The following is a 72,089-nucleotide window of genomic DNA, read 5'->3' as shown; positions in this document are numbered from 1 at the left end:
CCCCTCTCTGCCCTTGTCTCCCCCCGCTCCTTCCCTGATCTTGCCTGCCACATGTGCCCCCTCCACTCCTTCCCCGTTTTCCGCCTGACGCACACGCCTCCCCCTTCCCTTCCCCCGTGTCTCTAGTTGAAATTGTTGCTCGCGGTGGTCAACAATGTGCTCCTCGTGACCCCGTCGGCTCTCCCTCCGATGTCATTTTCTATGTGTGGCACCCGGAAGAAACATCAGCGGGAGAGCTGACTGGGTCGCGAAGAACACGTTGACCGCCGCGAGCATAATTTCAACTAGAGGTACGGGGAAGGGAAGCGGGGTGTGGAGGGGAGGACTAGGAAGAAGCGGGGGCAGGGTGGGGTGGAGAGGAGGAGGGGTGCCGTGCCCCCCCAACATGGTGCCCAGTTTCTCAGACTGCGCTACCCTCCTCCCTTGTCAGCAGCTTAGTCAGCTGTTTTACTGCCCAGGCACTTTCCGGGGTGTGACGTCACTCCCCGGGAGTTCTTAACCCGGTACAGTCATGGTGCAGTCATCTTTTTGATCAGATGAGACGTTACGGCGTCCTGCTTAAAGGTATGTCATAGTGGCTTCTGAAGATTGTCTTGAAGTCTTGCTTTATGTCCAGTATTCTGATGTAATTTTCTTTTCTGGCTTTAGTTTTGATCGGACTTTTGATACACCCTGAGGCAGCAAGTTAGTGAAACGCTGGCCACCGTCGGTGTACCGATCAATGAGATAAGTAGAAAGTTTTTTTCTTCTATCAAGCATAGACAGCCCTGCTTACAGTTTTTTCATTTGGGAGTACAACGGAGGTTTTTGCCAGTGAGGTTATCACCCGATCACCTTTATCCACCATTGTGGTGGTGGGAGGGCCTTTATCTGAGGCTTTTCCTCCAGTTCAATCTGAACTTTCTCCTTGGAACTGAAGCAGCACTGCCTACATTCTTTATATGACACCACCATATCTTTTTTCTTGTGAAAGTGTGTTTCGCCATATTATTGATTTTTCACAGATCCGAGTATCTTGTGCTTGACATCAGGATAAAACATCCAGTTTTATATTGTAGAAAAATCAGTTTTGAAGTAGTTTTCCAGTTGTCTAAGTTGTGATGTCTTTTGGAGCTCATAACAGGTGATTGAGCAAACCACTCTTTTTTTTTTCCTTTTGCTTGTTCTCAGTTGCATCTGTTTTATTTCATAACACGCCTGTTTTCTGCAATTGCCATTTGATAATCACTTTATACTTTTTGCCTTCTGATTTCTTGTGTTTCCGTATAGCTAGGAAATCATTGATGTCTATGGACAAGAAATAAACCAGACTTAAGTAGCAAGACATTGATGGATTCTTCAGTTCCTAGTGCAAGGAATAGATATATAACTTAAGAGATTTCTGGGCCAAGGTTGTCATAGATTGAATCAAACCCTCCTATACCTGCGCTGTTCTTATAATGCATATCCCAGTGCACGACTAAACAACAAACTAAACCATTAAAACATCCAAAGAGAAGACTCACTTTCTTATTTTCAACTGTTTATTGCAACAAACAAGTAATTTGCTGTACATAGCTGAAACCAAGAGTGGTTCAGTAAAGGTAGGATAAGCCACTTCAGTTGAATAATTGCATATACTGGATAGATTGTTGAATTAAGTGACTGATGGAAGGGATGTAGACAGAGTGACTGCAGAGATGGATGCTGACTGTGATAAAAGCATGATGGAAATTCCAGTGATGGAGAGGAAGAGAGAGAGAGACTGTGAAGTGGATTACTTTCTGAGCCCAAGATGGAGAATTTCTTCCCCGAGTGATTGCAACAGGTTCCCATAAAGACTAGGGTCTCTGGAGATGACCAATTTTGTTGTTGGCTATAGCTTGGGCTGAAGTATGTCTCGATGAGACTGGGGAGAATGGGTCTCTTGCGACATTTAACTTATAAGAACAAAGATCACAGAAACCTAGCAAGAGGCTGCTTCCTTTAGTTTACAAGCTCAAGTTTCAAGTTTATTAACATTTGATAAAACGCTAATTATAATTTTAAGCGTTTAACAATTAAAAAGGGGCACAACTAACATACTTGTTAAAGACAAGACATAACTTACATGAAAACAAAAGGATAGTATGGGGAAATACAATTTAAAAAAGAAAAGAGTACAATTAAGGTTAAAACAAAAGGGCATATCGATGAAGAATGGGAATAGTACAGGAAATGGTAGTGTGGACCCAGAGATCATTAGCTGTCAGTGGAATACAAAGCATAGTGGGGGAAACTCGATAAGTTGGTGTCTCAAGTTAGGCATGCCAATGTTATGTGCTAAACCCCAATTCTAGAGCAATTTCTGTACCATAACACTGAACAATGATGATTCTGTACAGTGAACCACTTTACATACAAAATAATGCAGCAACACAAACACACATCATTCAAAGCAAAAATGTTAAATAAAAAGGCATCCTGTTGTTTCCAAACTTGCCACATTCTGAGCTCAGTGCTACAGGTTTAGAATTGCATGTGTGGCTCGAAAACAGAGAGAGGGTCACTTTGATGGGTATGCCACAATGGCTCAAAAGACTTGAGCCATTGTGGCATACCCATCAACAAAGTGACTTTTTTGAACTATACACCCTTGGCTGATCTCTTGACATCCTGTCCTCACGACTCCCTCATTGTGTGATAACACTGCACAACAAAGTTTTTGCTTCCTGAACACTGCTGGGTGTTTCTTATAGAATTTTGGGTGCTGATCATGAATATTACATCAAAAATTACCCATCACGTACCATTTCAGAGAAATCTTCAATTTTGTCGTGATTTTTTCTTATATTTGGATGCAAACAATTTTTTCTCCCATAAGTGTCTTATCAACAACGGTTTGTGCCGCCTGGGTATGTCCATGCATAAAATCTAGCCAGGTTGGAAGCTGTTTTATGGAAGATGACATCCTGGGCATGTCTGGGCAGGTCTGAACGAGCTTGCGCTGTCTCACCATGCTATAATGGTGGCTTCCATACACCGATCCTGCTCATTTGGTTAATATAGATAGTCCGTGTGTGTATATAGTATCAGTATAGTAAAGTATAGTAGTATAGTAGCTGTAGCAATATAACAGTAAGTAAGCTTGATGCTATAGACGTTTTGGTGTCGGGCAATATGTCTCGTCGGTGTCGTAACAGCCGCGACACATTCTGCTATATCTGTGGGGAATATACACTTACGCCTCAGAGACGTTCGATGACTGCCCTTGTAAAGAAAGCCTATCATCTGTATTTTGGCTGCAAAATAGGTGATCAAGACAAGCAATGGGCGCCTCACATTTGCTGTGCGACATGTGCTGTTAGTCTGAGAGCCTGGCTCAGAGGTACTCGAAAGACGATGCCATTTGCTGTTCCGATGATATGGCGAGAACAGAAAGACCATGTGACGGACTGTTATTTCTGTTTGACTAATGTGTCTGGTTTCTCTGCCAAAAACAAGAAGTCAATTGAATATCCTAATCTGCCTTCAGCAATGAGACCCATGCCACATGATGACAGTCTTCCAGTTCCGAAACCACCAGAGGATTGGACCTTAGACGAACCAGATGAAGAAACTGCAGTGCAGGGTTCTAACAGTGACATTGACCCGGATTTTGAACCATCCTCATCAGGCGATCCACATCTGATAACACAGTCCGAATTGAACGATTTGGTCAGAGATTTGGGTCTGTCAAAAGCAAAAGCTGAGCTGCTAGGTTCGAGACTGCAGGAATGGTGTTTGCTATCACCAGGTACGAAAATTTCTGTGTTTCGAGACCGGCATCATGATATAACCAAATTTTTTGCACAAGTCGACAGTCTCTGTTTCTGTTGTGACATTGAAGGATTGTTCTCGGTCTTTGGTTGTGATCACAACCCGGAAGAGTGGCGTCTTTTCATTGATTCGTCAATGTTAAGCCTGAAAGCTGTTCTGTTGCACAATGGCAACGTTTATCCTTCAGTACCTGTTGGCTATGCAGCACATATGAAAGAAACATATGAGAATATGGAAATGTTACTAAAGTATGTCCAGTATACCAGGTATAACTGGAATATCTGTGGAGACCTCAAAGTCGTTGCTCTGTTACTAGGAATGCAGCTTGGCTATACAAAGTACTGCTGTTTCATCTGCGAATGGGACAGCCGAGACAGAGAGTCGCACTATTCTAGAAAGAACTGGCCACTCCGTAAAAAGTTAGTTCCAGGACAGAAAAATGTAGCACATGAATCGCTTGTTGACCCGACAAAGATATTTTTGCCTCCTCTTCACATTAAACTGGGACTCATGAAGAATTTTGTGAAAGCAATGAACAAGGAAGGGGAAGGTTTTCGTTATTTAAGACAGATGTTCCCAAGAATAACTGATGCCAAGATCAAAGAGGGTATTTTTGTTGGCCCCCAGATCAGACATGTTATGAGTGACAAGCGATTTGAAGATCTGTTAGTTGGGCCGGAAAAAATTGGCTGGAAAGCCTTGAAAGACGTTGTTGACAATTTTCTGGGCAATTACAGAGCCCCAAACTACATTCAGCTGGTAGACAAACTTCTCAAAGCATACAAGAGAATGAAGTGCAATATGTCACTCAAGATTCATTTCCTCCATTCACACTTGGACTTCTTCCCCGCAAATCTCGGTGCTGTGAGTGACGAGCACGGTGAAAGGTTTCATCAAGACATAGCTACGATGGAGAAACGATACCAGGGCAATTGGAATCCGTCAATGCTTGCCGACTATTGTTGGATGCTACAACGTGATGCACCAGACACTGAATATAAAAGAAACTCGGGAGCAAAACACTTTTAATTCTGTTTCATTTAGTCGCTTGTGCGAAACGTAAACTTGACTATATATTTTATTGTCAGTAAACATAAAAATGTCTATTTCTCATAGTTCTTAGGTGATGCAGTAAAACCAAAACCATATTTGAGCATACCAAGTTGGTACCTGTCATAATCACCAAAAACTTTTCAGGAATCAAGACTTAACCAAAAAATTGTTGTGCAGTGTAATTGGCAAGTAACATCTTGTAATTGACGCTTATCAGCACACTTCAAAAGTTACATGAACAGCTTGGAAAGCGAGATTCTAGTGTGTGAATTTGAAAAGTAGGTGTGTCCAGGGGAGGGGCATGGGCAGTTTGTGGGTGTACCTAACAGATAGGCGTGATGTTATTGTTCTGCCCCCAAGTTATGTGAGCATTTGCTCAGTTTCTTGTATAAGAACAAGTTAAGTGTTTGTAATAGATGTATAAGTAATGTGTGCTCTGTGGATTTAAATTCCCAGAGGGCTTTGCTTTCCCTGAGAGCTAGGCTGCTTCCACAGAGCATAAACCTGCCTCCTTCTTTTCCAGTCTAGGAGAGAGCACTGGCCATATTGCAGAGCATATGGCTGGATGAGAACCTGAGTGCTGCATTATTTTCCCACCAGTTTTTCCACCCCTTTAGTTCTAACGATCTAACACAGCTTGGGTTTATTTCTAAGTCTGGAGTAGAGGTCTACACGGGAATGGGGATCCCCACCGAGGTCAATGGGACTCCCACGGGGACCCATCTGAGGCTAACGGGACTCCCATGGGGATGGATCCAGGGCTCCCATTCCTAAGCCTACCTAATGTCGATCTAGTTGAAATTTTGAAGTTGAGACTGGTCTGGGTCTGGCGACACGGCGGGAACAGCCATACTGAGCAGTGAGCTCAGCACGTAGGCACTCAGTGTGCCTATGTGCTAAGCTCACTGCGTTGCTGCTGATTGGTCGGGCGGTGTCACGTGCAAGGCTAGAGCAGGAAGTCAGTCTGTATTTGGTGAGCCACCCGAGTCCCCCAAAGGCCCCGATACCGTCGACTGAGAGGAGGAGGAGGAGACCAGATTCAGAAGTGGCGGCGTGACATTGAATGGAGTGTTGTTTAATCAAGTAAATCCCTTTTATTTTGCCCTGATGTCTTGTTTTACTCTCTGCTCTGGTTCACGCTTCTCTTTCCGTTTGCTACCGGCACTTCCCTATTTTGGTCGTATTCATTGCTTCAGTTGTTTTGGTTTGTCCCAGTGTCTAGTTTTTTTTTTTTTTTTCGTTCTGGCATTATCGTCTATTCTCTCTTATTCACTGCTGTATCTGGTTTCATTGCCTTTCCTTCTGTGTAGCGCATATTTCAAACTTTCATTTTGATTATGTTACTCTGTGGCTTTACCTTGGCTTCTCATTACATTTTAGTCTGGTTTATATACAGTTGCACATGTTTTTATCTTCTCAATTGGCTTTTTTTTTTAGAACGATTGTATATACATGATTTTATCTGTTCTTTAGCTAAAAGCATACATTTATTGGTTTTAGACCTGATGATGGCTTTTATATGGGATTTTGCTTTGTTTTTTTAAACTATAGAATTCTCTTTTTTTTTTTAACTACAGAATTCAGTCTGTTTTACATTACTCATTTTATTGTTTAAGTTGTGTTCTAGGTTTTTGCTTGTTCCCCTTGATCCATATATTATGACTTTTTATCTCTCATTTATTCTCTCATTTATCATGTGGCCAGATTTTAGAAATGCTTTTGGCTTTTCTATGTTTAATTGAGTTTGGTCTTCATTTTGGTTGTTACACTATTTATGCATATATTTGGTATTTTATTCATTGTGATTTTCTGCTTATTTATACTATTTCATGTGTTTCATTTATATATTGCTTCATGCAGTTCCCTCTGTGCATGTTATTTATATTTTATATTTTTGATCCTTTTATTTGTTTTACATATGTTCTTATTTATGCATTTTTTGGTTTATGGCTATGATTTTATCCTCTTTGGATTATATCTCCTATTGTCATTTTTAATATGTTATGTTTTTCTCTCCTTTTTCACTTTCTGCCCTATATCTATCTTTGACATTAACTTTTAACATTCAACTCTCTTCTTTTTCTGCTTTCTTCTCAAAATCTATCTACTTTTCCATGTCTTCCATTCCCTTCCCATGTACCCATGTACCCATGTATACCATCTCTTCCCTCTTTCTTCTCCCCTATTCTATCCATAAACAGCATTTCTTCCATCTCTCTTCTCCTCCCTCTCTCTCCCTTTCCACTCTATTGCGGTGCACCATCTCTTCTCTCTCTCTCCCCTTCCCCTCCATCCCTGTGCAACATCTTCTCCCTCTCTCTCCCCTTCCCATGGTCTGACATCTCTGTCTTCCCCCTTACCCCTCCTATGGTTAGGCTTCTTTCTCCTATCCTTCCCTCCCTGTTCCCTTCTCCATGGTCTGGTATCTCTCTCTCCCTCCTTTCATCACCCTTTTCTAGACTTGTCCTCGAGCATGTTGGAACAAGTCCACTAACAAAACACACATAGCCTTATGTTTCCTGAACAGATTAATATTGTATTATAAACTGATGCTCTTATTCTTCTTCACAGTACATTGGTACAACTGTCCTTGTATCCCTTCACATTATCCTCCCCCCAATAACTAATGTTCCTTTAAGGAGGGTGGTGCAGGTTTTTGTACCAAGTGCAGCCTAGTATGGTGTGTGTGTGTGTGTTAACTGTGTATACAGGCAGTCCCTGAGTTATAGTGTCGGATTCTTTTTATGGGGACAGGTTACTTTTATGGAGACAGAGAGAATTCCTCGTGGGAATGGAGGCGATTCCTTGTGGGGACAGGCGGGGACGGAGGGGATTTTGATGGAGACGGGTGGGATTTCTGTCCCCGTGTAACTCTCTAGTCTGGAGAATGGTGTCATTTCACAAGGTGGACTCTCCCAGCTTAACTCTGATATGCTGGTAGAGTAAGAAGATATGTGACAGGCTCAAACTGCATTGAATCTACCTAATTATGAGTTTGTTTTTGCTTCATTATTAAAGAAACTATTTAATCAATTAAGAGTCTGGCTGGTGACACCAACATTATAGAATTAGGGATTGGCGGAATAGGAACCTCTTATAGTGGCCAATATAACTCAGAGGAGTCCTTGTTTTCAGCACAAAACCTAAGATAAAGACTGTACAGTGAGCTATAGCTATATAGTGTGATTTAGTCGGTACAGTTATAGAATACACTAGTATGGTACAGGGATTTAAGCTTGGCTTTCCATGGCCTAAATGGGTGCATCTAAAAGTTATGCCATGCACTATCACTTAGTACAATTCTATAAAATGTGCACACACCATGCAGGATTATGCTAAGCACCGTTTTAGTCAGTGCCAATTTTTATGGCACTATATATATAAAATCAGGCCTCTATAAAGCATCTGAGTCTGTTATTGAGAAAGACATGGGGGAAGCATCTGCTTGCCCTGTATCGGTATCATGGAATATTGCTACACCTTGGGTTTTGGCCAGGTACTGGTGACCTGGATTGGCCACCGTGAGAACAGGCTACTGGGCTTGATGGACCATTGATAAGGCTATTCTTATGCTCTTATGTTGCAATATGGACGTCAACTGTCTTTTATGGAATACAGTGCCCTCCAGTAAAGTTCAAGGTCTCGGAACTGAAGTTTAACTTGCACATAACCAATGTGACCCTTTATGAACTGTGCTATATTGTCAGAATTAAGTTTCTCTGCCACTGTGCTTCAATGGCTTAATTCTTTCTTGAAGAATAGGCAATATTCAGTTATTAAGGATGGGGAATCAACTTATTCTTGGCAACCCCTTGTGGTGTTCCACAGGGGTCTATTTCTCCATTGCTATATAATATTTTTATGAGCTCACTTGGAAGTTTTATGTTGGAAATTGGTATGAAACTTATGTTTAATGCAGATGATATTTTCATACTAATTCTGGTAGATATGTCTCAAGATATAACTTTCTCTCAGATTAATCTCTGTATGGAGAAAATTAGACAGGTGTCCATTTTTTTGGCTTAAATTAAACAGAGATAAAACTAAAGTTCTGTGATTTAGTGTAAATGAAGGGAATATTCCTCGACATATCACTTGTTTGGATGGTTCTAAATTGATGGTAAACAGAAATTCTAAAATTTTAGGGGTTAACTTGGATTCGAGCTAAACAACGAAAGCCCAAATGAAAAATTTATTCCTAAAAGCTTTTTTTTTTTTAATTGAAGCACTTTTGACTAGTTGGATCTTATTTTATTCCTGATCATTTCAGGGTGCTGGTACAGTTATTGATTCTGCCACAAGGTGGGGGGAGGGGGGGAGGAGCCTGAGGTGCATGAGCCAATCAGGGCCTTAGGCTCCTCCCTGTGCATCACATGATGCAATGGGGCAGGGCCTAAGGCTGGCATTGCATTGGGCAGGGCGGAGGAGAAGGAGCAGGAGGACTTTGCGGTTCTTCCTGTTCCCACCACTGGAGGCTTAAGGAGCAGGAGGGACTGAGTACTCCTTCTGCTCCCAACTTTTAGGTACAGGGGGGTGTCGGGTTGGGCCAGGGGTGGGCAATTTTTGACTCTCCTGCTCTCTGCTGCCCTTCCCCACATTGCATCCCCGCTTTAAAACCATGGGCTCGCACTGCGGGGAAGGGCGGCAGATATCAGGGCATGGCAGAGAGCAGGAGAGTTGGGGGAGGCAGAGTGAGTTGGGGCAGGCAGAGAGCAGGAGAGTCGGGGGAGCCAGAGAGAGAAGAGTTAGGGCAGGCAGTACTCCGAGTGGAGTTTTTTACACAAGCGACTGGTCCTCACCAGTCGTTTGTTCTTGATCGGCCAGCCAGTAGTGAATCGCGTCCTTCCTGCTTTGCATACCGATTCCCCTCATTTGCATGCCTGGATCGGGATGGGATCGCTACACAAGTTGGTGAATCGGGTCAGAGGGAAATCGGGTCACAAAGGGCTCGCAAACCGATCGGTACACGATCGGTTTGCTTTGTGAATCTAGCCCTAAATGTGTAATTTCAAAGCTTCATGGGTGAGAATGTTAATCACTGGCCCTTATTATCACCTCCTCCTTAATGTTTTACTTAACACTTGCTGTTGTTCCATAATTATATAAACCACTTTAAATAAAGCATTACAACAGAAAGTATTTTCACTTATCTTTAATGTGCAGAATCACTAGTCTGCCCTGATGGGACCTATTTCGCCATAGAAAGGTTTTGTTAAGAGACACTGCTCCACCACTGTTTCTCTGTCCTCCTTCAGTCTGCTCTTAAAGATTATTTGCTGCTGAGTTCTGATTCTTGTATGGTACAACATGTCCTAGTACATAGCAAAATTTGTATTATTGATTTCGCATGACTTGTATATCCTGGATTGTATTTCTGTTCTGATAGTTTGTTGCTTAATTGCTGTATTATAAAAAAAAATTTCAATAAATAAACTAAGACAAAAAAAGAAAAGAAAAATATTTACTGTACCTAAGATATAAGACACCTGCAAGTCTGAAGGCTATTAAAGTCGTGTATACTCAGGCAATTTAGGCAATTTTCTGATACTGGAGGAATTACATCGCCCCCCCCCCCCAACAAAAAAGATAAGTATAGCGGGATATGATCTTGTATCCTTTGATTTAAAATCCAGTACACTAACCACCGGGCTACCTTTCTACTTTGCAAGGACATCCGTGTGGCCATTTTCATAAGCATATTGTCAGACAGACCCCCCCCTGTGCCTTGTTTTCTCCTATTTATAATTTAAACATTTCAGTTTATAAGATGGTTGTTAAGGATAGACATCTACAGCATAAGAATGCCCTTCTTACGGATTTTCAAACAGGAACTCTGGATATCTTCCCTGTTCGAAAATTGCTCTGATATGGATTTTTTTTTTTTTTTTTGGGGGGGGGGTGTTTTGAACAGGACATCCCAATTTTGGTTTGGACATTTTTTTGAAAGTGCCCCTCGAAGGAAGCAGGAAAATGCTGTATATCCTTCGGGAAGAATTGGTGGGTACTCTAGGATCTTGTGTCTAATTCTCTGATGTGTCTCTTATGTAGGTTCCTGCTTTGGAGGTGCCACTTGTTTAGCCAGATTACAATATGCAGGGTGCTGATTTGATTCAGTAAGAGAAACAGAAAAGTGATGTGGAGGACAATCCTTGAATGGAATAAGAACAGTGAGAGAAAATGTGTACCAAAGTTGCTACTGCTCAATAGTCTTGCAGTCACATCTGAAGAGGAAGTCCGCATTTGTGGTGTTGAATTGTGGTCAGCACAAGGTACATTTTAAAATATTGCACCACAGAATGCAAATATCACCACTGCTTAAACTCTAAAGCAAAACCATTGGAGTTCAGAGATTTACTGTGGCCTGGTACATAAGAACATAAGAATTGCCACTGCTGGGCCAGACCGGTGGCCCATCCTGTCCAGCAGTCCGCTCACGTGGCAGGTCAAAGACTAGTGCTCTTAAATGAGTTCAGCCTCACCTGCATACATTCCAATTTAGCAGGAACTTGTCCAACTTTGTCTTGAATCCCTGGAGGGTGTTTGCCCCTATAACAGACTCCGGAAGAGCATTCCAGTTTTTTACCACTCTCTGGGTGAAGAAGAACTTCCTTTCGTTTGTACGGAATCTATCCCCTTTCAGCATTGAGCACGGTAGGGCAGTGATAGTTTATGAGATGATGTTAAGGGTTAGTCCAGTGTCTCAGTGGCACACTGCCACATGGAGGGTCTTCAGTTTAAGCCTGACTCGGGTCCTGTGATCATTGTGGCGCTCAGAAGCAATATGTTAAAATCCTACAGGAGGAGAGGGTGGCAGTTTTAACTTATGGATGATACCCAGTGGCTGAATTGAGGGTCCAAAAGGAGCCCTGACTGCATGAAGCATGGCCCCCTGACCCAGAACTGTCACTGCAATGGCTAGGTATGTTGAGGAAGGGGCGGGGTATAAATTGGCCCACCCCTAACTGTAGGCGTATGACTGCTAGTATTCTGCTGTATAACTCATGTGTATAACTGCTGGGCTCACCACTGACCCACTCATGCCCCCTTGCAGTTGCATGCTATAGATTTTGCATGACAGTACAACAAAAAGGCAAGGGAGATGTCCTTTCAACCAAATTCTTTATTAATACAAAGGAATAGTCCCAACAAGGATCCTAGTTTCAGTGTATAGAAACGCCTTCCTCGGGGGACACTTTCCAAATGATTGAGCACAAGAAAAGCACTCGGTAGTGCAAACCAAAAGTTTGGAGAAAGCCCATCTGCAGTAACCATTATTTCTTCCTCTCTCTGAGAGATCATCACTTTACAAATGAACAAATAACCCCCCCCTTTAATGAAGCTGCGTTAGTTATTGTTTTGTTTTGTTTTTTGCAGGCTGCGGCGGTAAAAGCTCTGGCGCTCAAAGAATTCCTATGAGTGTTGGAGCTAATATCGTCACGGCTGATGGTAAAAAAGCCTAATGCAGCTTCATAAAAGGGGGCCAAAGGGAGGGAGTAAAACAAAAATGGAAAATAAGATAATACCATTTTATTGGACTAATACATTTTTCAATTAGCTTTCATTAGATGACTGAGATTGCTAGAGGTTGGGCATGGATGGAGGACAGCATCGGGGATGGTCATAGGACAGATCAAAGGTCAGGATTCATAGTTAGAGGCACAGTTTATGGCAAAGCTAAAGAAACTATGAAACACTTACATTCACTAAACTGTGAAAACCATGCCAAAGTTTTGCCAATATACAGAAAAGTGCATGATGAAAACAGAATTTTCAATATATTTAACTAGTATAGGATTAAATGTGTAAGCTCGGACCGCTGCTGTTCAATGTATTCATAAATGACCTAGAAACAGGGCTGAAGTGCTAAGTTATTAAATTCGCAGATGACACAAAACTTTTTAGTGGGGTTAGGAATAAAGAGGACTGTGATGATTTACAAAGGGACCTGAACAAACTGGGAGAGTGGGCAAATAAATGGCAGATGAAGTTTAATGTAGAGAAATGTAAAGTCTTGCATGTAGGAAACAGAAACCCAAAGTACAGCTATATGATGGGGGGGGGGGGGCTGGTAATGGGTGAAAGTAGCCTAGAGAAGGACTTAGGGGTACTAGTGGACAAAACAATGAAGCCATCGGCACAGTGCGCAGCGGCCTCAAAGAAGGTGAATAGAATGCTAGGTATAATCAAGAAACCAGAACGGAAGAAGAAACCAGAACGGAAGAAGTTATCCTGCCGTTATATGGGGCGATGGTGCGCCCGCATCTGAAATACTGCATCCAATAATGGTCACCGTACCTCAAGAAGGATATGGTGATACTCGAGAGGATTCAGAGGAGAGTGACGCGACTGATAAAGGGTATGGAAAATCTATCATATGCCGAAAGATTAGAGAAGCTGGGCCTCTTTTCCCTGGAGAAGCGGAGTCTTAGAGGGGACATGATAGAGACTTACAAGATCATGAAGGGCATAGAGAAAGTGGAGAAAGACAGATTCTTCAAACTTTCGAAAACTACAAGAATGAGAGGGCATTCAGAAAAATTAAGAGGGGACAGATTCAGAACCTATGCTAGGAAGTTCTTCTTCACCCAAAGGGTGGTGGACACCTGGAATGCACTTCCAGAGGGTGTGATACGACAGAGTACGCTACTGGGTTTCAAGAAGGGATTAGATGATTTCCTGAAGGAAAAGGGGCTTGAAAGGGATTGAACGGTACAGATAGAAGATTACTATGCAGGTCCTGGACTTGATGGGCTGCCGCGTGAGTGGACTGCTGGGCATGATGGACCTCTGGTCTGACCCAGCAGAGGCACTGCTTATGTTCTTATGCCCTTCAGAGCTTTCTCATATTCACCGTGTGGCCCTTTGCATGAAAATGGTTAAAGACCACTGATTAAAGTAATCTGCTTTTCCTGAGGCTTTTTTTTGTGAGTGAGATTGGTAGGTAAGGGATTTTTACTGTTGCTCTGAAATGCCAAACATACTTTTTAAAAAAATGTGATCCCTAAACATGGGATGAGGGGGAGGGAGAGAAACATTAATGACTGACAGATCTCATTTTTTTGCTATAAAACACACTGTATTGCTATTGGTGACAGATATTATTTAGGGGAGTACCTTAGTCTCTACATTAGTTTAATCTAATATTTGTGTGTCGCGTATACCTAAACAGGCTCTAGGTGACTTAAAGAAAGGAAAGGGAAGCGAGGGAGAAGGGGGGGGGGAGAGAAGGAAGGGGGCAAGATGAAGGAAAGGAGAGTGAGGGGAAAGAGGGAGGAATGAGGATGAGAGGGATAGGAAAATAAAATCCTAAACATATTAAGTGAATATAAGGGTGTGGTGGCGATCTTTAAGAATTAGTTGTCAAAGAGTGAAGTTTTCAGTTTCCTCCAGAATAGGGCATAGTTGGCTTCAATTCTTATAGTCTCTGTGAGATCATTCCATATTTTGACTCCAAGAAAGGTGAACATGGATTGGAAAATTCTTCTGATTTTGAGATTTTTTCTTGAGGGGAGGTTCAGTTGAATCCTGCTGAGAATTCCGCGTGAGGTGATCCATGCATCAGATAAGAGTTTGACGAATGCTTTGCATTGTATACTGCATGATAGATAAAACAATGAGGTAGTCACATTAGTGGCCTGACTTAGGCCCAGATTCACTAACCTTACCAATCGTGTCCTGACTAGTTTGCGACCTCGACCCGATTCACTAACCTTCCTCCCGATCCGATCCGCGCATGCAGATGTAGGAAGTTAGTGATTCGCTAAACAATTTCAGGAACACCGACTGGGCTGGCCGATCAAAAAAGAAGCGACTACTGAGGACCAGTCACTCACGTCCCTGCAGACTCTCCTGCCCCTCTTAAGAATCAGTTTCTCTCCTACAGAGTCAGATTCCATGGTCCCCTGAAAATAGTGGAGCAAAAACAGAAAAAAGTGGGAAGGAAAGCAACTCAGCTGAGGCACATTTCCTGCTCTTGCCGCCCCGATTCTCCTGATCTCTGCCGCCCTTCCCTGCAGTACGCTTTTGTAGAGCAGCTGTGGGTGCCTGGCCTTCTGCGACTCCAGCTTCACCACCACCTCCTCTCCATTGGTTATATTAATGGCCAAGTAAATGTCCCCGAAAGAGCCTGAACCAATTTTCCTGACCAGTTTGCACTTCCCCCCAATTTGAACTCAACTTGAGCTGCTGCCGCTCACCATGGTCTTCTGGCTCCAACTCTCCTGCTCTTGCCGCCCTTCCCTGCAGTGTGAGCCCATGGTTTTAACCACAGGTTTATAGTGGGGCTGCACTACAGCGTGTTCTGTTCCAGAACATGCCACAGTGCAGCCCCGCTTTAAATCCACGGGTTAAAACCACGGACTCGCGAGTGTAGGCAGGAGCCACGCGTTGATGTACAGTTCGGGCACCAAAGGTCCCAGCTTCCAACACCCTTCCCATCACGTCAAGTAAAACCCCTGTACCTTTCCTTAGATGAGACCACCCGAGTACAATAGTTAAAAAAAAAAAAATGACAAAAAAAAAGCACAGAGAGCAAGCGCATGCGCAGACCATCTACAGGCAAAGAAGATAGTCTGCGCATGCGTCTGGATCGCTCTGCAGCGATCCGTGCAGTCGCTGTGGGGCGTGCCTCCAATTGAATTAATTTGCATGAAGAGGCTTATTGAATTGGTTGCCTGGGAAGACTCGGCCAAGGATCGGAAAGGTAAGGGGGGTTTAGTGAATCTAGCCCTTATTAAGCTGTCTTCCCAACAGACCCAGAATATGTGAGAAACTACAACAATCAGGCCTTAATCCTTAATCCTCTACAAGAGATTCACTGATAGAACCCTAGCATTCCAAGCGGGCAAATGGAACAATTGCCTTACTGCCCTCATCTCCAACTCCCCGCCCTACCACCTGTTCAGGAAGTCACTAAAAACCTACCTCTTCGACAAATTCCGCTAACGCTGCCTTCCCCCCTTCCCTGCACCCTCCTGACCTCGACATGCCTCCATTCCCTCTGACTACGCCCCCCTCCCAAGCCACTATGGCCTCTCTTACTCAATCTCTGTCTTATCTAATTGCCCTGCCTTTTCATTGCTTCACATTTAACATCACTGTAAATGTACCACCGCTTTAACATGGAACATCGCTGTATACGTACAGTCTCTTCTTTAGTATATGCCTTTTTATTACTGCTATTTATGTAACATCTTTGTAAATGTAATAACACTGTAATATGTATCATCGCTGTAAATGTACAGTCTCTTCTATTGTTAACCGCATTGAACTTCCATGGTATTGCGGGATACAAGAATAAAGTTATTATTATTATTATTATTATTAAGATGTCTTGCTGAATGATAAAAGTCACAATTAAGAAAGTAAAACTTTACAAAAATTACAAAAATGGCAGAATTTACAATTTTCTTTGGGGAGTAGGGTAGCTTTATTTAAAATGATTATTTTTCCAAAATGGTTATATGTTTTTCAGATGATCCCTTTGGAATTAAATAATGGTGATTGGCGAAAGTTACGAACATTAATTACAAAATTTTGTTGGACAAGTAAAAAAACCAAAATTATATTTTGAATTTTTATTGTGTTTGGGGATGAGAGGTGGTCTAGGTCTTCCAGTTCTTCGTATTTATAGTTGGGCTTGTTTGTTAAGACAAATAAGGGATTGGAGTTTTGAGGATGGTTTGTTTACTCCGTTGTTGTATGAAAAGGCATTTTTTCATCCATATCATTTATTGTTTTTTTAATTCAAGTGCCGAGTTCAAGATTACCAGATTATCTCAAGGGTAATTCTATTTTGATTCCATTGAAATCAGTTTGGAGTAAAATGTTGAAATTATGGGAATATCATCTGAATGTTATGGATTTTTTGCCAATTCAGGGAAATGTAGATTTTACCCCAGGTATGATTAATGTCATTTTTTGATCCTGGGCAAATAAGGGGGTTCAGTTTATTGCTCAAATTTTGGATGAGTCTGGGAAGTTAAGGAGATTTCCAGACCTTTCCTTAATGGTTGGAAGTGGGCCAGGGTCATTATATGGATATATGCAATTAGAACATTATATTGGTCAAATACGAAGAGGGGATCTTTCATTGGGTGTTTGTGAAAGGTTTCTCAATTTTTTTTAATCAATGTAATGAGGTTCCAAACTCTGTATCTTTGTTGCATAAGTGGTGGTGGTGTTTGATTCCACATCGAACATATGATAGCATTATACAAAAATGGTGTGATGAGTTGGGGACTCAAATATCACTTCAAGATTTTAGTCAAGCTATTCATCGATTGCCTAAAATTATTAAGGGTTATGTCTGGAGGGAATGTACATATAGAGTTTTGCATAGGGCATATTTCTCACAGGTACAAACACTTCATGCAGGATTAGTTAATTCTCCTATTTGTATCAAATGTAAGAAAGATCTGTATGTAAGATTTTCATGCATTCTCATGCATTGTGGAAATGTCCTCTTATTAAATCATTCTGGTCTGCCATCCTATTATTTTTAGGTTTATTATGGAATAGTCAATTGGTGGAATCTCCAAGGGGGGTGTTATTTGATAAAGCTCCTGCTTGTGGCCCCCAGGCCATGAGTTTGAGACCCCTGTCCTTGAGTAACTCCCCCTTTTCTCCTTTCTCCTTAAAGAAAGAAGAAACCGGATGAACATGGAAAGGTATTTTTACTTGCAAGGGTAATTTCTTTTAGAGCAATTTTCAAAAGGTCATTTTATTATCATCATTATTATTTCCAAATAGAGAGCTCAAGCCATGTGACAAACAGGATCTATAGCTGAGATGGCGTACAAAGCAATGTTCAGAGTGCAGTATAATAGATTAATGCATCAATAGAGTACATTATTCATTAACATGGAACATTCTCAGACCAGCCAATAAAACTCCCCTAACAGCTGGTGCCAAGCAGAAGGAGGATATTTCACTTTACAAGGCAACCCATAAAAAAAGTTTATTTTCAAATTTCGGCACCACATCTGTGACAACGACTCAAATTCCTACCATTGGGGTACATTGTGTGGAATGACGCAAGCCTTACACGTAAAACATTCATAAAGCATACCATTCCATACCAACACACTTTTTAAAAATTTGAACTGCACAAATCCTATCTATGAAAAGTTAGTATTGCAAATATTCTGGAACACCAATGCACCTCTGGCTGGGAAAAGATAACCAACTAGACAACTATGCATTCTAAATTGCCGTCTTTGGAAAACAGTACTGTTTCCCAGGGACAAAGAATTGAAAATATGGAACAAGTTTCAAAAGCACAAGTCCACACAGTACAGCTGGAACATGTATTTTTTACCCCTCCTCTTCCCAACTACCGTGTTTCCCTGAAAATAAGACAGTGCTTTATATTAATTTTGGGTTCAAAAAATGCATTAGGGCTTATTTTTGGGGGAGGTCTTATTTTATTTTTTCATGTACAACAATCATCTCTCCCTTCCTCTCCTCCACCCCAATTTTTCCTCTTTCCTTTCTCCCCTTCCCCCCACATTTGCAGCATCTTTCATCCCCTCTCACCCATCCTCTTGTGCAGTATCTTTCTATCCTTCCCTCCCATCCCCCCATGCAGCAAAACCCTTCTGACCCTCCCACTGTGATGCGGCAGAGGGAAAGCCCCAGTGGGGAAGACCACAAAGCAGTCCGTTCAGAGCGCTGCTGCCGCTGCTGCTTTAGGAGGCCTCGGAGTGGAGGTATCACCAGGGTGGGGGGTCGCTGAATAGACAAGCCTAATTTTTTGGACAAATCGGGCAGCACTAATGTCAGGGATAGAGTTAGGGAGTGTTGGAAACATTCGGGGGGGGGGGGGGGCTTCGAGGGTCGATCCTAACTAGGGCTTATTATTGGGGTAGGGCTTATATTAGGAGCATCTTTAAAAATCACGCTAGGGCTTATTTTTGGGATAGGTCTTATTTTTGAGGAAACAGGGTAGAAGAGAAAGATGTGAATTGAATGAAACAAAACCTGAGGATCTGTCAGTCTATTGATAGTCTGGATATTTTGGCTATTTTGAGTCTGTTTAAAGGTAGAAGAGTATAGAGGGCTGTCCTTTCCATATCCTTTATTTCCCTGTAAGATAGGGACTGTATTTCAGGCATCAACAAGACTTATTTATGAGGAGAGGATTCAAATTTTCATTGATCTCTCCCATGAGACTATAATCGGAAGAGAAAGATTTCTTTGGTTTTTAGGACAGTAGTTTTTGTACAATTTCTTTGCAAATGCAGTCTTTACTATGAAAGTGTAAAACATACTTACTTTGAATCCCCTGAAGTTTTGTTGTTTTTTTTTAAATAGTAGGTGGATTTAGAGTTCCAGGTTAATAGATATGAGGGTAGTAATATCATGTGGGAGTAATAATTAAGAATGAGGAAAGTGCCTTCACTTATTAGATTTTTCCTCTAAACATTTACTTATGCATGCTTATTATCATAAAAAATTACTATATCAGAGAAGAGGTTGTTTGTTGCTTTGAATCCCTCCTGAAAGTGACGTGTGTGTGATCAGATGCTGCTGCCGGGACAGCATTTTAAAAGTTGAAGGTGCATGTGGTGCGTGGCCACTAGGTGCGTGGCCATGGGGCATGCCAGGCCCCTTGGGAGCACCTTGGAGCCTGGAAGGAGCCAAAAGGGGTCTGGACTTTGGTCTACTAAGTTTTCTGAGATACTGTTTGTTTTTATTTTCTGACTGTTATATCATAGTTAAGCACAAGTAGAAGATTAAAGGTACAAGCACTCCAAAGCCATCTGGTCCCATGGACAAATATACCCAGATGAAGTTGTCTTCCTCAGTTCCAGGCAATTTAACGGCTTCTGGAGCTTCTTTAAGCAAAGGAGGAAGATCCTCCTGGCCCTCTCCATTTATTCCCAAGATGGTGTTGTCCACGTGGACAAGGTATCTACAGATGTATATTCAACATCTTCAGAGCAGCCACCTGCTGTTTGCAATGTACCTAACCTGGCTAAAGCAATAGTTCAACCACTAGATATTACTTTGAGAAATATCTGGCAAGTAATGGTTAGGACTAAAGAGTGTATAAAAACTACGATTCCACAACTTTGTTGTTTTTTTCAGCAGATGGTCAATAAGTTTCATGATATAGACTCTAAAATTGAGTTGCTAGAAAACTCTACTCATTCAAGAATCTAATCTAATCTAATCTTTGGTTTATATACCGGGTCATCTCCCAGTGGAGCTCGACTCGGTTCACATATAATTAAGGGCTCCTTTTACAAAGGTGCTTTAGGGTCTTAACGCACGGAATAGCGCCCGCTAAATTTCTGCATGCGCTAGCCGCTACCATCTCCTTTTGAGCAGGTGGTAGTTTTTCGGGTAGCGCGCACTATAGCGTGTGCTAATCCGGTGCGTGCGCTAAAAACACTAGCGCACCTTTGTAAAATGAGCCCTAAGACAAAAGTACATAGCAGGAAACATAAGAGAAGGAAGAACTAATTAAAAATTAAAGTGCATAAGAAAAGCATAAGACAAATAACTATAATATTATCATTTCATTGAGGCTGTAGTTAAACCATTTAAAAATTGCGAGAACAACAAAGTTTTCAGGAATTTATGAAATAATTGCAGCTGGCCTAAAAGCCTAATGGAGTTGGGAAGTTCATTCCAGATCTCTACAAACTTGAAAACAAAAGATTGATTGAGCTTCCCAGTAGATTTAATTCCTTTAAAGGAAGGGAAGGCTAGCTTATATCTTTGTGTGTTTCTCCAATGGCAAAGTCTAAGGGTATTCCAAAATAAGGGGACAAAAGGATTAAATATTCCATAGAGAAGCTTGAAGATTATGCATGCGCATTTATACTGGATCCTAAAGCGAACGGGGAGCCAGTGAAACTTTATCAACAAAGGGGAAACATTACGCATTATGAATTTGCCTATAAATCATCTTTTTTCTTCTGAGATATTGATATGTAGATCTTTAAAGAAGATATTGCTATTAGATAAATCTGAGGAATTATGTATTTCTGAATGTCCACTGTCTTCTGGGGCAGTTGGTGAGGGTGTAAATGAAGGTGCCAATTTGGAATTAATTAATTTGGCAAATTTCTTTGAATCCTCTCAGGAGGATATTACTACTAGGGCAGTGGTCTCAAACTCGCGGCCCTGCCAGGTACTATTTTGAGGCCCTCAGTATGTTTACCATAATCACAAAAGCAAACTAAAACAGTTTCTTAATCATATGTCTCTTTAGCTATAAATTACAATATTATTATTAACACTTAGCCAAAAGGAAAGATTTATAAACTATAAAGAGTTTTACCTCATGCAAAATTGTCATTTCTTTAATAAGACGTTAACTATTTTTTCTGAGGCCCTCCAAGTACATACAAATCCAAAATGTGGCCTTACAAAGGGTTTGAGTTTGAGACCACTGTACTAGGGCAACCCTTCAGGTCACCTGCTCGACCAAACAGGAAAAATTACCCCTCCCCCCCTTTTTTATGAAGCCATGTTAGGCTTTTTTATTGCCGGCCATGGCAGTATTAGCTCCTACCCTCATATAATTCCTATTAGCGTTGGAGCTAATAACATTGTGGCCGGTGATACAAAAGCCTAATTCGGCTTTGTTAAAAGGGAGGTAATAGGCTAAAGTTGTATTTTCTTAGAAAAGATGTTCAGTTTTGTGACCATCCAGCCCGGATGTGGCTTGAACCACACAGCTATTTAAAAAAGAATTCTTTAAATTGAAAGAAAAGGTAACTGTTAGGGGGAGAACATACGAATTGCTGCTGCTGGGTCAGACCAGTGGTTCATCGTGCTCAGCAGTCCGCTCATGCAGCGGACCTCTGGTTAAAGACCAGTGCCCTAACTGAGACTAGCCCTACCTGCGTACGTTCTGATTCATCAGGAGCTTGTCTAACTTCGTCTTGAATCCCTGGAGGGTGTTTTCACCTATGACAGACTCCGGAAGAGTGTTCCAGTTTTCTACCACTCTCTGGGTGAAGAAGAACTTCCTTATGTTCGTACGGAATCTATCCCCTTTCAATTTTAGAGAGTGCCTTCTCGTTCTCCCTACCTTGGAGAGGGTGAACAACCTGTCCTTATCTACTAAGTCTATTCTCTTCAGTACCTTGAATGTTTCGATCATGTCCCCTCTCAATCTCCTCTGTTCGAGGGAGAAGAGGCCCAGTTTCTCTAATCTTTCGCTGTACGGCAACTCCTCCAGCCCCTTAACCATCTTAGTCGCTCTTCTCTGGACCCTTTTGAGTAGTACCGTATCCTTCTTCATGTATCCTTCTTTTTGCTTTCTTTGAGGCTGTCGCACACTGCGCCGAAGGTTTCAATGTTGTGTCCACCATCACCCCCAGGTCTCTTTCAAGGTGCTCACCCCTAGCAGTATTCCCCCCATTTATACAATTGTAGAAACCATTCTGTCTTCTGATATGATCCTTTTTCTTTTTAAGAATTCTGCACCGATGTTGATGAATCCTGGTAATATTTCATTCCTAAGTCCATTAATAACTTTATCTAGTCCATTGTGAATGGTCTGGTGTCTATCTGGAGCTCTGTTTCAGGCTTTGGATGACGTAGTAATTCCTTAAAATGTTCTTCCAAATGTTAGATTTTTTTGTTTTTTCATCTGTAATGACTTTTTTGTCTTTGTCTTTAACAATTACAAACAGCCACTAAAATATTCTCAGCCCAGCCAAGAAAAGAATGATGTGGAGCCAATAAACTTACAAGTTATTCCACACTTTTCTTGACACTTTACAATGATATGAAATGAAACAAAAAGTGTCAAGAAAAGTGTGGAATGCTCCAAATATCCTTTAAGCCAGTTTTTGGTTCTTTTTGTTGCATAGAGTTTTTTGGACTCCAGTTAGATTACAAAAGTTAGATAGTTCAAAGTCTAATAGATGCTGACACTGCCTTCTTGAGGTAGGGACACTGGATCATCTGATATACAGTGTTCCCCCAGTTGTTTACAGTCGGCGGTTCGCAGTCCCGGTCATTCGCGGTATTTTTGGACCGTGAACTGCCAACAAGGAGAGGGCAGCGGGAGTGCTGCGAGTACAGGAAATCACTCGCAGTTCGCTCCGACCGCTTCTTCCTGTACGATGTCAGGCCTTATCCAGGAAGAGGCGGGTCGAAGCAAACCACGAGTGATTTCCTGCACTCGCGGCGCTCCGGCTGTTCTCCTGCCGCCCTCTCCCACTGCCCTCTTCAGACTCCCCCATGAAAAACCGTATTCACGGTTTTTCGAGATTCGCAGGGGTTCCTGGAACGAAACCCCCACGACCAGTGCTGGACACAGTACTCCAGGTGAAGGCGCACCATGGCCCGGTACAGCGTCATGATAACCTTCTCCGATCTGTTCGTGATCCCCTTCTTTATCATTCCTAGCATTCTGTTCGCCCTTTTCGCTGCCGCCACACATTGCGTGAACGACTTCATCGACTTGTCGATCATAACTCCCAAGTCTCTTTCCTAGGAGGTCTTTCCAAGCACCGCCCTGGACATCCTGTATTCTTGCATGAGATTTTTGTTACCGGCATGTATTACTTTACATTTATCCATGTTGAACCTCATCTGCCATGTCGATGCCCATTCCTCGAGCCTGATTATGTCACGTTGCAGATCTTCACAATCCCTCTGTGTCATCACTACTCTGAATAACTTTGTATCATCTGCAAATTTAATCACCTCACTCGTCGTACCTATGTCCAGATCATTTATAAAGATGTTGAAGAGCACGAGTCCAAGCACTGAGCCCTGCGGCACCCCACTGGTGACACTCTTCCAGTTCAAGTATTGTCCATTTACCCCCACTATCTGTTTCCTATGCTCCAGCCAGTTTTTAATCCACGTGAGTATTTCGCCCTCGATTCCATGCCTCACAATTTTCTGAAGTAGTCGTTCATGCGGAACCTTGTCAAATGCCTTCTGAAAATCCAGATATACAATATTGACTGTGTCGCCTTTGTCTATCTGCCTGTTTACTCTCTTAAAGGGTTTTTTTTTTTCCTTCCATTTCAAGTATTTAGGGCCCATTTTTATCAAACTGTGGTAGAGCTTTTTACCGTAAGCTGGAGAGGTAAATGCTCCAATGCTAATTTCTTTGAGCATCAGAACATTTACCGCACCTGCCCATGATAAAACTCTACCGCTGCTTGATAAAAGGAGCCCTTAATGTCCACTGGTGCCTAATTTGACAATTATATTAAAGCATACAACTAGCACTTGCACTATTCTATAAATTGCATGCCCAAATTGGCACACTAGTTTGGAAATTTGAGCAGCTGACTTTATAGAATCCGGGGGTATAAGGATCATGGCAGGGGTGTTCCTACAGCCAGTATCAGCCATGACGGGAGCTGGAGAACCCTGATAACTGGGCCCTCTTTGCTGGTGCTATTGCAGGCTCATAAAGCAACTGTATTGGCTGGCTCAAGTACTGTTCTGTAATTTGTTCTGTTTTCTTTAATAAAAGTAAAGCTACTAATATTGCAGGTCACACATAGTGTTATGGGTTCACTTTGGCCTAGATTCACTAACCTTCCTTTCCATGTCCAATCCATGAGCAATTGCAGGTAGGCCGACAAATTCACTGAAGGCCTGCTCCCCCATCGACTGCACGGATCGCTGGAGAGCGATCCTTGAGCATGCGCAGACCATCTTCCTTGACAGTGGATGGTCTGTGCATGCGCTGGTGCTTCGTGCCCGGCAGAGCTTTTTTACTTTTTTTTACTTAGCTGACTGTTGTTTTTACTTTGTGAGCCTGTGGTTTTAACTTGCTTTAAACCCGTGGGCTAAAACCATGGGCTCGCACTGTGGGGAAGGACAGGCCAGTCGGGGCTGAACAGGGCAGGAGAGTCAGGGCTGAGCATGGCAGGTGATTCGGGGCTGAACAGGGCAGGCAGATCGGGGCTGAACAGGGCAGGCAAGTCGGGGAAGAAAGGCAGGAAAAGTCGGCAGAGAGCAGGAAAGGTCGTGAGTGGCTGATTCCCATCAGTTGCTATTTTTTGGATCGGCCAGCCCAGTCGGTGTTGCTGAAAAAGTTTAGTGAATCGCATCCTTCCTGCTTTGCATGCCGCTTACCCTCATTTGCATGTGCGGATCGGAATCGGATTGGCCACCAGGTTAGTGAATCGGGTCAGGGTCGCAAACCGATCGGTACACGATCGGTTTGCTTAGTGAATCTAGCCCTTTGTCTTCTTATTTAGGTGGGGAGGGCTTGCTCAGACCAAAGTGTCCCTAGTTGGGACTGCCTAGGTCAGTGTTCTTCATTGCGAAGCCTGAGGGCCTATGGTGACCTTTGGAGACCTCTACGACGGCTCCCAACACCATTCTGGCTTTTTTTCAGTTACTCTGCCTCTCTACCCAGGGTCATTACCAAAATGGGGAAGTGGCTGGGAGGAAACGTTGCATGCTTGAAAGACAAGGCATTTCTAAATAGATGAAGAGAATGTATTTGGAAACGCCCACCTCCTAGAGGATACCCCCAATGAAGGTGGACTGGTGGGAGGGATGTCATTGGCACACACTGGTCAGTCATGTCACAGTCTCAGGCAGATATTTGGTGGCGTTCCTTGAGCTCATTTGGATGTACACGTTTCCCCAACTTAAAATTGGCTTAGATTATAGAATTTTGCTTCCTTCTGGAAGAAAACTGTTTTTTTGGTTAGGGTTTTTTTCTAAAAAAAAAAAAAATCACATTATTGAACCAATGTGTGGTTGTCCTAATTTTCAGGATGGTATACCAGTAAAACTAAGCTAACCCCCCCTCACCCCTAAATGGATCAGAAATCCCAACATGCAGAACTCAAGCAACCAGGGTGAGGAGCAGCTCATAACAGGAAACTCAGCCAAACAGGTACAGTAATAATAGAGCTTGCAAGCGATATGAAACTCTTGAAGGAGGGGGTTTGGCAGGTGTGGCTCATTTTCCCCTCGCCTTTGCGTTTGGCTGTTGCGATGTAACCGTTGTTTCTGCAAAACTGCAATTAGCCGGCAAGCTTTGCAGAGGGGAAGGGAAAGGATCTTCTGAGTCAAAACTGGGCTCCTGTGCCAAGGCAGGCGCCGCCGACTCTGCTGACCATGTGAGAGCAGCCTTGGGGGGCACCCAAGTGGGCCACACCAATTTTCTTTTAACTCTCTCTCTGCTGATCGTTGCCTGTTTTCAAAAGCATTTTTCTCTGCAAGGGGCTGTTTGCTAGGGCTGGAAATAAAGGTTGCACAAACCCCTTTTTCTTAGCACTGGAAGGGGAACAATTCGAATAGGAAGTTTAGTGGTGAAAGTGCAATCTCATATCTAACACACACAAAACTGCTATTTCCTTTACCAGCTGTTGAAAACTAGAACTATTAGGACATGAATGAAGAAGCAGGTAAGCAGACACACCCACAGCTTTAAATGGCTTGAATAAAGCAAAAATTGAACTTTCGAGTCCTTTGCATTTCTGAGCCGGTGGCGGGAGGCGACAGCTGTGTGCTAAGCCCTGTGGTGGTGGTGGTTTTACTTGCCGGCACACGCCCTTACTGGTGCAGCAGGAAGCCTGCTCCTTTCTTTTAAGTTAAAAGGGTAGGGTGCCAGCTCCCCCCCCCCCCCAAGGGCTGACTAGCATTCTTCTTCACTTCATCTAACTTTTTCGCCTTCGATTTGGTGAAGGGAGATGCTGAAAAGCAGGGGCTGTAGGTGGCAGAGGAGGAATGAGCAGTGATTTAAGGCGCACACTGTTACTGTGAGAAAGACGGTGGGAGAGTCTTTTCAAATCCAGGGGTCGCTGAGAAGTTCTCAGCCCGGCCGAGACGAGAACGACGTGGAGCCGTGAAACGTGCACGTCAATTCCACGCTTTTCGTTTCGTATTCCTAGCGTTGAAACGGAATGTGTCAAGGGAAGCGTGGAATAGCTTGTACGTTTCAGGGCTCCACAATCACTCTCATCTCGGCCGGGCTGAGAACTTTTCAGCGGCCCCTGGTACAGCAAGCACGCTTGAACTACCCGGTCTTCAATTGCTGAGCAGCACCTAGCGATCTAACCACATCAAAAGCCATTTTCTCTCTAAAAGTGAAATGGTGTGGCTGTCAGCCCCACTTTTCAAGGTAACGTATAGAAATGAAACAAAAAAAATCATAAAGGAAATAAAGTAATACCATTTTTTTAATTGGACTAACAATGCATTTTATTATTAGCTTTGGAAAGTAGCCCCCTTGTTCTTCAGATCAGAAATAAGCCTGACTGCAAACTATTTGCAGATATCACACCCCAATAACTAAATAATAATAAAAAGCTCCCCCTTCCCAATATCATCTCAAAGAAAACTGCATTGTTTAGACTGTAAGCTCTTTCGAGCAGGGACTCCGTTCAGCGCTGCATGTGTCTGGTGGCCCTAAAGAAATCATTAATAGCAATAGTAGTTTAGATGGGGCCGTTACAGACAGCTCACACCATCTAGGTTTCATATTTTTTTTTTTTACCTGATACAGAAACCTGGATTACTAAAAAGAAAAAAAACAAAAACCCCCAACCCAAACCCTCAGGCAGCAGCTGCAGAGGAGCTTGTCGGCTGTTAAAGAGTTAAGAGGCATAATAGGAAACCCAAAGGGTGGAGGCCATTAGCTAAAGGAAACGTGCTGTGTGATGCCAGCTCTAACCCCCCCCCCCCCTCAGCCAAAGCAAAGCCATGTTCAGTCTGAAGAGGAGACGCAAGAGCAGAGAGGTGCACGGAGTGGCCACAGCTCCTCAGCTCAAGGTAGGTTCCGAAAGACGGACTTAGGTAGCTGGGTTGCAATCCTACCTGCACATGCAGAAAAGGAAAAAAAAAAAAAATTGCTTCATTTTTACTACACCGTAACGTGCAGTCGTGTACTTTTTTTGGGGGGGGGTTTGTTTTCTTACTCAGTGCAAAATAATTTCTTTTGCAAGGTTTCAAGTTTGTTATGCAGTTTTCAGGAGCTTTGCCACTATTGCCTTCTTTTGTGTGTTGCATTGTTTTCAGCTGGGTTTTTTTTCAGTTGTTTATTTTTTAGTTGTGAATTGAAATACTGATCTGTAGCAGGAAACCTCATCCCAAAGTGTTAGCGAGGATAAATCACTGGAGATGGCAGAAGCCAGTTCTGTGGGTGCTTGAGCATCTCCAATAATGAGCACATTTCTTTGTACCCAGAGATGGGGGGGGGGGGGTCAATTCCATTGGGTTTAACATCCCCAATCATTTTGAAAAAGTTGTCTCCTATGGAAGCAGTTTGGGCAGAGGGAATTTGTCAGCGGAAACATCATGTGAGATATCGATGAATCGCAAAAGTTTCCAATTGTATGGCAATTCCTCTCTTTTAATGAGGTATTTCGCTTCTTCACCAATGTGATGGCTGAACAAACTGTCAAGTGCCCACTTAGCTATTATTTCCTCAGTTAAATTAGATATTAACCACACAGACATTTATTGCAGATTGGGTAATTTTTCACAAGTCTCTCTTTTTAAAAAAAAATTGTCCTAACCTTCTTTAAGCAAGGAAGGCTGCTTCAGAATAGCAATAAAAAATGCAGCTTTCCTGTTTACAGCATTAATTTGTATGTAAGCTCCGGGGCTACACCTCGCTAGGCAATAAACGACGATCCACTCTGTGCCGCTGGCAATACTGTCAATTTTTACCAGAAAAAAAAGTGTGTGTGTGGGGGGGGGGGGGGAGGGGGGAGATGGAGGATGGAAAATGTAACAACCGGGCAAAGCCTTGCATGTGCTATTTTTCACATATCTGATAGTACTTTAACTTATTGCAAAGGCTTTGTCTGCTGCAACGGAATGGAGTGGAACAAAGGAAAGGGGGCAGGCAGGGAAGAAGCTAGGAAAGATGACTTCATTTTGCATGCGGTTACTTGCAAGCTACCCGCAAACACTAAATCGCATATTTGGGGGGAAAGAAAAGGGCTATGGTTTTGAAATAATTTGTCGTGTTCAATTGTTTATGATCGCGGAGGATATATATTTTTCTGAATTATAGTTGCGTAACCGTAGCGTGCATTTTTGTCACCGGGACTAAGTGATTCAAAAGAATCCCCCCAAATAGAAAAGGTAGCTGTGGTGCTGACTGTTTCTTTTTGTTTCAGGGCTCATGCTTGTGAAGCTTTCCTGTCCGGGGAATCTACTCCTAGGGCTCCGGATTTCTGCACCTCGGAAGGGGACGCTGGGACGAGCGCAGGGTTAGGCTGCCCTCTAGTGTCAGCCCGAGAAATCTTCGCTGCTATGGGTAGCCCCAACCCAACTGTCGCTTCCCAGCAGCACACCAGCGACTATGCCAACCGCACAATCATCAAAATCCACTACAATTACACCGGAAAGCTCAACCTGAACGCCAACGTGGACACTGGAATGAAACTGACATCTGTTGCCTTTATCATCATCTGCTGCTTTATTATTGTGGAGAACATTTTGGTTCTGCTCACCATCTGGAGAACCAAGAAATTCCATCGCCCCATGTATTACTTTATCGGGAACTTGGCTTTCTCCGATCTGCTGGCTGGGGCGGTGTACACTGCCAACATCCTCTTATCAGGTGAGAAGACTTATACTCTGACACCTGCTCAGTGGATGGTGCGAGAAGGAAGCATGTTTGTGGCTTTGTCGGCGTCAGTTTTTAGCCTGCTTTCTATTGCCATCGAGCGCTTCATCACAATGCTAAAAATGAAAGTGCAAAATGAAAGCAATTGCTGCAGGTCTTCTCTTCTGATGGGCAGCTGTTGGGCCGTCTCCCTGATCCTAGGCGGTCTTCCTATTATGGGCTGGAACTGCATCGGGAAGTTAGAGCACTGCTCCACTGTACTTCCTTTATATCACAAGCATTATCTGCTGGCCTGCACCACTGTCTTCACCTTGCTGTTAATGTCAATTGTTATGCTTTATGCCAGGATCTACACCTTTGTCCGGACTAAGAGTCGTAAAATGACATTCAGGCAGCATTCTATTAAATCCACTGGGAATTCGGAAAAATCCATGGCCTTGCTAAAGACGGTGATCATTGTGCTCAGTGCTTTCATTATCTGCTGGGCGCCCCTCTTCATCCTCCTCCTGCTGGATGTCAGCTGCAGAGTGAAGACCTGTCCCATTCTCTTTAAAGCAGAATACTTTTTGGCACTGGCTGTGCTTAATTCTGCAACGAACCCTATTATCTACACATTGACCAACAAAGAGATGCAAAGGGCTTTCATCAAGATGGTGTCTTCTTGTAACTGGTCCTCTGCAGGCTCTGGAGCTACCATTAAGAGACCATTTGTAGGAAAGGAGTTCAGCAGAAGTAGATCAGATAACTCTTCTCATCGACAGCGTGATGAGGTGGAGTATCCTGAAACCATCATGTCTTCAGGCAACCCAACCTCATCTTCCTAACCATTGTGGAAGTGGTTTGTGTTATCAAATTTTGGCAGCCTTCAGGGTTGAGGCCACTTCCTACACATTTCAGCAGTGCTGTAATGACCTGGATCAGAAAAGGTAGCTTAGTTCAGAAGAGTTAAACAGAGCACCTGAGAGGACCAACTTCCAGGTGAAGGAGGATGGGTAATTCAACTTGGAAACCAATTCCTTTTGAAAGGTATTGAACTTTTGGCTGCATGGTTTCCAGGAACATTCATGTCCTGGCTGACAGTATCATTTTATGGAACACACAGGTGGATACATCCGTGAAAATGTGCATGTCTGATATATATATATATTTTCTGTTTGGGTAGACTATACAATAGAATTTAGGTGACCAAGCATTAACTGACACCCTTATGGATCCCAGCATGAAGCCTCTGATGGTCAAGTCATTTTGAGGGAATAACACACTTCTGTACCACACATGGCAATCTATTTCCAGATCAAGAGCAGGAAAGGCACTAACTATGGAGGTATTTGCATAGTACAAACATTTTTCGTTAGTAGGTCCCAAAATCTCAACTACATTGATCTAAAATGGACTATTTCTTTCAAGTAGAATGAAATTCTTTGTGTACTATTCAGTATTTCAGAAGTGGTTATGGCAAATAGCAGGATTCACTCAGCATCAATTGAACAAGATCTATGATCTTCACCACACCTACATCTAAAATCTGATTCAGTGATGTTACGTAGAGTATGAGAAAGAATATATGTACATTGCCACTTTTGCTAACATAGTTGCACTCAGATTTTCTGAGGAGGAAGGACTGAGTTTCCAGGTTCATATTTTAGCAGTAAAAGGTTTCACTGAAAGCAGAGTAAGCATTGCTGTACTAGGACAGATCAAAGGTCCATCAAGCCCAGAATTATGTTTCCATCAGTGGCCAATCCAAGCCAGAAGTACCTGTCAGGATCCTAAAACAGTGAAATAGATTTCATGCTGCTTATCCTAGGAATAAGCAGTGGGCTTCCCTCAAGAGTTTAATAATGATTTATAGACTTGTTTGCCAGGAAGTTGTCCAACAAAGTGATGTTTTCTCTGATTTGCTTGGCTCTGTTCCTTGTTCTCTCTGGGATGATGTGGAGCCAGCATTCACGGTCTTTGTGGAGGACCTATATTTCACTTCACAGAGACACCCCCCATCCTAATTCTAAAAACTTGCACACACAAATTTCTGCTTAGTATGCAAATCTCCACATACATTTTATAGAATAAGGTCAGTTGCATGCACAACTTAATTTAATAATGGACTTAACTGGAGTTAACAGTCAATTATTGGCTCAGATTAGTGGTAATTGACATCAATTAGCAGTTATATGCCTAAGTGCCTTTAGTGGCTATTCTTGAAGTTGAGCATGCAAATTTGCTTGTGCACAACTTCTAGGGGGCATGGATGTAAGAGGGGCATAGGAAGGTCAGGGGTATGCCTAGGAGCAGGGGCAGCCCTATAATGAGGCCAACTGAGGGAGCAGCCTATCTGCTGGTCGGCCATCTTTGCCGCTCCCCTTCCCGGCATCTAATTCTTCACCCTTTCACCCTTCCAAATCGGCATTTTTCCCATTCCACTACCCCCCCCTGCATCTACCCTCAATTTGTAGTAAAAGTTGCCAGGTGGTGGTAGTGATTCATAGAGCTACCCTGCTACTGGTCCTGGCATCTTCTCTCCACTGCGGCCTATGGAAACATGAAGTTGTTAGAGAGGGGGCGGGGCTGCAGTGGAGAGAAAACGCCGGAACTGGCAGCAGGATAGCTCTGCGAATCGCTACTGCTGCCTGGAAACTTTTACAACAAATTGAAGGTAGAAGTGTGTGTGGTGGTGGTGGGGATGGGAAAAAAGCTGATTAGGGGGTGAAGGGGAAAAGCGGAAAGCCTAATAGTGGGGCACTCCTTGTCCTGCCAACCCCCATTTTGGATGCTTGTGGGGTGGGAGCACCAGCTTATCCCTCGCCTCAGGCAGCAGATTGCTCTGAGCTGCTCCTGCCTAAGAGTCAGGTGTGCAGATTATAGAATACTAGGTGTTAAGTGTCTAAACTGCCAACACCTAGATGCCTTTTGACATGCCTTAAGTGCGAACTTCCAAAGTTAGCATGAAACTGTGGTCATACTAATATTCGAGGGAGTGTGTGGTGCAGGGATTAGAGCTACAGCCTCAGCACCCTGAGGCTGTGGGTTCAAATCCCTCGCTGCTCCTTGCGACCCTGGGCGAGTCATTTAATCCCCCCATTGCCCCAGGTACACTAGATAGAGTTTGAGCCCACCGAGACAGATAGGGAAATATGATAAAAGTACCTGAATGTAAACCACTTAGGCAGGGCAGGATTAATTCGTCGAGGGCCCCTAGGCACACAAGTACACTGGGCCCCGTGCCCCACCCCACCCCACCATGCGCCCAGGCAGAAACAGGAAACTGCGTCAGAGGGAAGCTTTGGGCAAGCAGCACCACTTGCACAATTACAGTTCCCGTTGCCTTTCTTACTCGCGTTGCTTGCTTGTCTTACTTTTATTTGATGGGGGGGGGGGCGCGTTGCCGATCGGGGTGGGGCCCGCATTGCTGATCGATGCTGGAGGGGCCCATCGCCATTTGGAAAAAACAATGTTGATGCCCTCCTTCATTGGGCCCCCCTGACCATTTCGGGCCCTAGGCACGTGCCTACTTGGCCTATTGATTAATCCTGCCCTGCACTTTGGATATAAGGGGTATATACATAAATTCTATATGGATAGTTCTGAGCTCTTTCTTACCCATAAAGGCTAGACTTTAGGGTGCATACATTCTTTGTCTTCAGTTTTGGAGGGAGTTGTGGTCTCTCCATGCTGTCCCACTGTGGCTGCAATAGTAGGTTGGGAAGAGGGAGGGTTAAAAATGGGGTAAAAGGGAAACCTGAGCAACTGAGACTGAAGGCTCAGCATTCTGTGGGCTAGTCCCACTTGAGATGAAAGCACAAAGTACCAGTATGAAACTACTGGTCACTAAAATACCCCCCCACAAACACACTCCATTGTATGCAGTGGTGTAGCGAGGAAAGCTGGAGCCTGGGGCAGAGGGAAGCTTGCACCTGGGGTGGAGAGAAGATGGTGCCTGACATCCTTTCCTCCAGCAATGTGTGTGTGAGGGGTCTCTTAAATGCAGAGGGAGGGCTTGGAGACTGGCGTGAGAAGTGGAGAGGCTTCCCTGCTTACTGCTGGTGAAGAAAAGGATACTAGGAGGTGGGGGGGGGGGGAGGGGATGGAGTGTATTTAAGAAGCCTCCCCCACTATTTCTGAGGGGGGGGGAAGATGTCGGTGCCTCTTCCAACATGGCATATGGGGTACTTTATCTCCACCCCATTACAATACCACAGACTGTAGGGGCTGGTTTGCTTAAGATCCACGGGGGTCTAAATTATGATCTCTGAAGATTGTAAGAATACTAGTTGAATCGCTTTCTACAACAGAACTTTGCTTTCACATCCATGGGATTGTGGGTTTTTTTGTTTTTTTTTGACATTTTGGATTGTGATAAATGAAATTTGGCCTCTCAGAAATAGGTGGATAATAGGATAGAGTTTGGGTCATGGTCCTGAATCAGGACTTCTTTGCCCATTTGAAATCAAACTCTTGCCATATGATCTTTGAAATCTAGAGCAGTATGCAGAAAGTACAGCTTTCTTTAAAGCTTGGTTGTCAGTATTAATATAACCACATCTTGCCTTGGTGTTTCTGTGCCTAGATCTTATTAGAAGTAAAGGTTATTTTCTCAAAAGTATGACTGTGAACCATCGGAGCAGACAAAGCACATTGATGTCTGGTTAGTTTTCCATTCTATTGTGGGAAACCAAAGCTGGGAAAGCTGAGTTGAATGTAATGACATTCAAATATTTTTTTTTAAACCCTGAATTTTGTATGTGAAATGGTGCGGCGGCCATGTTAGTCCACTTTTCAAGGTAATATATAGAAATAAAACAAAAACATAAAGGAAATAAGGTGATACCTTTTTATTGGACAAACCTACTCTCCCCCCCTCTTTTACGAAGCCATGTTAGGCTTTTTATATCGCCGGCCGTGGCAGTATTAGCTCTGACGCTCACTATGAGTGTCGGAGCTAATATTGCCGCGGCCGGAGCTAAAATAAAAGCCTAACGCAGCTTCATAAAAGGTGGGATTAATGCATTTTAGGACTAGCTTTTGAAGGTAACCCCTTCTTCCTCAGAGTAGAAATATGCAAACGTTGACAAATATCAGTGCATGTAAGGGAAACGCAAAAGCATTGCAGCGATAGTCTCGCAGGAAGAGGGAGGGGCGGGTGGGTATTTGGTAGCTACGACTTTGAATGCGCGTCTCTATCAAAATTCAAAACAAAGTTTATGGCACTTAGCTGGACATTCAAGACGTTTCAGAATGTTACTCAGTTCAGCAAATACTTTTGTGTTTTATCTTGTTAAAAAGTGCATTTGTTCATGTCCTGTGAATGTATTTGTTACAGAGTCAGTGTTGTTACTGTGTCTTCCCAACCTGAAACGAATGCTGGGCGGAGCGCAGGTGATTAAGCTGTGCCAATGTCCAGGCACAAAGGACATGAGCTTATCACATCTGGAATTCACATAGTCACTGAAAACAGCTGAAAACTGTTCAGCGCAGAAATGATATTCTGTATATGTGTTGCTGCTTTTGTAGTTTTATTTTGAGTGCAATTAAACTGAGATGGGGTTTTTTTTTTTTGTCTAAAACTACTATTTAAAATATTTCTGATTTTTATGTTGAATTTGCACATAGCTTTATGAAGTCTCTAAACATTAATAAACTGATTTTGTTTTTAAATGTGTGCAGTTGTGAATGTTTTTACACTTTCTCTAAGGTTGCCTGCAGTCTTACCCCCCCCCCCACACCTTTTACAAAACCACGAAAGTGGGTTATGGCGCAGGCCAGCCCGCTGAATGCTCTGCGCTGCTTCCGATACTCATAGAGTTTCTATGAGCATCGGGAACAGCACAGAGCATTTAGTGGGTTCATAGTCATTCGCGCACCGACATTTCAGCGCAGACAAATTGGCGCAAGACTCTAGCACGCCGCCTAAAAAGTTACTTTTAAAGAGCTCCGACGCGGGGTGTGAGTGTGGGAACCCCCCAGTTTACTTGATACTGTTTGCGCTGCCGTTGGGGGGGGGGTTGGAACCCTCCATTATAGAGTAACTTAACTTTTTCCCATTTTTTAGGAAAAAGTTAAGTTTTCTCTATAAACGGCAGCGCGAATAGTTCTTCCCCCCACCCCCTGTCGGAGCTATTTAAAAGTAACTTTTTAGGCGGCGTGCTATAGTCTTGCACCAATATGTCTGCGCTAAAATGTCGGCGCACCGAAGTCTCGCATGCTTTTGTCCCGCCAGCCATTTAGTGTGCCGGCCTGTGCTAAAAACTGCTTTCGCAGTCTTGTAAAGGGGGAAGGGGTAAATTTGCTATAAGGTCTGGCACAGCATAGAAGTCTTACTTAACTGCAGAGATGTCGGTGGATTTCCTAGGCAAGGCGTGGGAACATTATGTCATTCAGGAAAGCAAACACTGTGTGGCAGGAAAAGAAACTTCATGTGGTAAAACTGTATAGGAAAAGAATAATCAGATAACATTGCTGCTGTCTTGAAAAATCCACATCTGGAACCTTTAAATTGCATTTGTTAACCAGTTTTGTGGTCTAAAATGCTTAAGCTTAAATTGGTTCTGAATTTATTTTGCTTTAGTAGTAGAGAAAAAAAAATACACAATGAAATTGCTGTCGGTTTGTCTTCTTTACGGGGCTGCTGAAAAGCTCTCAGCCCAGTCATCAAAGTTGGGGCAATCTCCATCGAGGGCTGTACACTTACTCCCCTCTTTTACCAAGGTACGCTAACCGATTAGCGTGGGCTAATTGAATTAGCGCGCGCTAAACGCTAGTGCGTCCATAGCCTAACGTGCACGTGTTAGTGTTTAGCGCACGCTAAATCGATTAGCGCGCGCTAATTGGTTAGCGCACCTTAGTATGTGAGAACCTTAGTCCAGTGATCTTCCACTTTTTTGTTCCATCGGAAAAATGCGGGACGAAAAAATTGAGAAATCATTGGACTAGTTAGGTGCAGCTTTGTTGGCTGGGCTGAGAACTTTTCAGCAGCCCCGCGTACATTATTGCAGAAGCCGTGATATGGAATGGTAAGTAGATAGGACATGAAGAGCAAACTGTGGGTAGCATGCACCACATACTGTGTACTAACCAGCACTTGCACACTTAGCGTTGGGTCTACTTAGCACTTCCTAAATTGGAGGCTCTAAGGGCCAGATTCTATAAAGGACACCTACATTAGGTGTGCTTAATGCCCTCCCTAATTGTAGATGACTAGCGATGCCTACTTAAAATCCGTGTGCAACCCAAATTGTTTTAATTAGCTTAAGTGGCCTTGTAATTGACTGGGTCACCAAAGTTAATTGATATTCTACGAGTTAATGGATAAATGAATTAAAAGTTCTGTGTGGAATTCAGAGTGGCGCCTAGCGACGTCTAAGTCGAGGCAGCCTCTGATGCATAATGACGCTTATCTGAAAAGTAGGTGTGGCTAGGGGGTGGAGAATAGGCGTCGCTAGGTGTCCGAGTTAGGCGCTGGTAAATTATGCCGAGTAACATCTGGCCTGTCTCTAGAATGCCTGCAAACGCTTAAGCACACTTAGGTGCCGCTAGGTGGGATTCTATAAAGGATACCTAGTGGTTGATTGACAACCACGTGGAGCAACGCCTACAATGCAGGCTTGCTTAGGCACAGTTTGTAGCATCTGGCCCAAAGTGCATCCGTGATCATTACAACCATTTTAACATGAGCATAGCTAAAGGACTTGCTGGTTATGCACATTAGATTTGCATTTACTGCATATTAATTTTTTGTGTGTGTTTAAGGCATGGTAAAGGAAAAATTTAACACACTGCAGTAAAAGGACCCCTGGGCTAGTAAAAAAAAAAAAAAAAATGCTGTCTGCTTCTGCCTGGTTCCTTGTTCCCCTCCTCTGTTCTACTGAAGATTGAAGGTAAATGATCTAATCTAATCTAATCTAAACCTTAAGTTTATATACCACATCATCTCCATGAGAATGGAGCTCGACACGGTTTACAAGAACTTAAAATAGTGTGTATGTCTAAGTCTTTGTGACCTATGTAGAAGGTGGCACAAGACAGAAAGATGTTACCTCTATCAGTTTTGCATTCCTTTGTAGCCTGTTACTGTGGGAAAGCAGAATATGTAAGCTGAGGAAAGCCTGAGGTCATAACCTTAAATTTCCTGAAGGAAATTCCAAAAATGCTCCAAAGACAAAAGAGGGGAAACACAAGAATCTGAAGCCCCTGTATAAGTCTATAAGGAAGGGATGATGTAATGTGAAGTCACTTCCTAGCCACTTGATTAGTGCATCAAGCAGAATAAGAAGAAAAAAAAAAAAAGAGGGATGCATTTGCTTCATATATGGTATGGGACATACATACAAGCTGTTGTTTTTTTTTTATTTCAAGCAAGGGAAAGGGATTGGGACTTGTCTACTGCCTTTTTGTAGTTATAGCACCACACTCAAAGCAGTTTACATATAAATAGGAAGGATTAAGTGGTTTGTCCAGGGTCACAAGGAGCAGCAGTGGGATTGGATCCCACAACCACTGGGTGTCGAGGCAGCAACTCTACCACTAGGTCCCTTACCACCTCAAGCAATGGATATGAACCAGTAAGTGACATCACACTGTACATTGGCCCACGTTCCAAAAAATGCCTTGCTAAGTAGCAGAGGGCTACCAAAAAGTAAGCAACACTCACAATTTCTATCCAGGAGATGCTCCAGTCTTTGTTTTCCAGGAAAATCCTTCAAGCCATGAAAGTTAATGCTACGTTTAAGCTGTATTTGAGTTTTGCTAGTTCATCCTTGATAAATCGGAGCCAAACCTGGAATTGACCTGAAGAACTGTCATCCTGCATGGAAGCTTTCTGTTTAAGCTCTTTTATTTATTTTTTTTTTCAAGGGAGCTCAGAACAGTTTACATTAATTTATTCAGGTTCTCAAGCATTTTTCCCTGTCTGTTCCGGTGGGCTCACAATCTTTCTAATGTACCCGGGGCAATGGGAGGATTAAGTGACTTGCCCAAGGTCACAAGGAGCAATCGTGGGATTGAACTCACAACCTCAGAGTGCTGAGGCTGTAGCTTTATCCACTGCGCCACACTCTCCCTTGATTTGCACATGCTACTACTATTCATTATTGCTAGAGCGCTTCCAGACGTACACAGCGCTGTACATAATGGAGTCGTCATATCCACTCTGAGGCCAGAAAGGAGGCTATTTGGACAGACTACCTCCTAGTACTAGTCGTAGTCTCACACCTACTTATTTCCCTAGTGTTCCCAGATATATGCAGCACTATACACAAAACACATACGAGTCCCTGCCTGATAGAACTTGAAAGCAAGATAAACAGGACACATAAAGGATTAGGGAGTTACATTTATTATGGGAATGATTAAAGCAATATGGGTACTGAATAGGTGAATAAGGGGTTAAGAGGTAAGAGCAGCTTTAAAAAATGTGGGCTTCTAGCCTGGATTTGAATAGTGTCAGAGATGGTGCTTGAGGCGTCAAATCAGGAAGTCTCTATCCAGGCATATGGCGGAGGTGCACCAGGATGGACGAAACAGAGACTGGCGAATACAAATAGCCTGGAACAGAGGCCGTGAAGGAGGGCAAATAGGTGTTTAACGAGGCATTCTGGGCATGCCTTGCTCCCAGATGCCAATGCACCAGCTGCCTTATTTGGTTCCGCGTAAGAGCCTTAGTACTTCTTATGGGATGGGGACAGTTCCAGGCATCATGTGCTGTGGCCTTTACAAGAAAATTTAATGTATTTTTCCTTTTCTTAGACATCCAGGGTGGGTGGGTGGGGGAGGGAAATGTATTTTGAATATTTAAATTACTTAATTATAATATTGTAATACCATCATATGTCTTATTGTATTAAGAATTGGGAGGCGGATGGGAGAAAATGATTGCTTTATGTATTACTTGTGTAGTTAATAGTGTGTTTTATGCAGTATTTTATATTCAATTAGTTGTACTGCACTGTCAAAGTTTGAAAATCAATAAAGATTTAAATTTTTTTTTTTTAATAATCTTTATTCATTTTAAAATAATTTCAATAAGTGAAGAACAATAAAAAAACCCATTTATAATATAGACATCACTTTATGTTTAAAATATGTAGTGATTTACAGAATTATGATAAATTTATAGATACTTGAATGATAAAGAATAGTTTGGGTGGGTGGTTATTGATTTGTAAGAATCTTTTTTTTTTTTAAAAGAAAATTTCATCTCTAAATCGTTTTTATTTTGACCTAGCAGTCTTCCACTCGTTCTTTTTCAGGTCAACTGGATCCAGCCCCCCTTGGATCATTCATTCATCACTGTTGCAGGGGGGTTTCCCCTTTATTTTATACCTTTCTCTTCCAGCTGTCATAGCAACAGTCGTTTGTGAAGGGATCAAACTGCAGCTCTGCCAGGACCCTGGGCACAATAGTGGGCAATTCTATAAGTAGGCACCCCCCTCATAGGTGCCCTAATGCCTTGCGGTGAGTCTTTTGTAGAACAGCATCTGGCATCCAGTTTCCATTATAGAATATTAGTGTAACCTGGCATCATCATACTAAAATCTAGGTGCCTGCAGCTGCACCAGTCATAAACCAGGTGTAACTGTGGGTACCTCAGTGTGCAAGAGTGCTTTAACTTACAGTATTTTGTAAGTTATGTATATAAGTGGGAGGTATGCCCATGTTCACGCCGATTATTGTAATTCCCTATTACTTAACATCTCTCAAAAAGAAAAGCGACGTCTTCAAATTATTCAAAACACCGCCATTAAATTGATTTATAATGCAAGGAAATTTGATCACGTTACGCCCTTATTTATCGATGCTCATTGGCTTCCTATAAGCCACTGTATTTTATACAAGGTATGTTAATTCCTTACAATCCCATTCGCTCACTAAGATCATCCTCCCAAAATTTATTAATCATACCCTCCCTTAAAACAATAGGAATAAGAAGAGCAGACATGTTTTCTGTCATGGGCCCACAATGGTGGAATTCTCTTCCACATTATATTACAATTGAAAGAGATTTGCATTCTTTTAAAAAATCTTTGAAAACTCACCTTTTTAAAGACGCTTTTAATTACTCAATATTAAATAATCTTTTCTTAGTAATTTAATTTTTTAACTAAACCCCTTCCCTTATGTTTTTTCCCGTATTTGTTTTTCTATTCAAACATATGTAATCTTTGCCCTTTTTTCCCTCCATTTCAAGTTTGTCTTGTCCTAAAACTGATGTTACTGAGTTTTAATTTGTATCTCCATATTTTATGTTTTTTACGTATGTACATCGCTTTGTAAACAGATTTAGCGATAAATCAAATATTAATAAACCTTGAACCTTGTCTTGTATTTATGCGCTATGCAGTCTTTATGTATCTTACAGAGTAGCGCTTAGCTGTGTTCCTACCTCATAGGTGTCTAAGTGTACACTTACCATGATAGTGCCAATGTTCTGTGCATTTATGAATCAATTAGCATTGTGTGCTAAAATCAATTATTGGCACTAATTGACATTAATTTAAATTATAATAATTAATGTGGTGCGAGTGGGTAATAAATATTATTTTAACGTAATACAAACTCCACTCTGTAAACTGAGAGCACTAACCCCCATCCGCTGGTGAAAAGAGATAAGCAACTCAAAACATATTGGATGGTGAAAGTTTATATGCCCTGAAGAAACGTTTTTTGCCGTGAAACGTCGGCTTTTACTTATATATCACGTTGATTCCTTATGATATAGAGACTATAGCTATTTCGTCCTGCACTAACTGTAACATTTGCACATCCCCCTTTAGAAGTTTTTTAAGCCAATGATGTGGGTGGAGGAGGTTTGAGCTTTCAGCTCTACCTAAAAAGAAAACCTGAGGCTTTTTTCTTCCGGGGGTTAGTGCTCTCAGTTTACAGAGTGGAGTTTGTATTACATTAATTTAAATTTACATGTGTATTTTGGGGTTCCAGGCTCCCATGGGAGGGGCATGGGCAAATCAGGGATATTGCTGGAGTTTGCATGTAGTGTTATAGAATAAGGAGGATCCACACCTAATTTAGTGTAAATCCTTTTACATAAAATTGGATGCGGATACCAGCATTGAGCACTATTCTATAAACAGTACCAAATTCTGAGCGCTGTGTATGGAATGCCACTTGGTACTAATTTTTAGTATCGTTAATTTTTATAAGCACCAATTTTCAGCACCATATAGAGAATTTGTCCTTTTATAACTTATATTTTCATCAGCTAGGTCAATCTACACCACACAACTTTCAGGGATCTCTTTGCTGAAGTATTAAGGCACTACATGAGCTCTCTGGGATGCTGACCCTGCAATTACTTCTTAAGTTCTTTGCTGTCCTTAGCTCTCTCCTTCCCCTTTACCATCCCTTACCAGCATAGCCCCCTCTTATGACCAGAAAAGGCACTGACAGCCACAAATGTCTGTTGTGTACCTGAGTTTCACTAGAAGAAAGGGTTAGAAAGCCTCTATTGTAGCTAGGCACCTTACAGCAGCCCAAATGTGTCCATGATGAGGGACCTAGTGGAGTGATGGACATGGTTGTTCTGACCTACAAAAGCAGAAGGATGGAGTTAGAAGTCAGACTAGCAGGAAGAAGCCATAGTCACTCCTTTCCATCCACTGTCTGCCCTCTCTCTGCCCCTTCCATATGGTATCTTCTCTCCTTCTATGCCCCTTCCAGAAACTATCTACCTCCACCTTCCATCTCTCCCTCCACCCACATTGGTTTGACATCCATCTTTTTCCCTTCCTTTCTCTATCCTCCTTCCCCCATGGTCTGGCATTTCACCCTCTCCTCTCCTTTTCTTCCCTCATCTTCCTTCTCAATTTATTTTCTGCATCTGTCTAGATTAAATTCTTTCTTACTATTCAGTCCTCAATTTCCCTCTTTTCACTGTCTCTACCTACAACTTGCTACCTCTTTCCCTTACCTCTCCAGTATTTAACTAACTCTATCCTCTTCTTCCATCCAGCATGTGCCCTTTTTAATTTATCCCCTCCTTCCATCATGTACCCTCTTTCTCTACCCCTTCCTTCCAGCATCTTCTGCTCTCTGTCCTCTCCACTTCCATTCAGTGTCTACTCCCCTTTTTCTCTCTTCTCCACATCCATCCAGTGTCTGCTCCCCACTCTCTCTCCATCCACCTCACTTCCATCAGCACCTGCCCCCTCTTTCTCCCTTCAAGTCCATACAGTATCCTTCCCCTTGCCTCTCTCTGCCCCCCAATTCCATCAGCATCTGCCCTCTCTCTCTACCCTACTTCCCTCTTCCTCCACCACCCTTCCATACCAATATCCTGCTCCCTTCTCTCACCCTCCACCCCAATGCCATCCAGTATCCCGCCCCCTCACTTTCCCACCACCACTGTATGCTTCTCAAACCATCATCAGCGGTGATAAACTAAAATGCAGCTATCGCAGGACCTTCACGCACCACCCCACAGCTGCCAGCTCTGCTCTGGAACAAGGAAGTGATATCGGAGGAGGTAGACCAGCGGGGAGGTGCAAGAAGGTCCCACAAGGGCTGAATTTAAAGATTACTGCTGCTGCTGGTTTGGGAAAGCAACAGTGTCAGAGTAGGGCGGGAGGTCCCAGACCCAGTGCGCCAGCTGTGCACCCCCTTAGAGCATGCATCCGGGGTGGAGCGCCCCCACCACCCCTTGTTATGCCACTGGATGCACATATCATGACAATTACAGGCTGCCATCCAGTGGCATAGCTAGGGTGAGCGGTGCCCAGGACTGTGCCCTCTCCCATCCTCTTCCCTGTCGCGCACGCGTGCCCCTTCCTTTTTAACTTTCAGCCAACTTGCTGTCTGCTTCGGTGCTCTCTTTAACATCATTTCCTCCCAGAAGTGATGTCAGAGAGTGCCAAAGCTGACAAGGGCAATAAGTTGGTGGCTCAAAGTTAAAAAGACAGGAAGGGGCGCATGCAAGGCAGGGGGAAGAGTGGGAAGGAGGGCAGAAAGGAGGTGGGGTGCCTGTGCCCCGGGGAAGACTGCACCCTGGATGCTCTGCAACCCCTTTTACTACGCCACTGCTGCCATCCGAGAATGTGGATTTCAGCAGCTGAACCATCCACCCTACAGTCTTGACCTGGCTCCCTCGTATTATTTCCTGTTCCGAGTTTTGAAGAAATCTCTCTGTGGACAGCGGTTTTCAAGTGATGAAAATGTCAAAGAAGCTGTGAAGACTTGGTATGAAGGCCAAACAGAATAATTCATTTCAAAAGTGTTAAACTCATTGCAGGAAAAGTGTATGAAGTGTATGGAGATATCAGGGGATTACAGGATATTGAAAAATAAAACAAATTTTTTATGAAAACTCTTTTCTTTCTTACTGAGGTAGATAAATTATTGACCTCCCTTTGTAGTATATCACAGATGACCCTCCGCCCTTCAAATTTTAAACAAATGAGTGTTCAAGCTCCTCTTAAAACCACCCAGTTCTTCATTCTTCAGTGCAGCAGAAAGTGCATTCCACCACTATGAGGCCTTAACAGACAAAAGGTCTACACCTGTGACAGGTCCTTCTCAGAAAATGTATACTCAGTAGACATTACTTGCTAAGTACAAAGCTCTCCTTGTGCATAATGAGTCAATATATCAAATAATTCAGAATGAGACTGTTGATTGCCTTGAGTATCAATGTAAGAACATTATAATGGATGGAAAATTTAACAGTCAACCAGTGAAGCTGATGCAAAACCATGAAACCATGGTCCAAATTTCTAAGCTCCTTAATCAATTTTTCTATTGTATTCTGCACCATTTACAACCTCTGCAGATCCTTCTGTGACAGTCCCATTGAAACCAAGTTACAATGATCCAACTGCAGTATTATTAGCAACTTCATAACCAATACCAGGTTCTGCTCAAAGAGATAAGGCTATGATTGACAGATAAGCTGCAGAATCAAAAAGAAAATCCCACATCACTTTCAAGGCAGGGGTGTAGCCAGAGAACTGTTCTAGGGCAAGTGGGCCAAAAAAATTGAATCTCATCTCTGCCCTCTCCACCCCCCATAGTAAATGAAATATCTGTCCATCTTGTGTTACTGCTGCAACATGAAACCGGCCTCCACGTCCACCTCCCCAAGGCAGCACGGGACCTCCCAGCCGCAGTGTGTTCATGGCTCTTCAGCGATCTACCCTCACAGGAAGTTATCACACCCCACGAAGTCACTGACTTCCTGTGAGGGCAGGATGCTGCAGAGCTGTCAGCACACCACAGCTGAGAGGACCTGTGCTGCCTTGGGGAGGCCAGATTCACGTTGTGACAGCAGCACAAGATGGACAAATTGGGAGGAAATGCTGCTTGTCTGGCAGATCACTACAAACCAGCAAAAGTGTCTGGTTTTCTGTTTGCCAGTCAGGCCCAGGCCTGTCACTGCTGGGTGGGCCTGGGGCAAAAGTGGCTAGACGCTGGCCCATCCGTGGCTATGCCGCTGTGTATTCCTCAGTTGCAAACCCAAATCCATCCTGACCCCTGCCCATGCAAAACCCAAGTTCCTCTCCTGAAAATGACTACTATACTAAAACCAATAATCAATCGGCTGTAGTTAGTCTTCAGACCTCCACCAAGTCAAACTTAGCAAAATATCAGCTAGAGAGTCTAAAATAGCTTCAATTTGTATTGTTTTCTTACAGACCTCAGTGGTACCATCTGTATGCCGGTTCATAGACAAAATCGCGCGAGACAACGGCGCGCCGACAACTGAGCGCAAGGTTGACGGCGCTGAAGAAAAGCACTATTTTAAAGGTTTCCGACGGGGGGTGTTGGTGGGGAACCCCCTTATTTTACTTAACAGACATCGCGCTGGCGTTGTGGGGGGTTTGGGGGGTTGTAACCCCCCTCATTATACTTGAAACCAAACTTTTTGCCTGTTTTTTAGGGAAAAAGTTCAGTTTTAAGTATAATGTGGGGGGTTACAACCCCCCAACGCTAGCGCAATGTCTTTTAAGTAAAATGGGGGGGGGTTCCCCCCCACGCCCCCCGTCAGAGCCCTTTAAAATAGTGCTTTTCTTCGGCGCGCCGTCAACCTTGCACTCAGTTGTTGGCGCGCCGTTGTCTCGTGCGATTTAGTCCCGTCACCCTGTATGCCACTAAACTTTTAGATCATACAGAGCACTGGTACCCCTAATCTATATGAGACCGATGACGATTGGGGGTACCAGTGCTCTGTATGATCTAAAAGTTTAGTGGCATACAGATGGTACCACTGAGGTCTGTAAGAAAACAATACAAATTGAAGTTATTTTAGACTCTCCAGCTGATATTTTACTATAAATGCTAGACATTATGAAGCTATAAGATTCGATTTCTAACATCTCTAGACCCTTGAGATGGCCTCAAAATGGAAACAATAACATAAGAATAGCCTTACTGGGTCAGAGCAATGGTCCATCTAGCCCAGTAGCCCGTCCTCAAAGTTGCCAAGCCAGGTCACTAGTACCAGACAAAAACCCGAAGTACCTTTTTTACACACAGTACTTAATTAAATTGTGGAATTTGATGCTGGAGGATGTGGACAAGGTGAATTACAGAGGGATTCAAAGAAGTTTAGAAAAGTTCCTGAAAGAATGGTTCATTAAAATTATTAGTGAAGTAGACTTGGGCGATCCATTCCTTATCCCTGGAAATGAGCTATGAGAAATAGATTTACCTGAACAAACTGGTAAATATATAAGATGCCAGACATGGGGAAAGCCACTGCTTGCCCTTTGGTAGCATGGAAGGTTGCTACTATTTGGGTTTTTGCAAGGTACTTGTGACCTGGATTGACCACCATGAAGATAGGATACAGGGCTAGATGGACCATTGGTCTGTCCCAGTAAGGCTATTCTTATGTTCACCAAGTATCATTTATACAGTATGTATAGTAGCGGTAGGGGGTGCAGGCTGTCTATTGCCATCTTACAGCCACGTTCATTTCATTGATATTCATAAATGTACATATTAGCCTCTCACAGTACACAGCCAAATCCACGACAGAGCCAAACCTCCAACAAGAATTTCTTAAGGAGAATTTTGTGGTTGTTGGAAGGTTTTTTTGAGAATGCCTGAAGAAACCAAATGTGTTGTTGAAACGAGTGCTTGTTGGAGGTTTGGCTCTGTCGTGGACTTGGCGGTGTACTGTGAGAGGCTTAATTTTGCTGTTGAAAAAAGAAGAAGTTTAGTACAGGCAGATCGTTTCCAGTTATGTCCTCTGGCGCCAGATCTAAGTATTTTGCTTTCTTTTTCAGCGATTTTGTATTTTGAACTTTATATTTCATATATTTAGACATAAAAAAATTTAAAATGTTTTTACAGAAAAACGTATTATAAAAATGAATTAGAACATAAGCAATGCCTCTGCTGGGTCAGACCTGAGGTCCATCGTGCCCAGCAGTCCGCTCACGCGGCGGCCCAACAGGTCCAGGACCCGTGCAGTAATCCTCTATCTATACCCCTCTATCCCCTTTTCCAGCAGGAAATTGTCTAGTCCTTTCTTGAACCCCAGTACCGTACTCTGCCCTATTACTATTATTATTAAATTAAAAAATTTAAATATATAAAGATGAATTAAAAATACTGTGCACAGTAGTGGGGGCTTCCCCCTTTTAGACTTTTTTACATTGTGCTGTGGGTGTGAGTTTTTTGCCTATGATAAGAAAAAGAATGCCAGCTGTGAATCATCAATGATTGCTGTATGCTAAAACATGTTTGAAGCTTTTTCTCCACCTGTTTTGAATTTCAATGTTGGATCTTAGCTCACTGCTGGTGAGTGACATTTTTTGCAATTTTTTGGATTTACTGTCACTACTGTTTTTTAATCTTGAGAGATGTTTAAATACCTACGTGGTGTAAATGAGCATTAGTCAAGTCTCTTTCATTTGAAAGGAAGCTCTGAAATGAGAGGGCATAGGATGAAGTTAAGAAGTGATCTAGAGAATGATCTCAGGAAATACTTAAGTTAAGGTTGATCTCTGGAGTAATCTAAGGAAATACTTTTTTACAGAAAGGGTGGTAGATGTGTGGCACAGTCTCCCGGAAGAGGTGATGGAGACAGAAACTTTGTCTGAATTCAAGAGGGCCTGGGATAGGCACATGAGATCCCTTAGAAAGAGGAAGAGATAATGGTTACTGTGGATGGGCAGACTGGATGGGCCATTTGGCCTTTATCTGCCATCATGTTTCAATGTTTAATAGTTGTACTGATCTACCTGTACTAGCAACTCTATTGAATATCAATGTAACTAACTGGGTAACTGACCCAAACTCTTGTAATGTAAGCCAACCTTGAACTGAATGGGTAAAGGTGGAATAGAAAACCTGATTAACATATCATAACACTTAATCAATTAAATTGTGCGTGCAAATTGGTTGAGCGCACTGATTTATGTGCACAACCTAAAACCATATACAGAATTTGGTGGTTAGTGTGTATATGTGCCCTGCCTGGCAACGTAGCAGATGGAGCTGGAGCCATGAGGGTAACAGGAGCGAAACAGATGCAAAACCAAAGAAGCAGAGGAGGGGAGGGGAAGGTAAGACAGTGTGTGGGCAGGGAGAAAGTAAGAGAGACAGTTTGTAAGAGGGGAACAGAAATTTATTTATTTATTCAATTTTCTATCTATACCATTCTCCCAGGGGAACTCAGAATGATTTACATGAATTTTTTCAAGTATTCAAGCATTTTTCCCTGTCTGTCCCGGTGGGCTCACACTCTATCTAATGTACCTGGGGCAATGGGAGGATTAAGTGACTTGCCCAAGGTCACAGGGAGCAGTGTGCGTTTGAACCCACAACCTCAGGGTGCTGAGGCTGTAGCTTTAACCACTAGAGAAAGAGTGTGAGTGAGAGTGTGAGTCTAGATCAGGATAGAGTGAGATTGGACCACTAGAAATGACACATGTATATTATCTGTGTTGCATACCTAATGGCACTTGTTTTCAATGTAACCACTGATTTATAAGAACTGAGATGATGCCCAAACATATTCAATGATCCTTTCTCCTCTATCTCAGCTTTGTTCCAAGAAAGTGGGAGAAAGTTGTTTGTTGGCAAATCCTTTAAACCGCATTCCTGATTATGGGTACATTCTTGTCAGCTCGATAAACAGTTCATTGTGCGACAATGAAATCTTTGGTTCAGTGCTCAAAAGGGGGATTGAGGCCAGAGGAGAGCAGGTTAGTGGTAACCACAGGCCTTTCCACACTAGCGCACTTCATCTTGCCACCTGCATACAAATCAATTTCACTTGTTTCTCTTCCCTTTTTAAGAATGTGTTGTTTCAGAGCATTTGAGGAACTGTGAAGTGAGCCAGTATAATGCACAGCACAGTAGTCTAAAAAGTAAACACTATAGCGCAGGGGTTCTCCATAATCTCCTAAAGGCACATCTGGCCAATTTGGTTTCTAGGCTTAAGACAGTGAATATGCATGATATAGATTTGCATATATCGCAGACCCACTTTATGCAAATTGATCTAATGCATATTCACTATGGCAATTCTGAAAACCTGACTCGCTAGGTGAGCCTTCAGAAGAGCATTGAGAAGCACGGCTCTGGGGTTCATGTTGAAAAGACGTATCTTATTGGTACATCCCAAATATACATACGCATACCCCGAAAACTAAAGCAATAGTTGAATTTATTCAAAATTCGATATACTGCTAAGCTAGAAAGATCACGGCAGTGTATAATAAAAGTGAAAATCCAAAAACAAGAAAACGAAAGGAACTCCATAATGGATTGGAAAGAATGGAAACTTCATTCTGAAATGTGATCCTCAAAGTCTGTTTGAAAAAAAAAAAATTAAAAAAATAGAGTTTCCAACAAAGCTTTAAACCTTTTCAGGTTGATGGCTGATGGGATGATGGGATGGCTGATGGGAAGATGGCTTGATGGCGGATGGGAAGATGGTTCTACAGACATGGAGCCAGCTAAAAACAACAGAGTCCTGTGTGACAACCCGACAAGCTTTTGATGAATGCGGTATTACTAACCAAAAGTCAAACAGAGGTCTAACAGGTCTATTAGAGATATAAGAGGAAGCTAAAGTTGCCTTATAGCCTGGGACCTGTTCATAGTAAGCTGTATGTGCCAATAGTACCATGTTGAAGAAAATGCGGTGTTTGATAGGGAACCAATGAAAGTAATATGATCATGCTGATGAACATTATTTAGCAGGCAAATAGCAGTATTCTGAAGACCTTTGAAAATGCTTTAAGGACATAATAGGAAGAGCTGCATAAACAATATTATCATAGTCATAAACAAGGCATGAATTAACAAATGTATTTGTATTGGGTTTTGGCCATGTACTGGTGACTTGGATTGGCCACCGTGAGAACGGGCTACTGGGCTGATGGACCATTGGTCTGAAACAGTAAGGCTATTCTTTTTTTTTTTTAAATTTAAATTTTATATTTTTATTGTTTTCAACTTAAATTTCAAGTATTACACTTGTACAGAAAGCAAGAATAGAATGGATATCAAATACAATAGTAATATAATTCCTAAGTTAACAAATATACTATTTATGCTCAAGTCCACAAATTAAGATCCAAGAATTAAGAAAACTTGGAGTAAGGCTATTCTTATGTTCTTTTCAACCATGGCAATTTGCTTGGAAAACACGAGGTGATAATCAATAATCACCCCCCAAATATTTGAAAGAGTCTACCATAGCAAACAGGGTCCCCCAGAGTACTGGGACCAAATCAGGATAGTCTAAACTCCCTATGATTCAGCAGGTAGAAGTTTTAGACAAGTTCAAAATCAAGCATAAAAACATAAGAATAGCCTTACTGGGTCAGACCAATGGTCTATCAAGCCCAGTAGTCCATTTTCATGGTGGCAAATCTAGGTCACTATTACCTGGCCAAAACCCTCAACCAACTTGAAAACAGATCCAGACAATGCTGTAAGAGAATTAGGTCAGGGGAGATAGCATCAACCCTTACTACTAACAGGATATTATCAGCATAAATATAAGCACTGAGCACTGACTCCTATAGATCAGTGTTGCAACATGACTATGAAATATATTGAAAAGAACAGGCAACAGTGAAGACGCTTGATGACCTCAACAAACTAGGGAAAATCATCTAGACAGAGAATTTAGGCCCCTTTTTATTAAGCTGCGTAAATTTTTTTTTTTTTTAAAATCACAGACCACCTATGAGCATCAGAGCTTTTACTGCAGTGGTTTCGTGATAAAAGAAAAACCTTGATAAAAGTAGACCTTAATTTTGAGACAGCCCATGAACCACCTAGTAGAAAAGATCTGAACCATTTAAAGACACTTCCTGAAATACCAGTGATGCAAAGCCAAAAAAGTTCCTCATGATCCACTAGATCAGTGGTTCCCAACCCTGTCCTGGAGGACCATCAGGCAGTCGGGTTTTCAGGATAGCCCTAATGAATATGCATGAGTGAGATTAGCATATAATGGAGGTGCCAGGCATGCAAATCTGCTCCATGCATATTCATTAGGGCTATCCTGAAAACCCGAAAGGCCTGGTGGTCCTCCAGGACAGGGTTGGGAACCAATGCACTAGATCAAAGGTTAAAGGCCAGATCTAGAGAAAGAGCAAAAATTACCTGGCCATTATTCAAAACAGAGTGAGTCTCATTCAGAAAGGCCACTAAATCAATTTCTCTACTATACCCAGGTCAAAAACCTGATTGTCTAGGATATAACACATTCTTTTTCTCTAGAAAAAAACCAAACCATTATGATGTTCAATACTATCTTCTCTACAAGTATTGAGATGAAACAAAGGTTGGAAATAGGCCAAAAATTTGTTGGATCCTGAGGATTAAAAGACAAATTTGTTAAAGATTGGGGTAATTACCATATGTTTTCAGCAGAAGGGAACAAGTCCAGATTCCTGACTATGATTTATCATAGAAAGCAATAGTGTACTCCTGGTGGAATTCTGCACAAAAAATTAACAAAGTTTCTAAAATTCTGTAAGTTTATTTGCCAAAATATAAACAATATTTTTGCTCATTATAGTCCATATTCCATTCAAAACATTTAAAATAAAATGTTTTTCTTCTACCTTTGTTGTCTGGATGTTTTTATTTTTCCATCATATTGGTTCCACCTTCTCTTTTCTGCATTCCTGTCATCTGCTAATTCTCCTTCAAGTGGCTCTAAGCGGGTTAAAACTACGGGCTCCATTTATCTTTTTATTATTATTACAGTGGCTAGGTGAGGGCAGCAGCTAGCAAGAGCGGGACCAGCTTTCTGGGAGCCACATGGGTTGGGGTCAGTGGAGGTGGAGGTGTTTGATTCAGTCTCCCCGAAGTCCTGCCGCCCATCTGCCCCCATCTGCATATTTTTGTTTTCTGAAGATCTGGCAGGTTAGTGAATCCTGGTCCAAGTTAGATTGTCAGCTCTTCTGAGAAGGGACCATTTATTAAATGTCAGCATGTAAAGTGCTGCATATGTCTTTCAGCGCTATATATAAATATTATATATATATATATATATATATATGCATATATATATAAATAATGGTAGTAGCTGATATCCATATTACTGTTAATTTCAATAAAAGAGCAGTTCAGCAACCACTCCGTCACTATGAGCAAACAGTTATTCAAATAACCCACTCTCAGTTCCTTATTTCAATATGCAATCAATTGGATGCTCTCTGCATAGAAATAAAATTCTACCTCAAATGTACTAAGCTCCCAGACTAAGAGTGCTGCATAAAGATTAAGTAATACTGGGGACAAAAAGGAACCCTGAGGCATCCCTCACTAATGGGGCCACCCTCCTGACAACAACCCTGCCCAAACAACACATTGAGACCACTCAGGCCCTAATGCTCTAAGCCTACAGTGCCTTTAATGATCGTCGCTAAATCAGATCTAAACGGTTTAGCATCAAAGTATTTCAACTACCAATACAGAAAATGGCTTATCGCTGCCTTTTCTGTGGTTTGTAGCAGCTTCGTATGGAAATAATCGTATGGAAATCTAATATAATAAAACGATAAGCCGCGCATGCGCACTTCCTATGCGTGCGCCGGTTTTCCGTGAGCTATAGCGACCCATAGGAAGTGCACATGCGCGGCTTACGGTTCTGTTTTTCAGTCTGTCCTGCTCCCTGCCATATTGCATTTTTTAGTTGAAAGACGCAGCGTTGGCTCCTCTCACGATCCCCGCCTGCGTCGGATTTCCGACGCAGGTGGGGATCATGAGAGGAGCCACCGCCGCGTCTTTCAACTAAAAAAAAAAATACGGCAAGGTGAGCAGGCCAGACCAGACTGAAGCTCAAGACCACGGGAAGGGAAGGGAAGGGAAGGGAAGGGGGGGCCGACAAAGAAGAGGACTCCAGCAACGAGGAGCCGAATGGAGCAGCCAGATCGCAGCAGGTCAGAATGCGGGGGAGGGTCCGAACGGAGCAGGCAAGATCGGAGCGGTAAGAGAAGGGAAGGGGTGGTGGAAATGCTGCAACTGGAGGGGAAGACAAATACCGCTGCTGCTGCACAGGGAAGTCGGGGAGGGGGAGGGAAATGCTGTTGCAGGGAAGTGGGGTGGAAATACTACTGCACAGGGAAATGGAGGGAAAGAATGACAGACAGACAGCAGGAGGGAGGGAGACAGACAGAAAAGAAGAAAGACACAGGGGCAGGGAGAGGGACAGAAAGACAGACAGAAAAAGGGAGCCAAGGAAAGAGAGAGAGAGACAGCGGGAGAGAGAGAGAGACAGAAAGAAAGACAGACAGACAGACATATATTCTAGCACCCGTTAATGTAACGGGCTTAAAGACTAGTACTGTATATTACAATGAGCTCATCAGTATTAAAATGGGCACTCTGGGCGATGCCCAAACATTGACTGATGATACACACAATTAAGTGCTGGCCTTTAACGCTCCAAATTTAACAGCAAGTCTAGAGTTGCTGGTAGCATTGATTACGCGTGTGTTAGAAGCACATCTTATGCATATGTATGTTAAGTGCGTGTCTTATGTGCATCCGTTAGGAGCGTATACCAGCAGGTCTGGGCTGTGGATTGCATGTGGGTTCAAAAAATACCTTTATCATCATCATATTTTTATAGGGTTGAGGATCATATAATATGCAAGTGTGTTAAAAGCGCATCTCATGTGCGTTTATTAAAAGTTAAAAAAAAAAATGGACAAGGTTACCATATCTGTCCAGCTGAAGCAGTGTAGAAAACAAGCATATATATCTTGCATTCTCATATTTATATGGCTTGCTTATAGGTAGTTCTCGTCCCTTCCTCTCCCCTCCACCAATTGGATCAACGAATGTGTGACAATAAGGCACGTCTATGATTGACGCTCATGCATACCTATGATATAGCTTTTCCTGACGCATGCACACATTTATGTCTCTTTCCCTGGACTATTCTGCACATGAGTCAGTCACTTTTTCCAATGACTGATTGGGATTTCTGTGGACCTCTGGAAACCTCATTTGCATGCGAAGTTCTTTGAGCATCGCTTGTCATTTTGAAATCAGACAATTTACCGGCACTACAAGGGTGCACAGGATTTTAACATGGACCTTAGAGCATCAGGGCTTCAAACAGGTAAGAAGACAGCCATGACCCCTCCTTAATCCCTCAGTGGTCACTGACCTCCCTCCCACCCCCAAAAGATATTAGTAACAGCATGTACCAGGCTCTTGCCAGCTTCTGATATTACATTACATTATATTAGTGATTTCTATTTGGTTCACAAAAGTAGTTATCTGGCCATTTCCAGAGGAATTAAAGAGTAGAACGGGTTGATTCAGAGAATTGGGACGATTCTTGCGGTGTTAGTTTGTCTTCAAGGATTTCTTGACCAGCAGGGTTTTTATTTCTTTTCTGAACAATTTGTAGTCTGGGGTTATTATCAGTAAATTGGAGAGTTGGTAGTCTAGTTTTGCTGCTTGTGTGGCTAGAAGGCCATCGTACAGTTTTTTTCCGTTTGATGTCTTATGGCCATTCCTATTACAGCAGGAAGCTGATCCCAGGAGGAGGCTTAGACACACACAATTCAAAAGTTTATTTTTTTTCAGATTTTTTGATGAAAGTATTTCAATATTTTCAAATCTAAAAAACACAAAGGAACAAAACTGAAGACAAGCGTTTTAAATTTAAGAGAACAATTTGAAGCATTCATTTATGCAGTACAAATTTGTTTCTGTTTCAGCAACCATTCTGGAGTTTCAAGTTTCAAGTTTATTAAAGTTTTTGATTAATTGCTTAATCGTACTTCAAAGCGATGAACATACATAAAAAAACAAATAAAATTAAAATATTAAAAATGATACATTATTTAAACATAAACATTAAAATAAACTAGACTATATGCAAACTTAACAAACAAGAACAAAAGGCGAAGGGGATTTGAACTACAAATTATTATAGAAAAGGTGGTCAGGTAAAAACACAAGGTTAGGAATTTAAGATGGATGGTCAAATACAACATTATTAGTAAGTTCAAGATTAAGAATTATTGCTCAAAAGCATCTTTAAAAAGGAATGTTTTTAAATTAGTCACTTCCGAGGTGGATTGTTAGAAGTAGACTCCTTTCTGCTCTGCTGCAATGCCTTGTAGCCTCACTGCTTGGCAGCGAGTGTTCCTGTTCCTTCACACTTTTGAAAATGAACGGTGGATTGTGGGTGCCATCTAGCGACAGCAGTTTTCTGTAAGAGAAACAAGACCACAGAGTTAACAAGTTCCTTAGTTTGAAGTGAAATGACTGCCTGAGAGGGGCAGACTCCCTTTCTTGCAAGCTCTCTTTTACTTCTTATTTTGCATAGAATCCTATCTAGTGCAAATCTGGAAACTACCTATTTCCTGTTCTTTTGACTTATTGATCGTCTCTTCTCGATTTCTTCCAGGTTTCCAGTTCATGTGAAACCTGCTCCATCTGGAAATGTTACACAGTGAGCCTTTATTCACAGTTTACTGGGTTTTTCCTTTTGCCCCCCCCCAACCCCCATTTTTGTTCTCCCTTCTCCTTACCATTTAGCTGGTTATGTTATAATGGAGCAATTAGGTTAATAGGACAGGAACATCTATTTGTAGTCTGTTTTATAAAGACACATTGTCGCCTGTGTGTTCTTAAAAAACACTAGCACATGTTCTGTAGAAATTATGCCTGGATTATAAGTGCAGACAATTATGCCTGTGTAAATGTTAATGTGCAAGTGAGATTGTATGTATTTTATTAAATACACATGTGAATTACAATTCCCATTTATACTCTCCCCTTGAGCAAGTCTACTGTATAATGTAGAATCTCAGTTAACCGGGACTCTCACCCAATCGGCATAAAATTTGCCGGAGGGAAAAAAAAATGTCCCCGAAGCTCCAATGGCAGCGGTCCTGAGCCACAAACCCCCCTCCTTTCCTCTAGCCCCGAAGAAGAAGTACTTGAAGCACCAGCAAGGCACATCCAGGGCCACAAACCCTCCCTCCCTCAAGCCCCCAAGCAGCTACGAACCTCCCTCCCTCCCGCCCTGAAGCACCAACACAGCAGTGGTCCTAAGTCGCAAAGCTCTTCGCCCTTTCTCCCTCAAGCCCTGAAGCTTGAGGGGGAAAGGGTGAAGCAGGCAGAAGCAGGCGTTGGTCCTGAGCTGTGAACTTCCTAGCTCCCTCTCTCTCTCTTCCTTACCCAAAGCGTAGCAGGAAGCAGGAAGCAGCTTCAACACAGGCTGCCTGTGACCAGTCCCGGCAGGGCCTTTCCTCTGACGCGTTACTTCCACTGGCCTTTTACATGCCATACTGCTCGTGCCTAAAGTTAAACAGCAGTAAACAATAATCCTGTTATCATTCCAAATCAATTAAAATCTTTTAGTAGATCTTCAGTGGGCTCTTCTTTTGCCTTTTAGGAGCATAGAGCAAACATTTCTCTTATTCAACAATAGTAAAAAATGCTAACTCAAGAGATTTTAATATTAAACTAGGTAGTTAAATATAGTAGATGTTTACTATCGTGCTCTTCTAAAAGGATCGTAGGTTAATAATTGTTTCTCTTATAGTTTATGATATAGTTTTGTTCTGTCTAATTCACATTAGGTTATTTTTTCATTCATTTTTTTTATTGATTTTGTTCATTTTATCCTTTTCACTTTTTCATTTGTTTCTTTGGTATCCACGATCACTCTCTGCTTCATGTTATATTCCTTTCATAATCTTTTCATTTTCATAATTCTTTCTCAATTTTTCCTTTTGCCGTTTCACTCTTTCCACACAGGCTATTTTACGCACACCACCTGCCTCAAAGCGATTTTAGGTGTACCACGAGAGATTCTAGAATTTTATTTTAAAAAATTCCTTTCATAAGTATACACTAGAATAGATAACATGTAAATCCCGTACGTAAGAGTCTATCAATGTTATGAGCGTCTGTGTGCGTAAGGATACAACCGCCCACACAAGCATCATTCATTGACATGATTGGTCTTCGAAAACTAACGGCAAGTTATTTTAGCATTATTTTTATTTTTTTATGCAGTAGTTATCCTAACCTGAGCAGCAAAGCAATCAAGGCTTTGTTACCGTTTGGATCTTCGTATCTTTGCGAACTTGGATTTTCAGCACTGTCAGAAATTAAATTTTTTAAAAAAGAGAATGGCTGCAGAGGGTGGATGATAAAATGCATGTTAGCCTGTCAACTATCAAGCTGCGTTTTGAGTTCATTTGTACTCAAAAACAAGCACATCCATCGCATTGACTCAATTCCGTTCTATCTACTTTAGGGCTCCTTTTACTAATCTGTGATAGCGTTTTTAGCACGCGCAGAATTTTAGTGTGCACTAAACCCACACTACGCGGCTAGAACTGATGCCAGCTCAATGCTGGCGTTAGCGTCTAGTGCGTGTGGCAATTTAGCACGCGTGCGCTAAAAACGCTATCACAGCTTTGTAAAAGGAGCCCTTAGTTTCAATATTGTTACAATAACCCATACATAGCTTAAAGAACTTTAAATAACTCAAACTGAATTTTTTTGTTGGTTTTGCAGTTTTAAAATTTCAATTACAATGTGCCGGAAAAAAACATTTGCTCCGTTTAGTGTGCCAGAGCTAAAGTTTGAGAAACACTGATCTATCTAATGTACCTAGGGCAATAGGGGGATTAAGGGACTTGTCCAGGGTCACAAGATGCAGTGTGGGTTTAAACAATTATTCTCCACAAGTGCACATTTAAGATAGTCAGTAGGTGCAGTGGGTGGTGTAGCATTTGCCTACCCGCTGAATGTGGCCCTGTAGGTTTTGTTCTTTTTTAATTTTTTCTTCATTTTTTTCCTTACCTTATTCCGGTCACTGCAGCATACATTAGATTTCTGTAATATCAGTACTGTCCACTGGGCTCAGACACTAGCAAAATGATTATTCTTATTTCCCTGGGTATACCTGGTGATAGTTCTCCTCAGAGAATGAAATACTGAATATGGGATTTGAATAAATCTTTATTTAGTATTACAATTTCCATATCCTCCCTCTGTGTAACAGAGGTCATGTACGGCACATGGGGCTGAATTTTCAAATGCTTGCCACATGAGTTAGTTATGCTGAATATATTGCTATAAAGCATCGTAATATTCAAATTGTCCACTGGTTGCGGATGGTATGCAAATTTGAATGGTCTGAATTTCCTCCATTGCCTAAATTTGCAGAAAGGTTTCTGGAAAATGTAAGTTCAGGCTCAGCTAATCTTATCTGGTAGCATTTCTTCAACAGAGTTCCTAGTGAAGTACCTGATCCACGCATCACTTTAATTGATGCATTCAGCAGCAGAAAAGAAGTGGAAGGGTTGCCACACTTTACTGCTAGAGCAACCACTTGCGAAGGTAACTGCAGATCAGAATTTAACACCCGTTTGGGTCCCACATGTTTGAGAGAATCTTATCAAATGTGCTTTAATCACTAATCTATGACAAACAAGCGCCAGGGAACAGCTTCGAGTGAACACTGATAAAAGTAGACACCCAGGTCATACCTGGAAGCTTCCAGGTTCTAAAAATCATCTTCCTTTCTCTGCCTACCTTTATCTTTCCTCTATATAGGCTGAGCAGCAGGTGCAGGATCAGCCCAAGTGTATCTGATGCCATAGGTAAATCTTCAACCATGCACCCGCTCCATTACACCTCTTCTGCCAAAGTCTAACATCTCCCATCTTCCCTTTCCTATACCCCAACAGTTCATCATCTTCCCTTCTCTTGTATCTCACTTGACATTTTCCCCTCCCATTATTCAGCATCTAACATCTCTTGCTCTTCTTTTTCTTCTGGGCCTTCTCCTCCTCTTGCTGCCTTCATCACCTTCTGACTTACAGTGCCAAAGGATTCAGTGCCAGTGCAGGGTCTTGAAGCATAGGCCTGCTATGCTCAAGGGCGGCAGTGTTCCACCCTCGTCCCTTATAATTCAGGACTTCCTCTAGGACAAAGTGAAAGGACACTTCAGCTCAGGCCTGTACTTCAAGTCCTCATTCAAGCACTGATTCCTCTTGCTTCTTTGGCACATGAAGAGGGAGGGGAGATAGTGACACCAGCAGCAGCAAGGGAAAATGAAGCACTTGAGATGCTGCACTCCTGTCCACCCCCTTAGTAAAAGAGGGGGATAGTCTGGCTAGTGGTTGGGCTGGCCTGGAACCAGATGGCACCATGATGATGCTCAAAGCAGAAGAGATGGAGAGATGTTCTTAGGCAGTGGCCCATCATTTTTTAGCACCCCCCCATCTGTACGAAAAACATGATTTTTAGTAACAAGCCACACGTCACACATGAGTACCTAGGAAAAGGCAGCATCTTACATATGCAGTGAGCAGTACAACATCAGTACACCCATTGTAAAACTAAACAAGCCAGACTAGTATAGATCAATCCTACACCGTCAATCCTAACAGAAAACCATGTCTTTCGAACACACAGAATACAGAAAATACCTTCGCCTAGTATGGAATATGTCATCACAAACTAACCCCTCCCTCTTTTACAAAACTGTAGTGTGGATTTTAGCCACGATGGTAACAGCTCTGACGCTCATAGAATTCTGAGTACCACCACGCCTGGCGCTAAAAAACGCTCCACAGTTTTGTAAAAGGGGGGATAAAATAGAAATACATAGACAAAGTTTAAATTGAACCAGCAAGAAGCTGGACTCTGCATACAATGCAACACCACAGAAACAGTGAGACATGCCTCCTAAAGCAACAAATAAATAGAAAATTTTTGTTCTACCTTTGTCTTCTCTGGTTTTTGCTTTCCTCATCTTCTTGTTACTCTCTTCCTCCCATCCAATGTCTGCCATCTCTCTGCCCCTATTTGGCATCTTCTCTCCTTCTATGCCCCTTCCAGAAACTGTATGCCTCCCCCTTCCATCTCTCCTTTCACCCCCATTGGTCTGGCATCTTTCTCCTCTCCTTCCCTCTCCCACACCTCTCTTCTGCAATCCCTTTCTTCCCTCATTTTCCTTTATAATTTATTTTCTGCATCCTTCTAGATTACGTTCTTACTACCCTCTCATCAATTTCCTTTTTTACTGTCTACCTACAGCTCGCCACCTCTTTCCCTCACCCAATCCAGTATTTCCCTAACTCAATCCTTTTCCCCATCATGTGCCCTCCTTTTATTTATCCCCCTCCTTCCATCCTCTGCCCTCTTCTCTCTCTCCCTTCTTTCCACTTCCATCATCTTCCCCTTCTCTCTTTCCCCCACTTCCATCATCTGCCCTCTTCTCTCTCCCCACTTCCATCATCTGCCCCTTCTCCACACTTCCATCATCTGCCCCTTCTCTCTCTTTCCCCCCACTTCCATCATCTGCCCTCTTCTCTCTCCCCCTTCTCTCTACTTCCATAATCTGCCCCTTCTCTCTCTTTCCCCCCTCCTTTCATCATCTGCCCTCTTCTCTCCCCCACTTCCATCATCTGCCCCTTCTCCCCACTTCCATCATCTGCTCCTTCTCTCTCTTTCCCCCCACTTCCATCATCTGCCCTCTTCTCTCTCCCCCTTCTCTCCACTTCCATCATCTGCCCCTTCTCTCTCTTTCCCCCACTTCCATCATCTGTCCCCTTCTCTCATTCTCTCCATCCACCACAGGCCCATCTTTCTCCCTCACCTTTCCGATTTTGGCAACAAGATCGGAAAGCCCCCCCTCCGTGACGGCACTCAGCGGCATCGGCGCCCCCCCTGCCCCCCGACAGCACTCAAGTTCGGCCTCCTTCTCCCAGCATCAGCAGAACTTCAGAACGGCAACAGGTGCTATAGTAACATAGTAACATAGTAGATGACGGCAGATAAAGACCCGAATGGTCCATCCAGTCTGCCCAACCTGATTCAATTTAAAATTTTTTTTTTTTTTTTTTTTTCTTCTTAGCTATTTCTGGGCGAGAATCTAAAGCTTTACCCGGTACTGTGCTTGGGTTCCAACTGCCGAAATCTCTGTTAAGACTTACTCCAGCCCATCTACACCCTCCCAGCCATTGAAGCCCTCCCCTGCCCATCCTCCTCCAAACGGCCATACACAGACACAGACCGTACAAGTCTGCCCAGTAACTGGCCTAGTTCAATCTTTAATATTATTTTCTGATTCTAAATCTTCTGTGTTCATCCCACGCTTCTTTGAACTCAGTCACAGTTTTACTCTCCACCACCTCTCTCGGGAGCGCATTCCAGGCATCCACCACCCTCTCCGTAAAGTAGAATTTCCTAACATTGCCCCTAAATCTACCACCCCTCAACCTCAAATTATGTCCTCTGGTTTTACCATTTTCCTTTCTCTGGAAAAGATTTTGTTCTACGTTAATACCCTTTAAGTATTTGAACGTCTGAATCATATCTCCCCTGTCTCTCCTTTCCTCTAGGGTATACATATTCAGGGCTTCCAGTCTCTCCTCATATGTCTTCTGGTGCAAGCCTCCTATCATTTTCGTCGCCCTGCTCAGTCAAAAGCTTCCCCTGACTGAACTGCCTGGGCAGAAACAGGAAGCTGACTCAGGGGAAGCTTTTGACTGAGCACCTGTTGCCGATATGAAGTTCTGCTGATGCCGGGAGAAGGAGGCCGAACTTGAGTGCTATCGCGGGGCAGAGGGGCGCCGATGCCACTGAGTGCCGTCGCAGCCCAGGAATTTTCCAGACCTGTCCGGCTGTGTACCACCCCTAAGGCTGCACCCAGGGCGAACCGCTCCCCCCCCGTCCCCCTCTTGGTACGCCACTGTTCTTAGGTGGCTGCTTCTGTTACTGTACTTTCTTACCTTCTGCTTCCTGCCTCCAATTGGCTCAATCTGCTTGCCAAAATGAATCAACAAAGAGAGGCAGGGAAATTTTCTCTGGCTTTTAAAGAGACAACATGGGTAAACAAGATAAAAGAAGAGGAAAAAAAATGTCAGTGATGTGGCTAGTGAGCATAAATGTGGTAGAGCATAGAGAGGATAGGATCAGTGTTGTGTGTGTGCGCGTACACGTGCATAAATGAATCAAAAATGTGAAAGTAGAACAAAAGAGTAAGTGAGTAAATGAATGAAGACACAGGGAGGAAAGAACAATAGTGTGTGAATGAAGCAGAGATCAATCCCCTCTTTTACAAAGGTGCGCTAAGCTTTTTAGCAAGTGCTAAACACGCGCTAAACGCTAACGTGTGCATGTTATCCTATGGACGTGTTAGCGGTTAGCGCACGCATTGATTTAGCATGCGCTAAATCTGCGCTAAAACGCTTAGCTCGCCTTTGTAAAAGAGGGCCCAAGAGTGGAGGAGAACTAAAGTGCGATAATATATGGGAGACAGGGAAAGGAGAGAGTATGAGACAGACAGACAGACAGTGTGTATATGTATGTGTGTGTGTATATGTATGTGTCCACGAAAGGAGAAAGTCAGACTGTGTCTCTGTGGTGTGAGGATGATGAGAGAGGGGAGAACAAAATCCTCACCTCTTCCAGCATCAACCCTCATCTCACTGCTGTCCTATAGTTTAATGATTGGCCCAGTAACACTAAAGCATCTTCCCAAAGAAAACTTAATATGGAGTCTACTAGGCCTCAAACACTGAGAGGCTATGGGACATCTGGTCTACCCCCCTACTCAAGCTTCCAATCACCATGGAAACTCATGTGGGGAGGGTGGGGCCAGGTACTGCAGAGCTTCTCAGCATGCAAGAGTGGACAGGTTCTGAGATGAACATTTTTGGGGAGATGCTGCAGCAGTGCCGTCCAATCTATCATCTAACGGATAAGCACCTCAGCTACAGGCCTAGACTGAGGCAGAGCAATAAAGGCAACATTCTGGCACAGTGGTATGTGTCAATTTTTTTTTTTTTTTTTAGTAATATAAGTAAAAGCATTAAAGCTTACTGAGCTGGCCAGCTGTTAATATTCAGCAGCACTTAACCAGGTTTCATATACGAGGGGCCGCTGAGAATGATGTGGAGCCATGAAACTTACAAGTTATTCCAGACTTTTCTTGACACTTTTCACTAGGTGTCCTGGAGATAGGCACCAGTATATTAGGCCAAGTAAAACCTGGCCTAATTTATTAGCACCTAATTCGGATATCAAGCAAAGCCTAAGTCAACCATGCCTATTCTTCACCATGACCATGCCTACTTTTCAGATAGGCATTGTTAGGTATCAGAAAATGCCTTGACTTAGGCATCGCTAGGTGTCCTAAGAGTTTGGTGCTAAACTCTTAATTGTTAATATAAATTTTTTTGATTGACTGAAATCTGGCGCTGTCAATTACAGTGTCAATTAAAAAGAAAGTTGCGGGTAGATTCTGAAGTTAGGCATTGCTAGGCATCCTATACAGCAGAGTTTCTCAACTTCTTCAAGCAAAGTACCCACTAAGTCTAACAAATATCAACCGGGTACCTTGCCCAAGCTCCGCCCCAGACCCGCCCATGCTCCGCCCCTAACCCCATCCCATAATAATAGTATTAACATTCCTTCCCCTTGCAACCCCTTCAATCTGTCCCTCTGTTCCCTCTCTACCACCATATCCAACATGTCTCCCTTTCACCCTTTTCTACCTATTTGTTTACTCCTAGCAGAATTCTGCGCATCTCTCCATCACTTCATTCTGCTCCTGGATCCATCTCCCTCCTTCTCTCCTTCCACCTCCTTCCACCTGTGTATCTCTCTTTCCCTCTCATCTACCCCCATGCCCAACACCTCTCTCTCTCCTTTCCTTGTGCCCTGTGTCAAAGCTCTCTATCCCCCTCCATGCACCATCTTTTCCTTCCTCTCCTCCATTATTTGCAATTTCATCTTCTCCTCTCACCATGCATGTCTCCCTCTACTCCCCCATCTTTCCTTTTTCTCACCCACCCCTTTCCTCTCTCTGTGCCTCCAGATTTTCTTCCTCTACCTCTTCTCTTCCCCTGTGCCATTAGATATCCTTCCTCTCCTTCCCTGTACTCCAAGGCTTGTTTCTACAGGTTGTGGTATTGGCAGTGACTCTCACATGCTGCCTGCTGCTAACCCAGAAGTCTCCCCTCTGCCGTGGAGAAACTTCCGAGTCAGTGGCAGGCAGCATATGGGAATTGCTGTCGATACTGCGATGAGATTCGATGCTGAGTCGCTCCCCTCCCTCCCCGCCTTCGATTCACTGCTGATTTGCCCCTCCTCCCATATCTGACCTAAACAGCTGTGGTGAACAGGCTGCTCAGTGACCTGCCCACCAGAGCTTCTCTCTGCCGCGTCACCAGTGATGTCATCAGTGATGTAGCAAAGGGAAGGCCCCAGGCCAGGAGCAACCTGTTCACCGCTGCTGCTGCTTTGGCCCAGAGGAAACAAATCCATTCGAATTGATTTACCAAAGTGAACTGATGAATCAGTTCGAATGAATTGGGTAGCACTACCGCATACCCCCAACAAGCGGCTCACATACCCGCGTGTTGAGAAACACTGCAATACAGAATCTGGCCTGTACTGCCTACAAAATATATGGTGGTAAATGCTTACAGGGTAATTTTCTTTTAATGGCCATTCAGTAATGGCAACAGTAATGCATGGCCATTAATACAAAAAAATGGAAAATTGGCCATTTTACTGCTGCATAAAAATGACCTTAGCACATAGGAAAAACCTGCACAAGGGCACACTGAGATCACTGAAGGGAGAGTGTGGTGCAGTGATTAAAGCTACAGCCTCAGCACCCTGGGGTTGTGGGTTCAAACTCACAATGTTCCTTGTGACCTTGGGCACGTCACTTAATCCCTCCATTGCCCCAGGTATATTAGATGGATTGTGAACCCACCAGGACATACAGGGAAAAATGCTTAAGTACCTGAATAAACTCATGTAAACTATTCTGAGCTCTCCTGGGAGAACAAAATAGACAATTAAATCAATAATTTTTTAAATTGCAGATTAGTAAAACAACCCTTTAGATAGAATAGGGAGTCCAAATTCTTCTTTGGGACAGAGATGACAAGTGGACCCTGATTAACCAGTGACTACAAGCTAAATGCTGATGAAATTTGCCAGCCAATGATCCTTGGCTGAGGGAAACAGCAGGCAAGCAGGGATCAAAGATAAACTATCACATAGCAATGCAGGGACATGGCAAACACTGAAATTCATTATGAATGAAATATGAAAGCATCGATTAGAGGCACAACAGGGGTTTGAAGTTCCAATCCCAGAGAGAGTATGTGACTGAAATGAGCTCCATTAACCAGAATATCATCCTACAGAGGAATAAGCTCCCACTGGACTTTACTGTGAAGCGAGAGCTACTCTACTGTAGAAAGATCAAAGCCCATACTAATCCTAGACATACAACTGACAGGCTGATTACCTTGACCTCCTTGCTGTGCTTTAAGTTATTCTGCTTTTTAGATGCACTTGGGAAGCTTCACTTACTTCCACGAGTCAATTAATTATAAAATTAGAAATAGTCTGATTAGTATATTCCTCCATTCTTCAACAGCAATCAAAGAGTAATGAGGAATAACTGAAGATAGATTCTACTCCCCAAGGGTTTATTTCACCCAAATTACTTTTGACTTCATGATCAAGAATAGTGGTAAAAACCCAAATAGCAACGTCTTCAGGAAACAATATTTGAGAGAGAGATTTTGGGCCAGATTTTATAAATGGTGCCTAACTATGTAGGTGCCTAGGAAAACAGCAACTACCGCATGTCAATAAAAAATAGGCGCTTTCTGTAGATTTGCGCCTAAATCAACTTAAGTGCTGGTACATTAAGCCAGGGTTTTCTTGGCCTAAAATACCATCACCTTACTGAATCCTTGTCCAAACTCTGCCCCAAATCCGCCCCTAACCATGCCAGTTTACTAGTAGGCGCCGGTAGGCACCTTGGTGTAGATACCTCCATCAATTGTTTTTTAATGACGCTTTCAATTATCAATGCCAATTATACCAATTTAAAAAATCAAGTTAGGCACTTTGTACTTGCTCACATTAAACATCATCTGCCATTTTGATACCCAGTCTCCCAGGTCCTCTTGCAATTTTTCACAATCCACAAATTTTTGTCATCAGCAAATTTAATTATCTCACTAGTTATTCCCATCTCTAGATCATTGTTAAATATGTTAAAAAGCAGCGGTCCCAACACAAACTCCAGATGAACCCCACTATTTTCCCTTCTCTATTATGAATATTGATCATTTAACCCTACTTTCTGTTTTCTCTCTGTTAACCAGTTCTTAAACTATAAATAGGACGTTATCTCCTAACCCATGACTTGTCCAAACCATTTTTAAACTCAGCTTTGCTAAAAGCTGTTACTATATCCTTTGGCAAGAAGCTCCAGAGCTTAAATATTGTATGAGTGAAAATATTTTCTCCTATTTGTTTTAAAGGCATTTCCATGTAATTTAATTGTATGTCCCCTAGTCTTCAAAATTTTTGAAAGAGTAAAATATCGATTCACTTTTACCTATTCTACACCACTCAGGATTTTCTAGACCTCAATCATATTCCCCTTCAGTCATCTCTTTTCCAAGCTGAAGAGCCCTAACCTCTTTAGTCTTTCCTCATATGAGAGGACATCCATTCCCTTTATCATTTTGGTTGCTCTTCTTTGAACTTTTCTAATTCCGTTATATCTTTTTTGAGATAGTGACCAGAACTGAATACCATACTCAAGGTGAGGTTGCACTATGGAGCAATACAGAGGCATTATTATAATATTTGTGATCTTATTTACAATCTATTTCCTAATAATTCTTAATATCCCATTTGCTCTTTTGGCCATTGCTGCACTTTGGGCAGAAGATCTGAGCATATTGTCTATGAAGTCATCTAGATCTTTTCTTGAGTGCTAACCCCTAAGGTGGATCCTAGGATCTGGAAACTATGATTTGGATTATTCTTCCAAATATGCATCACTTTGCATTTATCCATATTAAATTATCACAGGTATGCCCACTCTCTGCCTCATACACACCCCTATGTCAAATAATAATAATAATAAATAAATGAATGAATAAATAAATAAATATATATATATATATATATATTAGCATGCCAGTAGCATGCACATATGTCCAACGTACCACAGGACACTTCAGGATGTCTCATGGTATCTGCAGTAAGCAAGCATTAATACTTACCATAGCTTAGTAAAAGGGACCCTTAGGCATCTATCTTAAAGAGGTAGGTGCCCAAATATGGTAAAATGAAACTCATTATCTAAACTGCAGTAGCCTATTTTTTTCACTTAATTTAGGAATCTAAAAACTAATTGAGGATAGAGCAGGAGTCAGGTCAGAGGAGTGGAGTTAGACCAGAGGTGGGCAACTCCGGTCCTCGAGGGCCGGAGTTCAGTCGGGTTTTCAGGATTTCCCCAATGAATATGCATTGAAAACAGTGCATGCAAATAGATCTCATGCATATTCATTGGGAAAATCCTGAAAACCCGACTGGATTCTGGCCTTCGCGGACCAGAGTTGCCCACCCCTGAGTTAGACACTCAGTTGGATTGCCAGTACTTAGGGGTAAATTCTAGAATCACACTTTGTGCCCGTTCGCATGACTAACATTTAGGCACAGGCATTTATGCCAATGAAAACCTAAGTTGTGTGTGGATAAAGCATATTCTACAGCAGTGCTGCTTTTAGGAAGGCCCATGAACTGCCCATGCTCCTCGCCTTTTGGGATGCACACAGTGGAATTTACATGCACCACTTTAGAAAATATGTTTAGAAAGTTCAGCGAGTTATTTCTAATTGGTGTCAATAATTGTTTGTTCATTGGCAATTATTGGTGCTGATTGCCTTATTAAAAAATCAAGAGCTCCTTTTACTAAGCTACGATAGCGGTTTTAGCGCGCGCTAGACTAACGCCAGCATTGAGCTGGCGCTAGTTCTAGCCACGTAGCGCAGTTTTAGGGCACGTGGCAATTCAGCTTAGTCAAAGGAGCCCTAAGTTGTGCACGCAAATCGGCAAAGCATGCAAATTTGCATGCACAGCTTTGGCTGCAGTATTCACAATCCGGGCTCGGTTTCTATGTTTCCCTCCCCTCTGTACAGCACTGCACTCTTCCCATGGAATGATGGATGATCAGATCTCTCTAAATAAATGAGTATAGCCACCACACTAGCTTTTAAACTAATCTGTGTATATTTTTATTTTGTAAGCATCTTTAGTCTCTTTCCCTCTCTCATCTAACACTTGGGATAGATGCAAACTTGCTGTGAAAAACGTACTCTCTCACATCATTCACTTCCAGCCATTTGCTCAGATCCCATTGGAAGAATGCAATTAAAATTGATTTTCAGTAAGAGCAGGGATGTAGGAAAAAGAAAGGAAGAGTGATTTTTATTTGAAGGGACTTCGGTCCCAGGTTCTTCCCTAATAGAAGTTGACTTGTGAAAGTGAAACCTTGAAGACAATTCAATCAGAAAAAGAGAGCTCACAGGGGAGATCAGAGCTTTAGCATAGAAAGTGTTTCAGGTTTTATTTCCAGTATGAAATATGATATTTTCTGGGCTTTAATATTCAGTGAAAGGTGAAGAGAACTTCCATTTAAATTAAAGATAAAAAGTCCCTTATGTTCTTATGTTGCAACACTGAGAGATAAATTGAACTGGAAGAGAAAGAGAATAATGAGGGTAGCAATGGATGAGCCAGAACACAGGTGAGCACAACTTTACATGACAAGAGCATCTCTCTCCATCATGGCGTTCTCTCAGAATGTCAATGCTTCTGCATGATGAATGGGCAGGATGGAGTGCAATGTGGAATTATAAGGCTGCAGATGAACAGAAAAGGGGAAGCTGTGCACAACGTTAAGGGTAGAAAAGATTAAGGACCAAGTAGAGAAATGACCAGAACTTTTCCTTCTGCCCAGGATTTCTTTTAGGTGGGGCTGCATAAAATTCCGGTTGTGCATTACAATGGAAGTCTTACTTATTGCACGAAGTTTCAAGTTTCAAGTTTATTAGTTTGCTTGTTGAATCGCTTAATCAGATTTCTAAGCGATGTACAATAAAATATACATGTAAGGAAACGAAAACATTACATACAGTTAATTAATTATAACGTAAACAAAAGGTAAGAGGGGGTGAAATACATTTTTTATAGTAAAGAAAGAACATACAGGGAAAACACATAAGGAAATTAAAATAACAAAAGATAGAAAAATAATTCGCTAGAATAACACTTTATAATAAAATTTAATTAATTTGCAAATGCGTCTTTGAACTAAAAGGTTTTTAATTCGCTTTTAAATTTCCCAAACACCTTCTCCTCCCGTAAAAACATAGGAAGCGCATTCCAGATCTGGGGAGCTGTACATGAGAAGATAAATTGTCTTCTTGTGCTAATTACTTTTAACGAAGGAATTGATAAAAGGTTCCGCTCACTAGATCTTAAAGTTCTTTTAACTGAATATGGGATAAGTAGTCTGAATAAAAATGCTGGAGTCTTATTTTCTAATGTTTTAAAGATAATAGTACATAATTTATGTGTAATTCTATGTATGACTGGAAGCCAATGAGCCTTTTTAAGGAGTGGTGTCACATGATCAAATTTTTTAGATTTTGTTATTAATTTAATAGAAGCATTTTGAATAATTTGTAAACGTTTAATTTCTTGTAACGCAATTCCTGTAAATAATGAGTTGCAATAATCGATTTTAGACATCACCAGAGAGTGAATAAGAATATTAAGTGCTCTGGGACAGAGGAATTTAGAAATGGATCGAATTTTCCGCAATCTATAGAAGGTGGTTTTAACAATACTACTAATGTGATCATGATAATTAAGGCATTGTACACAAGTATGAAGTGGTCTCACTTGCTTAACTCAGGAATATCTGTCCCGATATGTACTGTAATGAACTTAAGAGGAAGAAGAAAATAATTCAGTAACAATTCCACGAGTCAATGCTGTGAAATCCTTCAAGGAAAACATGAACTGGTTTTTATGTGGACAGTGGTTCCCTGGTGTCATAAAAAAATTTTTCCATGCTAACACCTATTTTTTTTTTTTTTAGTGGGAAAGGTAAATGATCCTTCTGCCTTCCAGTGTCTGCCCTGAATAGTGCCACATTGATCAGACATGATAATCAGTGACACTATCTGGTTAAAAATGGGGAGTGTCTGGCTTAGTGGTTAAAACTACAGCCTCAGCATCTTGAGGCTGTGGGCTCAAACCTCAAGCTTGTGACCCTGGACAAGTCACTTAATCCCCATTGCCCCAGGCACGTTAGATAGAGTGTGAGCCTACTGGGACAGATAGGGAAAAATGTTTGAGTACCTGAATGTGATCTGCTGAGAAACGTACTGATAGTGCAGAATAAAAGCGTTATAAAAAAAGTACCACTGAATATAACGTTAGGACCCAGTCAGCAGGGGCTAACCGGGCATCCAATTAACTTCTACTACGCTACCTCTGATGTTAGGAACAAAAGCGGCTGACTCCTGAACAGTGGCGTAGCGAGGGTGAGCGGCGCCTGAGGTGGTGGTGCCCCTCTCCTACCCCCCTGCCTCATGCACGCGCCCCTTCCCCATACCTTCTTAACTTTGGTGTGAACAACCATCAGCTTGATGCCCACGTTGGCTTTGGCGCTCTCTTGATATCACTTCCTAGATGCGGATCCCGGAAGTGACATCAGAGAGAGCACCGAAGCTGACGCGGGCGGCAAATTGGTGGCTGCTTGTGCCGATGTTAAAAAGATATGGGGGGGGGGGGAAGAGAAGGGGCACACGGAAGGGGGAGGAGCACCCTGGAAACGCTACTAGAAGGTCACTGGAGAATCTTGCTCTCTAGTATATCAAGTCTGTCACAGAGTACAATCTTGGTATCCTGCCTAAGTAGACCAAGCTGGGTATTACTCTATAAATCAGTAAAAGCCTGCTACCTTTTTGGTGCTTGACGTGTTCTAACCAATATCCTATAATAATAATAATACAGTACTCCCCTAAAATTTGTGAGGGTTCCGTTCCAGGAACCCCCATGAATTTTGAAAAACCATGAATACGGTTTTTCACCTGTCAAAAGGCAGGATAAGGCAGCTGGGGTGCTGGCAGGTGCAGAAAATCACTTGTGGTATGCTCTGACCGCCTCTTTCTGTTACTAAAATCAGGCTACACCAATCAGGAGCTGCTTTGACATGCCAGATAGTGTGTCAAAGCAGCTTCTGATTGGTGTAACCATGACTTTAGTATAAGGAAGTGGCGGTCAGAAAATACTGAGAATTGCTGAGTCCGCGATTTGCGAACCGTGAATTCATGGGGGGTTACTGTAATAGCTTTATTTATATCCCGTCATACCTTTCAGCTATAACACAGTCGGAGGATGAGAAAAGAAGACAGAGAGACATGTTATTCCAAGAAAACTGCTACCATCTGTTATTCAGCAAGTAAAGGTGGTAGAAAATCTGACTGAAATTAAAATATTTTCTTTCATCTTAACTTCTGCTTTCCTGCATGAGTATACATCAGCTGCATTGCTGTACACACTATGACATCCTGTAGAGGGAATTTCTCCACTGCTTCATGTAAACTGGAACTTATCATGCCGCTGTACCGGGCCATGGTGCACCCTCACCTGGAATACTGCGTCCAGCACTGGTCGCTGTACAAGAAGGACAGGGTACTACTCGAAAGGGTCCAGAGACGAGTGACTAAAATGATTAAGGGGCTGGAGGAGTTGCCATACAGCGAGAGACTGGAGAAAGTGGGCCTCTTCTCCCATGAAAAGAGGAGACTGAGAGGGGACATGATCGAAACATTCAAAATACTGAAGGAAACAGACTTAGTAGATAAAGACAGGTGGTTCACCCTCTCCAAGGTAGAGAGAACGAGAGGGCACTCTCTAAAGTTGAAAGGGGATAGATTCCGTACAAATGTAAGGAAGTTCTTCTTCACCCAGAGAGTGGTAGAAAACTGGAACGCTTTTCCGGAGTCTGTTATAGGGGAAAACACCCTCCAGGGATTCAAGACATAGCTGGACAAGTTCCTGCTAAAGTGAGGCAGGTGAGGCTGGACTCATTTAGAGCACTGGTCTTTGATCTAAGGGTCGCCGCGTGAGCGGACTGCTGGGCACGATGGACCACGATGGCAATTCTTATGTTCTTATGTTCGTCTAGTATTTTTAATATTTGATAAAATATTGCTTTTATTTAACTATTTTAATTGTCCCTTACAATCTTTTTACACTGTCCCTTACAATCAATTGTACACTGTCTAGACATTTGTTTTGATAGATGGTATATCAAAAATACAGAAAGAAACTTGAAACTTCTTATATAACCTGAATAATACCGGTTCTGCTTTGTCTCATGCCACCTGAGGATGCGTATCCATTT

General features: G+C 42.5%; 1 protein-coding gene and 1 long non-coding RNA gene across 3 annotated transcripts; one reads left to right on the top strand and one right to left on the bottom strand.

Moving 5' to 3' along the window:
• The first annotated feature begins 25,640 nt into the window (after nucleotides 1-25,640).
• S1PR1 (sphingosine-1-phosphate receptor 1) lies at nucleotides 25,641-35,014 on the top strand. 2 transcript variants are annotated; one of them, XR_004536664.1, is made up of 3 exons: nucleotides 27,485-27,555; nucleotides 28,911-30,388; nucleotides 34,680-35,014. XR_004536664.1 is itself a non-coding variant. In XM_033916993.1 (2 exons), exon 2 carries the CDS (start codon nucleotides 29,047-29,049, stop codon nucleotides 30,184-30,186), a length of 1,140 nt encoding a protein of 379 aa, XP_033772884.1. In that variant the 5' UTR covers nucleotides 25,641-25,675; nucleotides 28,911-29,046; the 3' UTR covers nucleotides 30,187-32,452. The 2 variants fall into 2 exon arrangements, 1 of the variants encoding a protein (XP_033772884.1); XM_033916993.1 differs by lacking the exons at nucleotides 27,485-27,555; nucleotides 34,680-35,014 and adding an exon at nucleotides 25,641-25,675 and having other exon boundaries at nucleotides 28,911-32,452.
• A 19,661-nt stretch (nucleotides 35,015-54,675) lies between these two features.
• Nucleotides 54,676-70,373, bottom strand: LOC117346436. Its single transcript, XR_004536591.1, has 3 exons — nucleotides 70,293-70,373; nucleotides 55,988-56,107; nucleotides 54,676-55,013 (listed from the first exon to the last, which is right to left on the bottom strand). It is a non-coding gene; the product is annotated as an uncharacterized LOC117346436 (long non-coding RNA).
• Nucleotides 70,374-72,089: the final 1,716 nt, after the last annotated feature.

Source organism: Geotrypetes seraphini, chromosome 12, assembly GCF_902459505.1.
Source record: "Geotrypetes seraphini chromosome 12, aGeoSer1.1, whole genome shotgun sequence".
NCBI classification, from domain to species: Eukaryota; Metazoa; Chordata; class Amphibia; order Gymnophiona; family Dermophiidae; genus Geotrypetes; species Geotrypetes seraphini.
Note: the sequence above shows the minus strand (reverse complement) of the source record. Positions and strands in the feature narration are given on the sequence as shown.

Coding starts and splice junctions, on each gene's coding strand:
- S1PR1 (XM_033916993.1), top strand. CDS start 29,047: ATGGGTAGCCCCAACCCAACTGTCGCTTCCCAGCAGCACACCAGCGAC.